Source organism: Odontesthes bonariensis, chromosome 17 (assembly GCF_027942865.1).
Source record: "Odontesthes bonariensis isolate fOdoBon6 chromosome 17, fOdoBon6.hap1, whole genome shotgun sequence".
Lineage (NCBI taxonomy): Eukaryota > Metazoa > Chordata > Actinopteri > Atheriniformes > Atherinopsidae > Odontesthes > Odontesthes bonariensis.
In genome coordinates, this window is record NC_134522.1 from 12,519,748 (window position 1) to 12,577,060 (window position 57,313).

The following is a 57,313-nucleotide window of genomic DNA, read 5'->3' on the forward strand; positions in this document are numbered from 1 at the left end:
TCTGAAATGCCATCTGTAATTTGATTGCTGTTGTGAAAAGAAACGCTAATAAGATTTGTAGCAGAACCATTTGATCTTCAAAGTGACTGGAGGGTATTTTTAGATAAAATGATATTTTTAATATTTTTCCTGAGTATGTCTTGCAAATACACTTTGGCAAGACGTTCTCGCTCTCTCCTCCTTCCCGTTCCCTCTCTTAAAGCTCTCCGCCCATCGGAGTATTGGCAATGAAAGGCGCACGGCGCACAGCGTGGACTTAGAGACTTCTTCTTGGGAAGGTTCACGCACGACGCCACCATACACGCGAAAGCCTCCTCTTCAGACGGGATACTTCTAAGCCCGACTGTAATGTCATTCAACTTTCGATTTCGGAAACGACCACTTTCCTGTAACTGCAAGACTTTTACCTCGTCTTTTCCTCCTGGAACTCTCACTGTCAGCTGCAGGACTGGGTGACTTCTCCCCTTATCCCCTGGTCACTGCGACTGCAAGAGGAATGGAAACGATGTAAGCAGTGTTGGCAGGAAACACACTCTAAAGAGCAACAGTGTGAGCGTGTGTGTGTGTGTTTTTTAAAAGAGATCGTAGATAGAGAGGATGATCCCGCCGGCCAACGCGATTCAGGAGGACAGTGGGAGCAAAGAGGACGACCAGGACCAGGATGAGACGCCGAAATCCCCGACGACGAGCGTCAGCCAGCAGGAAACTAAGGTAGGTCTGCCCTGATGTATTATTGTTTATTTCTTATTCACCTGACAGCTCTGTGGCAGGATGGGATCAGCCCAACTTTTAGAAACAGAGCGGAGTAAGGAAATTTCTAAGATGAAATCAAAATCTACTCAACGGGAGCTTTTTTTTTTTTAAAGAGAGCAACATGGATTTCACAGCATCACAAAGCTACATTTAGGGAGGGTATCACAAAATTATCTCCAGAAAATGCTATCTTTAGAAAGCCCGTTGAAATGTGGACAACAATGATAGCCCCTCATATACGCTTAATTAGTATTATGTTTAATAGAAGTATAACCATGTTTCTTGTCTATAAGTCCACCTCGTATGGACTGTGGCATATGTATTCATTGTTTTTTGAATCAACAAGTATTAGAAGGCTCTTTAAAGCTCCTGGTTTGCCTAATAACAGTTTCATGTTTTGGCAAAGCTTGATCATATATTCATATTGAACTTCCGAGTTGTGGCTGTTTGATGGCAATCCACAGCTGCCTTGGACATTTTACCATCTATGAGGGTCACGTGTTGCCCCGAATCCTACAATTAGCACTACATTATTGGACTAGTCATCAGGGTAATATGGCTATAGTATCTCTCTTCTTCTGTCCTGTTTCCAAAACTCCCACACAGAAGCCATTACTAGTGTATTCCCTCTTAATGAAGCTATTTGTAAGACTGAGGCTTTAACCAGTTATTTTTCTTGTTTGCAAGTAAGATGAAATTCACATGTAAACCATTATTTGCCACTTTATACTATTTTGTGTGTTCTCTTAATTCTAAGGCCAAACAACCACACTTATTCCAAGTGTGTCACATGATAAGAAGTGGAACTAAAAAGTCATTAAAGAAAGGGGTTTTATTTTTACAAACCAGTAGGTTCCCCAGTAGTCGACAATGACCATAAAGTAAAGCTGTGTTTGTATCTTTATTCCTCTTTTAAGAATACTGTGAGGCCTGAACATCACAAGCGCAAGGTGAGCCTCCATTCATGGGTAAACTGTAGCAAACTGCTGATATTTGACCATAATCATAAGGGCATACCTGCATGTGCATACAGATCACACCACTGCTTTTAAGGAAAGATTGCTCTAAGAAGTCACGTTAAACCCATCATCACCCATATTTTAGAGAGCACTTCTTCTTTCAGGTTGCAAACCCCATTTTCAGAGAAGTCGTAAGGCTTTCCAAAATATAACAAAAACTTAAAGCTCTCAAGAAAAATGTTCAGAGAGAAGTATCTTTACCACTGTGTAGTATCACTCTTCCTTTTAATTACACTTTTAAAATGTTTGGGAACTGAGGATAGTAATTGTTGAAGTTTTGCAAGAGGAATTTGTGTCTGATTTTCCTCGTCAGGACACTTCCAGTACAATTTCAAGAGGAGACAGATAAGGACTGCAGACGGGCCAGTAAAGCACACTCTCTCTGTGCCTATGAAGTCACACTGTTGTATAGTCGAGCAGAAAGACATTGGCCATTGTCCTGATAAAATAGCTTCCTGAGAAAACATGTCATGTTGATGGTTGCATATGTCTTTCTGAAATTCAAATATACATCTACTGTTCCATTGGTACCTTCAAGTTAACCATGACATGGATACTGATGAATCTCAATACCATAACAGACGGTGCCATTTGCACCTTTTATTTAAAACAACCTGGATGTGGTCTTCCCCACGTTGAACCGGACGCCCGCCTTTCCAAAGAGCAGCTGAAACGGGGACTCATGTGATCACAAAATACATGTCTTATGTTATTCTGTTCATCTGAGATGAACTTGCGCCCAGAGAACTTTGTGGCATTTCTGTGCAGAGTGTTTGGTTTCCTTCTTGAGGAATGCAGTCTCACGTTGCATTTCTAAGCGCAGAGGCGTAGCGTAGTGAAAGACGAGTTCTTCAAGGTACCTCTGGGACCAGGTGTCTATAATGTTCATGATGTCATGACAGTTTCTCATGCTGTGACATCTGAGGACTTGAAGGTCATGCTTATCTAGCAGTGGATTTTAAGCTTGGCTTTTACGTTTTGAGATTTTTACTTAACTTAAATTACTTAAAATATTCTATTTAACTTACCTATGATTTTCTTACAAAGTTTGGCAAAACTATGCTGGATGCTCCTTTTATACCCAATCCTGACGCCCTCATCTGTCACCAATTAATCTGCTGAATGTAGAATCCCTCAGAACCTCTCCTGCATTTATTTTCGAGTGTGTTACTGTCATAGAATCCGGAATTTGTTTAAATTCCCAAATACATTTGTGTCCATTAGATAAAGGTTCAAACTCCGTACGGGTTTAAGGTTTTTGTTTGATTCTAAAAGACAAACTTTTGTGGAAATGGGGTTTGTACATTAATGACTGGTTTTTATTTAATGTGATAAGTAGCTGTTGCATTTATTGAGCAGTGCTCCATCTAACTTCTATTAACCCTCCCTGCTTTATCATAGAACCCATAGGTTTGGTGCCATTAAACAGAGCATGAGCTGCATGCCCACATTCCCTCACTGTGCTTCATGTATTACAGCAACACAGGAAATAGAAATGTATCCTCTTCAGTCACAGCTTGTTTAAAAAGTATAACAAATGCAGAAATTACAGATGGAATACTGAAACTATTTAAAATCAAGCTCTATTTGGTTTTTCCACCATGTGTAAACCCTGGTGCTATGCACCAAGAGGCTGCCGGAGAATGTATTTGTGCATTTGTGTGCGTGTGTGTGCATCCATGTGTGTGGGTGGTAACAGTAGAAAAAGGGTCAAAATCGATTGTTTCCAGAGTGACCTGTGGAATTGATTCATCATGCCACAGCTGCAGTGACTCTAAACAATTTGCACAGGCATATTGACAGAAGTGACAAGCGCAGACAGTGTATGTACAGTGTGTTAATTCAACAAATAGTACTTTAGTTTAAGTGTAGGATTTCAGGATGAGATGAACTGTCTCCTTTTAACAAACACAGAGGAGGACAAATACATTCCCACAGGCTTTACAATTGTAAAGACAAGCAGGTGCCTTGTGATAAGATCTAATGGTAATTAAGAGTCCTTCCCCTCTATCAAAAACACTCAACTGACTTCAATTATTCGTTATCCAAAAACTAATACCGTGAAATACTATTACTGTTCCTTTTTAATAATGTGTTTGAACCCAGGATTGAATGGATCTCAGAGGAGAAGAGTTACACGCTGAGAGATGGGGAGTTGTTAGTGCGGAGTGTTATGAGTAGTTTTACTGAAATGGCAGCATGTTGTGTGAGAAATCGTTTAAATCTAATGAATTTCTCCAACATGGAAATCACACTACTTTCCAGGTAGGAAATGTTGAGTTTTCGCTACTGAGCAGTGATATCCACAGTTGTAGCCGTTTAATCGGCCACCGGACACCGCATTAAAGGTTTTAGAGGCTACGTGTGTTATTTATTGAGGTTATGCATATTGATTTACTTCATAGCTGCGTCAGTTGCTTTACATTGTTCTCTTTCATAATTTTCCTCTCCTTTGCCCCAGTTGCCTTCAACTCGTCCTCTCTGTTTTCAGCTGCAAAGACTCAAGCGCTCCTTGTCCTTCAAGACCAAGAGCGTCCGCAGCAAGAGCGCTGACAACTTCTTCCGAGCCAGCAGCGAGAACAAGACAGAGCTGCTCTCTGACGTGAGCAGCAGCACGGGCCATCTCTGCAACATCGGGATGGCCCCGCCGCACAACACCAGCCTCCCCATTCCTCCGGTCCCTCCGGCCATTCCCTCCGCGCCTCCTCCCACATCACGCTCCCAGTCACGCAACCCGCTGCAGGTAGACTCGGCAGGACACTGCTTCATGGAGCACATCTTCAAGAAGCCAACGTTCTGCGATGTCTGCAACCACATGATTGTAGGTATGGTTCAAACGCAGCACATCAAGCAATACAAGGCAAAGAAAAAAGCTCCTGCAGACACCCCCACCAGGTTTTCTGTCTCTTTAATCAAACTGTGAGGGTAATAAACCTGCATTTATGTGTACATATGGAAACAGTAGGGCATTCTGCATAACATTACTTTCTGTATTCAAAATACTGTTATACAGGTAGTATAATTTTCAAAGCACTGTAACACACACCATGGGTATTGAAACACAATGAGGTGTCCGACACCGACAATCCGACTTGACCCTCTGACATGTGGCCAAAGAGTCTCCATCTTTCTTGCACTCGCACTGAGCTCAGTCCTTCCATCTGTTTGCTGAGGTGTCAGATTGCCAACAGTAGCTGTGCCAGCTCCACTACCTGTTTCCCCCCTCACCAGATGTTCCAGGTTCTCTGGCTGCAGACATCCTTGTTAACCATCAGTACAGAGGGACACTGAGTCTCTGCATCAGGGGTTCATGATGGCATGATAATGGCAAGAGCCACTGCTGCCATCTGCTCAATATGCCACTTATATAACAATTACTTGCAAATAAAAGAGATCAGAGTGTTGGGAAAATAAAAACGTGCATACAAATGTGCACCTAAGTTAAAAGTTACACCACCTCTCTGAGCAGCTTACCAAAAATGAAAAAGAAATGATTTAAAATTACTTTCTTTGATGAAGGTATAAAGGTAAAATGTTGCCATGTGTCTCCTCCTCCTCAAAGTAACAAGTTGGGAGAAACTTTGCTCCCTAACTGAAATGAAATGAATGTGACTTTTGGATAATTTGGTGAAGACTGGTGACGGAGCCAAAACATCCTCTGATCAGTTGGCAAATATTTCAGAGCATTTGCTGCGACTGTGTGAGTGAGCGTGTGCGTGCTGGTGATAGTTTGTGCTGCTTTCCACTCGCTCCCTGCTATTTTGGATATGTACAGATACTTGCAGTACTCATATAAACCCAATAAGGACATTAACATGCTGTTCTCAATGTGTTGTAAAGAAAAACACAGCGATTTCCCTTGCATTGACTCCATCACATTTTCAGCCGATAGAGTGCATTTCCCGCAGAAAACTTCTCTCTGTGATGTGCTTGTGTAGCGAGTAACTGTGGAAAAAATACCAGGTCAAATTGTCTGCACTTAAACACCTAAACATCTTCATGTGTGGGACCTTATTTACACTGTCCTGCTTTAACCAGCATTGTCACAAACTTGTGACCAGTAGCTGTAGCTTTCAATTAGCCCCAGGTGGTTTCTCTGTGATGACAATATGATGTCAGCTGCACCTGGCTCTCTGATTGGTTCGATGGCCTCTGGTGCATTCATGAAAGAGATGCTGCCCTGTTCTTCATGTGTCCTGTTTAATGAGAGCACATTTTGTGTGCGTGTTTCTGGAATCTGATGCACTAGTGCTGTCAAAATCAGACTCAGTGTTCCAGTCAAAGAGCAGCACAGACAAGACTCAAGGAGATATATTCCTGGTTGAGAAGAAAGAGGGAACAGGCTGAGCAAGCAAATTTTGATGATTATATCCTAATGGCTAAAGTTTCATGTAAGTGACTTTGCAGCAATGATTTACATGTAGCTTAAAGGCTGAAAAACAACATATACTGTCGAAGTAATCCCTCTCAGTTATCACATATGAACCAGTAGAAGTGTGTGATGGTCTATTTGCTCTATTACTCTGGATCCTCCAACCCACGCACTCTCTTTTCAACAATAAACAAACTCCTCAAACCCCAGGACAATATCTCATCCACATTCACCCCGGAGAAGTGCAACAACCTCCTATCATTTTTCCACTCTAAGATCGATAACATACACAACCAGCTTGTCACCTCCACTGCCACCACCCCCAACTCTGAACCTCCATTTCCCTCATCCCCCAACCACCAGCTTTCCATCTTCTCCCCCATAACCACAGCCGACCTCTCCAAAATACTCTCCACCATGAAATCATCCACCTCCCCCCTGGACCCCATGCCTTCTGAGCTTATCAAAGCCTGTTTCACCTCCCTCGCCCCACTCATCACGGACACCATCAACTCCTCCCTTACCTCCGGCACCGTCCCCTCTCCTCTTAAACTTGCTGCCATCACCCCTCTCCTCAAAAAACCTGGCCTTGACCCTGACGACCCCAACAATTTCAGGCCCATCTCCAACCTCCCATTCCTCTCAAAAATTCTGGAAAGAGCCGTCGCAGCACAATTAAAGCAATACCTCCTCTCCAATAACCTGTACGAAACATTCCAATCTGGCTTCAGAACCCATCACAGTACCGAAACAGCACTTTTAAAAGTCACCAATGACCTCCTACTCTCCTCCGACTCCGGCTCCCTCACCATTCTCCTCCTCCTCGACCTCAGTGCTGCCTTCGACAGCATCAATCACTCCATCCTCCTCAACCGTCTGCAAGCCATTGGCATCATCAACTCCGCTCTCTCCTGGTTCACCTCCTACCTATCTGAAAGACTCCACTACATCTCCATCAACAACCACAAATCCCGCACCGCCCCTGTCTCACACGGAGTTCCCCAAGGCTCAGTGCTCGGACCAATCCTCTTCATCCTCTACATGCTCCCACTGGGTCACATTATCCGCCACCATGGTCTTCACTTCCACTGTTACGCCGATGATACCCAGCTATATATCACCACCACTGCCATTACTCCTGCCATTCTCTCCACCCTCACCAATTGCCTAACTGACATCAAAGCCTGGATGAATCACAACTTCCTCAAACTCAACAGCAATAAAACTGAAATTATAATTTTTGGCCCAAAATCCACCCTCCCCACCTCCCAGCATTTCTCACTTTGCATTGATGGTCACTCCGTCACTCCCTCCCCCTGGTCAGAAATCTCGGCATCATCATGGACCCCACACTCTCCTTCAAATCCCACATAAACCAGGTTACTAAAATAGCCTTCTTCCACCTTCGCAACATTGCACGCCTTCGCCCTACTCTCTCCCCCTCAGCTGCCGAAACACTTGTCCATGCCTTCATCACCTCCAGACTCGACTATTGCAATAGCATCCTATATGGCCTCCCCTCCTCTGCTCTTCAAAAACTGCAATATGTCCAAAACTCAGCTGCCCGACTGCTCACTCACTCCCCCTCCAGAGAACACATCACTCCCATCCTTCAACAACTTCACTGGCTTCCAATAAAACAGCGAATCAACTTCAAGATCCTTCTCATCACCTACAAAGCCCTCAATAACCTTGCACCTCCATACCTCACAAACCTCCTCCACCCCTACTCCCCCACTCGACATCTCCGCTCCTCTGATGCAAACTTCCTCATTCCCATCACCAAGACCAAGTACCGCACCCTTGGGGACAGAGCGTTCTCCATCGCTGCCCCTACCCTTTGGAACTCCCTGCCCCCCACTATCCGGAACTCCGATACACTCCCCTCATTCAAAAGCCAGCTCAAAACCCACCTGTTCAAAATCACCTACAACACCTGATAAAATGTCCCCCCCCCCCCCATGTGCCTAAAGTCTGTAACAGTGTTTTTCTCTTGTTTATAATGTCTTGTTTTTTTTTTTTTTTTTTTTTTTGTCTATGGTTTCTGTTTGTTCCTTATGTAAAGCGTCTTTGAGCATTTGGAAAAGCGCTATATAAAACCTATGTATTATTATTATTATTATTTGTCATCAGAGGTACTCCCCTCTATTTATATTTTCTTTGGTTGCTCATATTTTCTTGTGTTTGGTACATTATTGAACTTTAATATTTGGCAGGATGGTAAGCAGCCAGCAGCAAATTTCAGCCCAGGACATTTATAACTTTATTTACCCTGGAGTTGTTTTCTTTCCTATTATCCCATGTCATAGAAATACACCTCTTAAGACAATATAGAGAATATATGCAATAGATACGGTTTGGATTATCTGAAATATGCACCTTTTAAAACATCTTATCAGTCTTATAATCACTGTGAGTATGTAGAAAATGAATACATGCTCCACAGATTAATAAAACTGTTGACTATGCTAATATATGCAATGGACAGACAGGAAAAAATTCTTCATACAGGAATGTCCTCTATTATATAAAAGCCTGTACAGAAATCAGTGTGTCATCTATGACAAAAATAGGATTGAATTATATCACAGGTTTGGGTGACTCTTTCTTTAGCCTCACGAAAGGCAGAGTAAATTAAATTAGTTCAGGTTAAGCAAGAAATATCTGAATATTTTCTAAGATGTGTGCAAGGTATATGAAATGTGCAGAAATGAAGCACCTATTGGAAAGTAAAACTATCGGTCAGCTTTCACAGGTTAAACAGTAATTTACATTCAAAATCCTTTAGAATTACCAAATCAAGGCATTCAAATTCCCAACATTAACAACATGGCTTCCGACTAAAAAGCTTTCACCTGATTAGGTCATTCTGTCGATACATGTGAAGGGTTTGGTTTATACCAAGAAAGAAATTCATCTGGGGGCCAAGGATAAAAGTCTCCCAGCAGAACAGCCCCTTCCTGCATAAAACTCACCACTCGTTTAAGGCCGACACTGGCCTGGTATTTGCAGTGTGGCTCCAGTGATGGCACGATGATTTACTAGTCGGCCCAGTACTCTGGTCCAGACTGTAAACAACCATTTAATAGATAAGCATACATTTATGTTCCCCAGAGGAGGAACAGTGCTGACTTTGATGATCTTGTGAGAGCATGTTTATTGTTAATAATTTAGTTCAAAACGCTGGCTGTGGCTGTGTCCAGCAAGCTAGCACTGTATTGTGGCAAAGTCTATCTAATGAGTGAACTCTTATTCTGAGACAGTTTACCAACTAAAACAGATGTTATATCCATATCCTCTATAGTTAAATTTCTGTGGGCCCTTCTGATGAACAGCGTCCACTCTGGGATAGTGGTAACCTGTGAATTTTCTATAGTTAAACTTTACAGATGTACCCTAAACCTTTCAATTGCAGGCAAGTATGTTGAGAAAGTGAAACAGATAATATTTAGCCAAACCGTGAGAATCAATCATCCAAATTGCTTTGATTTTGGCATATAGGCTGTATAAATGATATATACAACATAAAAATATTTCTTTATGATTTATCCAGTCCTTGACTTTGCAATGCACTTAGCTTCCCAACAAGTCTGAAGTAGATTGGACGAATGGTTGTTGATTATTAGAAACATACATAAAAGAAGTATTTAATGCCATATTAAAAGGATTTTCAGTGTGAAATGTAGAATAAAGCAAAGTCTGCAAACGACAAATGGCGAAGTCAGTGTTTCGAAGCAGCTGGACATTGCAGGTTATCTGCGCAGGAAATCAGGAGGCACGCTTTAATAGCGTCAGCTTGATCAATCAATATATGACTGTAATATGGAGACTGCAAGCATGTAAGTTTCACTCTCAGGAGAACATCTTAGGATAGAAAAGATATGAGGGATAAGGCAGTAGGAAAAGCAAGACTGGGTCCCTTCCTTTACTGCTGTGTAAATAATAAACAGAGTTTAATGTCATAAATGTCTTTATATATTGGAGGAGAGAGCTCCTAATCATACACTTCATTACCCAGCAATTACAAAGGAGAATGACAATGTTAGTTTATTATAGTTGCCTACTGAAACTTGGTGGTGGATTCTCTTAGCTGACATTATTGTGTCACATTATTCCCTTGTGTTGGAATAAGTCAGCTGAAACAAGCCAATTAACAACAGCTTGACATGAGCGTCATTTACTTGCTGTTTATGAGTATCCACAGAGACGGAATCATGGTTTCTTAAAGATATCCATGGTGAATAGTTTGCTGACCTTAAGTCGAACGAGACACGAACAGCTCGTCAAAGAATTTGACAAGTTGACCCGATATTGAGAGACCAAGAAATTGGCTCCGGTTGTGTGCATTGTCTCTGCTGCTTCAGTTGTTGTTGTGGTGATCCGTGGCTGACCAGCGAGGGTTGAGCTTTCTCACAGTCAGTCTCAGTATAACTAATATTGCCAGCTCTGTGTCAGCTGAGCCTGGCCAAGCATCAAACAAGCTTTCAATGATGACATCCTGTTTCAAGTTCCTGTCACTGCTGCTCAGACCCAAAGAACCATGACACATGTTCACAGTACAGTACGTGAAGAGCAAGCAGAGATTTTTTTTTTCCTCTTTTGTTAGCTAAGTAAAATTAACTCGAGAGGCTCTTGGGCCTCGGCTACACAGTATGTTGTATTTGCTGCCTTGTTCAGGGATCAGATTCTCTGCTTGGTTTCATATTTACAGTACTTTGCTCTGCTCGCTGTCTGATGGTTCTTTTGCGTGTCCATATTTTTACACATATGAAGAGCGTGTTCCTAAGCAGGGCACGAGTTTATGGATTAATCAATAAATACCCACAGTTGCTGGATTACAGCTAATAGCAACTCTGGACTCTCCTCCATTGTCAAATAGAAATAGCCCTGTAATAGACGACTGCTGGTTGTAAGTGGTGCCTCAATGTTTTTAATGGTTGAGAGATGATTTGTCTTCTCATAGACTCTACTATATTTGTCACCTGACATGTTGATGCACTTTTGCACTGAAGTATGTAATATCTGGCTATCAGCTTATCTACCAAGGTTCATCTTGGTTATTGTAGCTCTTAGGTTTCCTCACATGAACTGATCACTTCAGGTCCATGCACAACATTTCTATTGGATTAAAGTTAGGAATTTGATTTGGTCATTCCAACAGATTAACTTCATTCTTTGGTTTAATGACTAAAGTGCAAAGGGCCGTTCTATTCGCTTTGTCTTGAGATTCAGATCATGGACAGATGTGCCAACATTTTCCATTAGAATGCAATATAATTCAGTATTCATGGCTCAACAGGCAATGGCAGATTGCCGGGGCCCAAATGCACTAAAACAAGCCCAAACCATGGTATTATCACTACTATGGTTCATGGTTGGGAAGAGGTTCTTATGCTGCAATGCAGTGCTTTCATTTCTCCAAATATACTGCTATCACTTATTTAAACCAAAAAGTTATATTTTTGTGCAGCCCTTTTTCAGCAGCCCTCTTGTCCACGTGGTTTGATGAACAGCAGATAGGCAGTGATGTTGTTTTCAAAGAGCAATGACTTTCTCCTTGCAGCCCTGCCTTGCACCCTATTCTCCTTCAGTGTTCTACAGTTGTTGGAGTAATGAACTAAAAAGAGAAGCCACTGTGAAACGTTTAGTTGCTTAGAATTAAATCCTGGTTCCTCTGAGACCTTTCAGAGTAATGCATACTCTGGATTTAGGTTATGAGTGGTCTTGAATTTCCTCCATTCGCCGGCAAACTGTAACTGCAGATTGACATTTTCCATGGCACCCATTCAAATTCTATTAATTTTACACTTATTCACACACATGCGGAATATTTGCACTTGCAATGTTGCATAACTTCAGCTCACAGATTAGTATGATTAATCTTAATTTATTTCTGCATGTGTGAGTCATGTGTTTATAAGGGGGAACAAACTCTAGCGGCAGCAGTCTGAGGTGGCTTCACGTGGTGGAGATAGTACTGGGCGCAGACTCTAGTTGGATCTAGTAGTTTTACAGAAGTCCGCGTCATAAGTTGGATTTAGTAAATTTTGTCCCTGTTTCAGTGTTCCACATATCACTTAAAGACAATGGATGCTTGAATGACACACAGTTTTTAGATGAATATTTTCTATTTCTTCTGCGTTTTTGCCGGCAGTTTCCAACTCGCCGAACACCATTCGATTGCAATATTCGACATAATAGATTTGAACCTGTTGTTCTCTTTTCTGTTTGGGTAACAGGCACAACAGCCAAACATGTGGTGTTCCTGGCGGGAAACACGGCGAAGCATGGCCTCCGCTGCAAAGCCTGCAAGATGAGCCTCCACCACAAATGTGAGAATGGCGTTGGGCAGCAGCGCTGCATGGGAAAACTGGTGAGATACACGACTCAGAGGACAAGATGTAGACGGTACATAATGCACTTCAGACAAGTTGGCAGACATCACCGTCTTTGTGTTAGACAACAGTAATACAGCTCACTGCTTAAAAATGCTGACCTCCTCTCTATCACCGTCAGGTTTCGCTGGTACTGCCGTCATTATAAACCATAAAATGCAGACAAGTAGGATCACCCTGAAGCGTCTTATTGAAGATCATGTGGCAGTTTTATGCGTTTGACATTTCACAGTCTCAACCGTGAAGTCAAGCCCAGCCTTTACAGAGTTACAGGCTGTAAATGAGATGATGAAAGTTGGCAATGTTAACAAGGGATTCTTACACCTTATAAGTAATTCTTTGTTTTTGACATATTCTATTGATAGCAGCCCTTTTCAATTTGTGGCCCTCTTGTGACATTGAGCCTTAGCCACTTCACTGAGTTACTGGCAGGATGTGAATATTTTTTTCCAGCTGTTTGTAGAGCTGAATGAAAAAAATATTGGTTTCTCTGAGGACAGCATGTCTCAAAATGTGTCTTTTTGACAGCAAGCTTTTCAATCTCATCATCAAGTTTGTGACCTCCATCTTTAGATGGGGCCTTTGAGACACTGGACTGTGCAGTTTGTTTGCAAGATGCTTCTAAGGTTTAGAATAGTGTACCTTTTAGTTTACCTTAAAGTAAGCAGATTATTTCTAAGATTTTCATCACAATCTATAACAGTGACAGCAATAAACTTCCTGGAGTTTAACATCGTTATCTGTAGCCTGTCATGTGTTTTCATGTTGTTGTCGTTACTCTATGATGAGGTGTTTTTCCCTGAAACCCACATTCTTTGGGGACTGTCCTCATTCATGGGTGGTAACAATGAAGATTCGGATGATATAAGTCACAGGCTTTATCGCTTTGCATCATCTGTAGACGTTAAAAGGAGATCCTTTGGTTGTGGAGGGTGGTCCGGTTGTTTTTACAGGAAAGGGTCTGGCTACATTGATATAGGCCACTGCCAAGACGCATGTTCGCTTTCATAGCAGTCCAGCAAACAAGCAGATGAGACAGAACTGGAAGTCTTTATTCATTGCCCACATCCAAGGAAATACAGGCTTGGATGTGGGAAATTTGACCTGAATTAGCAAGCGAAACTGGGAACAGGTTGAGTTGGTGTTAATCAGCAAGAATAAGGAGAATAAACATTGTATGGAAATGAGTGGAAGTAATAACAATACAACTAGCCTTTTTCCTTTTCCCTGTTACGTCTTTCCACAAGATGCCTGTGGGATGAGGCTTGAAGATATGACCAGCTCTCAGGAGTGGAAAATGAGGTTGAGAGGTCAAGCATAAAAAGAGAAGTTTCCCCAGAGGAGTACAGCTCTAAATTCAACTCGCTCTAAACTTGGACGCTTCTGCAGCCATGCTTGTTTCTCTTGGCTTGAGGACTTCTCAGAAAGAAAGCAAGTGACTTCATGCTCTGAATTTTTATCAAACGTGAAACCAGTGTGTCTTAATTTTTCCAGTAAGCTTCTGAACATGGTGACACATTGACTCCCTTACAAATGGAGCTGAAAAATCAGTGGAGTTTAAGATGTAGTTTTCATTTTGTTCTTTCTAAGTTTTTCTATTTAAAAGGAATTAAATGGAGTCAGACAAGTTAATAAAAGATGAGATCTCACAAGAGAGGTCAATCTTTTTTGCTAAGGTTGATTGGACAAATCCAGTTCTAAGAAAAAGAAGGTACACCCTCGTTCAATTATAAAGTTGTACTTATCAGGACAGAGCAAAGATCCTTTGGTCCTTACGGGGTTTTAAAATAATGTTCATCAATAGCTCATAGAACGACCTTCAGCAGCATTAACTCTTTATTAAGTTTGCAAGCATTTGTTTATGCACAGCTCTCTTAATGTTTTGGCACAGCACTTCAATCATGTTGAAATTCTGTTGTAGATTTGCTTCTGTGTTTGGTATCATTGGTATCAAACCAGCCTCCAAATAACTTATAACTCCTATATGTACTCTTATAACTCTCAACATTGATGAGCAGCAACAATTGCTTGTCAAAGATCATTGCGGATGTCTTCCCTCCTTGGCATTGCATTAACACTTAACTGAATGCTCCAGACCAGAAAACTGCCAAAACTTCTGCTTTTTTTTAGGTGCTCACACCTACCGATGGTTAGCTAATCAAGTGCATTTAATTAGCAGCACCTGGGTGCAAACAACCTTTTCTTCCATTGCAGTAATACACAAGAAAACCTTGTGTGCAGTTAAGTGCATCAATAGGCAATAATAGGTAGAGGAATAGTCATAGTAGTCAGTAAGTCAGTCATGAAAATAGTATGTAAAATCACTATCATGTGAGTGGTTCTGACCCATCTGCATAAGACACCAACATGTGCAGAAACTCCTATTGTAACATATGACTTTGACAGACATGCTGGGTGTCTCGTGTCTATCTCAGAATCTGGGACTTTGCTCCGGCTTTCCCACAAACAACTTTCCGTCCCATTCTCTTTTATGCCAAATTAACTAGATTGGCTCCAGCAAGTGTGTGCTTTTAAACTTTTCCTTAATGAGTTTGCCCTTGTTAGTCTGATATATCACTTCTTGAAATAGGCCTGGATAGCTCAAGAATTGCTTATTTTAGCTGTTGCATCATAAGAAGTGCCAAAAGAAGTCTTAATCAGGAGTGATTAACAACGTGGGTTTCACCACCCGTGACTTGAGTACAAACAAAGTGGAAAAGGAAGTCCTGTAACAAAGAAGTACAGTAAATCTACAGTAGGAACAACTGTGTATGGATGTGAATTTATGCATAAATCATTCCCATAAATCATATGTTGCAGATAAGATGATGTCCCCAAAGATTGAGGAAAATTTCAATCTTCTATATTTTGCGTAGTTATGAAGGGTTCAGAACTGTTGAGGAAATATCGATCAAATGTGAGGCAGCAATAGATGTAGACGTGATAAATGCATGAGAGTCTGATCAGATTAGAGGAGGACAACAGGCAGTTTAACTGAGATAGAAACTGCTGGATGGCATTTAACCTCTTCAACAAATCATGCAAGTTGGCAGTCTGGGATTAATTAGATTTTCATTGATGATGGTCATGCATAATATAAAACAGTGATCACTAATATTTTTCCTTTGATGTAAGAATGTGCTGAAAGTTAGATTTATTGGAGCTAATGGTGCGCCTCAACCTCAGGGCAGAGCAGTATTAAATGTGACGACTGACTAAGTCTGACGTAATTTTGTAAACAGGCATAGCCCCTTCGGCATCTGTTGTCCACTTTGCCCTTGAACTATCTTCTTTACAGAGATGTCATTTATTTCATGTGCTAATATATTTGAGGTTTCTAAAATTACTATGCTTTTTGTACTTTGATAAATGTTGTTTGCGGCTCTCTTTTATTCTAAAATGAATCATCTTGTTTGAAAAATAATATTCATTTGCACAAAATGATTAAGATATTTTGAAAAAGAAAGTATTCCTATTTATAGAAATCCATCTTGTAATCTTGTATAATTTGGCTCTGGCTGTTGATAGATATCGAAACAACAATGCATCAATTTGTGCATAAACTTGAGTCCCACTCATCCGTATTGCACAAACTATTTAGCACCGCTAGCTGCTCGTTTTGAGGCGTGGTAGCAGGGTCAATGAGGGCAGAGCAGTGCCTATGTCGATACACACAGACACAGGCTCCTTTTACGCAGATAATAATAATAATAATAATAATAATAATAATAATAATAATAGTAATAATAATAATAATAATTTATTTGTAAAGCACTTTCAAATCAAAGTGCTGTACAGGCAGTTAAAATAGCATATAAAAAAGTTAAAAACACTCATGACACATAACACAAGGTGAACAAGTGGGTCTTTAGCTTAGCTTTAAAAACATCCACAGAGCAGGCCTGTCTTATATCTACAGGAAGACTGTTCCAGAGAGGGAGCCCGGAAGGAAAAAGCTCGCTCTCCGACAGTCTTTTTTCTGACCTTAGGGACATTCAAAAGGCCAGTTCCCTGAGAGCGAAGAGCACGAGAAGGTGCATACATGTTTAAAAGATCATTCAGGTAAGAGGGTGCCATACCATTTACAGTTTTATATGTCAACAATAAAACCTTAAAATCAGCTCGAACCTGACAAGGAAGCCAATGAAGAGAGGCCAGCACCGGGGTAATGTGCTCAAATTTGCCTGCTCTGGTCAGAATACGAGCAGCAGCATTCTGCACCATCTGTAGGCCTCGAAAACATTTTTTAGGCAATCCTGATAGAAGGGCGTTACAATAGTCTAAGCGAGAGGTGACAAAGGCATGGATGAGGACTTCAGCATCCTCAAAAGACAGGATGGACCTGATCTTAGCGATCTTTCTAAGGTGGAAAAAGGACACTTTGGTTACCTCCTTTATGTGTTTGTCAAACACAAGAGTCTGATCAAATAAAACACCAAGATTTTTCATTTTGTCGCTACAGTGAATAACACAATCATTCAGAGACAAAGTAACATTCTCAAATAGGTTATGCAGTTTTTGAGGTCCAATGACCATCATCTCGGTTTTTGCAGAATTAAGGAACAGGAAATTTTTTGAAAACCAGCTCCTAACTGCTGAAAGACAGACCTCAAGTTTGGACAAGTCATACCCATTTTCCAAGGTTACAGGTATATACATTTGTAAGTCATCCGCATAACAGTGGAAACAAATTCCAAAAGAGCGTAATAGATGACCAAGTGGTGTAAAAAATGCAGTGTGTAAAAAAACCAAAACGCGTCGGATCATTTCAAACTAGGCGTGTATCTTATTCTGGATCGAACAAACTGATGAAGATGACTATAAAATCAGTGACCTCTGCAGGCCAAATTTAAAACGAAACGAAGCACGTCATTCCACGCGTTGAACTCCACACTTTTAAACGATACATTCACTGAATCAGACTTGTTGATAAAGTGTCTGATTAGCGACTGCTTTTCCCTTTCTTTGCAACAATGTCTTTTGGCCGTTGTAGCATGATGAAGTTGGTGGGGAATAATGCTCAAAACCTCCTATTCATATTGGTATTAGTATAGATTCATTCATATTGATTACTGTTTTGTAGGCATATATTTTTTTTTTTTCCCCTGGGACTAATTCATTTTTCCACAGAGAATTTTTAAGGCAAAACTATCATGTCAAACACGTATTGTGCTACAACTTTCCCACTACGATGACTGTGCACTTTTGTGTGATTTTTCAGTGTCAGGCTGCTGTGCTGCCTGCGGTGTTGTGTATTTATTGATTTGTTCCCGATGTCTATCACCACACTCTTTTCCCCTCCTCTCGATCTTTCTCTCTTCAGCCAAAAGGCTTTCGGCGATACTACAGCTCTCCATTACTGATCCAGGAACAGTATGGCTGCATCAAAGAAGTATTGCCTATCGGTGAGCAGCATAAATCTCATCCTCATTTCAGTTCTGCCTGGGATGTAATGCATAAAAGTGAAGCATTAACTCCGTTTTCCCAGATCCATTTTTTTTACTTGAGATCTTTTATGAACCTAATCTACAAGATGACATAGTTTTTTAACTCACAGCTTTGCATTTGTTTGTCATCAGCTTTTGTTAAGATTTGTGCTTCTCTACTCCAAAGCCTGTGGTAATAAGGTGGACCCCGTGTATGAAGCCCTGAGGTTTGGGACATCGCTGGCACAAAAGGCTAAGAGGGCCAGCGGCTCTGATTCTCCACACAGAAGCTCGGTAAGAACAGGATACCTGTCACTGATGTTGCTTAAGGGACACATTATGCCCATCTGGTCACAAAAAGACACAGTTTTCTGAGTTCTTAACAAAGATCTGTGACAAGATTAGGTGAAATCCTGCAGAGAAACAGAACAAAATCACCCTTTATCAGACCAGTCATTACACCTCTACCACTTCTCCCCACCAATCTTTTTTGGGGAGGTTCCATAATACAGGTTTGTGCTACCATACATAAAAATTGCATGCAATTTAGTCTCAGTAACCCCTTGAAGCCCATTATTACAGTTTGAGAGAACATGCAGCACTTAACTTGACAGCTCTCACACCCGAAAGAAAAATATGTGACTGTCTGGGGAATTTTATTATCAAATATTTACAAGCCATGTGTTAAACAGGTTGGGCAAAACCAGAGATATGAACACTAAAGCCACCTAAGACCCAAGTTATAAATGATCATAGTAAACAATTCCTCTGTGTTTTATTAAGTTTATGAGAGGCTAACATTAAAAACGTATGTTGATATGGTTGATATTACATCGATGATTCTATCTATCTATCTATCTATCTATCTATCTATCTATCTATCTATCTATCTATCTATCTATCTATCTATCTATCTATCTATCTATCTATCTATCTATCTATCTATCTATCTAGATGTATAAAGATGGGGTGGCTGAAAAATTTGAATCATAGGTCTAGTTGGGACACAACATTTTTCAGAAAATCTGAATGGCTAACTGAATAACATAGTTTGGGATCTAGGGGCCTCCAAACTGTTGTGTTACAGTATGTTTTAGAGGTGGTCACTTCAGACATCAAATACGTGTTACCAGGCATAGAAATTAGATTATTTTTCTTAATGTATCCCCTTTAAATCCAAATACAGATATAGCCCTTCTTGCTGCATTGAATTTTACTTGTTTTATAAGATATTTTAAGACAGACCGTAGTGATAGTCTAAATAGATACTGCCAGTACAGGGCTGTAAACACTACCAATAAAGGCAATGTAGTCCAGGCAGTCATGTAAGAAGTTGTTAGTGTAAACGCTCAACCTACAGCTCTGACGATGCATTAAACTGATATCCAGCTGCATGTCAAATCTGTTTTTCACAGTGTATGGTGTCTAATGTTCAGAGAAGTGTATCTGTATCTGGATATGTGCCTGTGTATGATGACGTCTTAAAGCTATTGGGTTTGGGCCATCCTCTGCTGCCCTATGCAGCTGTTACAGATGGGTGTGCGTGTGTGTCTGTACAAGCTTCAGAGACAATGTGATCTCAACAGGGGTCTGATAATAGTTTCCAAATGCAGACTGGGAAACAGCAAGTTTACTGCACTGCTGATTTCCAAATAGATGCTCAGCCTGTGAAATTGGATGAATTTTAGTTCAAAAGCTCTCGCTGATCCATCCACACTGTTTATCTCTAACAAGTGTTATTTCTGTACCAGTTTATTTCTCCTCCAATTCTTTTATCGATATTTGTCTTGGTCTCACTAATCATTGATATCCTAATGTCTGCAGACCAGTGACTTGGATAATGTTCCAGAGGAAGTTGTGGCCCACAGCAGTCGGCAGGAGCTATCAAGAAAACACAGTGATGATGGCAAGTATCTGTTGCAGTTCACTGTCTCTATCTTAATTAAAGCCATGCAGTGACACAGCCAGAAATGACTGCTAAGGTTGCGATATTGAAACATCAGAGACAGCTTCCCAGTTTCCCACTGAGCTGCATTTCCTCACTTGCAGACGGTATATAAGGCAGGCGACCTAAAGAGAACCCTTTTAGCTCCAAAGAATTCATACTCTGCAGTGCTCTCAGAGCACAGAGACAGCCATAATGTTGTTCATGGAATTGGGAAACAATTTGTGATTTGTACTTTCAACTCCAAAGAAGGAGTGTTGAAACTGCTCTAGTTTCTTGCCTAAACAGAACAAATTTCATACATTTCATAGTTTGTACAATTAAGGTTATTTTATGTAACTGATTATTCATGATATGATGTCTAATTTGACATTTTTATTTGGAAGCCATCATTACAGGCCAGCGTCTGCCAGATTTCACCACTGGTCTTGAAACCTTCTGAAAAAAAAATCACAAAAGTTTGCTGTTTAGTAAAAGAACAAACAGTATATGGATGTGTAAAAAAAAATCACCTGAAACTATGTGTTTTGATGCTTCTGAAGTAGACCAGAGCCTTATGAGAGAGATATATGTTCCTGTGAGAAAAATTATATATAGGCTATACGATACCTTTTAATTAGCCTTATTTAACTCATCAATAATAAAATAAACAATAACAACTCTTTCCACAAATGCACCCATAAGACAAATTAAATCAGTTTTGCCTGTTTCCTGAAAAATTTCAAGAAATATCAAATATGTCAGGGCGTTTTTAAAAAAAATTTTTTTTTTTATGCTGAGTCTCTCTGTTGAAATGATTGTTGTTTTGACATGGTTATTTGTTCTCAGTTTTTACAGTCATTGAAAACGGAACAGAGCGTTACCACCTGCCAGAGAGAAAAGCCGATGATTTACCGGTGAGAAACTAATCCATCAAACAGTTTTTCCTTGCAGTGATGAAAGCAATTTTGAGTTTTTACCTTTTGCTGTTTTTATATCCTACAAACACTTTGAAAAGCCTTTTAAGCACTCCTGCTATTAGAAAAAAAACCAAACAGAAGTAATCAAACCTTCCTTTTGTGAAATAAAAAAAGGACTAATTTCCTAAATGTTTTTTCCTACCATGTGATTTTTTTTTTCCAGTTTAAGTTAAGACACAAGCATTACACCCATAAAGACAATTTGCTGCCACTTCAATCGATAAAGAGAAAAAAGTTATGCACTTAACTGTTAGGAACTGCTAGCTTAACTGTGTTTTTCTTTTTTTTTTGGTTTAATAGATTGTTATGTCAACTTTTCAGTTTCATGCCGTTTCCCTCCTGTTTTCGCAGTGTTAGTTATTCTGCAACATGTATTATTTTCAAGGTCTGAAACCTCTGAGAACAAACTTTGTCCACTGACCAGTGCCTGAACTTTGCGTGGTCAGTCTGAGAACTGATACCCAGCCAGCTCACTCTGCGTCCATTAAGCATCCTGCCCCCCGCGTCCATCGTCACTGCTGAATTTCCCAGGACTTTGGGGGGAAAACTCTCTGTTCTCTTCCTGCTGTAACAAATCAAACTCAAGCTGACGTGACCGCTGGCCTGTGCTGATACGGAGAAGCCTTGACCTTAATGTTTGGATCTGAAACTCTGGAGTCTGTGCTGCTGTGGTAATTCTCTTTTTGCAGTGCTGATGGTGCAAAATTAATGCCACAGAAAGAAAAAAGGTTAAACCTCCATGAATATGTTGTCGACTCCTGTAGAGCAGCAACGAATATTTCAAGGCCAGGTTTATTTCTTCTTTCTTCTCCTGCACGGTGGGATTTGTGGGAGAGGTGCTATCTCCGTATCGCAGTGCTTTGTGAATATTTTCTCTGTGCATGTTTACTTTTATAGTTTATAGTTTGTCCTAACTTTCAACAATGGAAAAAGACCACAGATACTGGATATACACAAAATTGAACAAATATCCATAAAAGGCGATCACGCGCACATGCACATATATGCACCTATCCTCCGCAATGTTTTCCATCGTCCGGTCATCCATTTCGGGGAGGAGGATTGTGCAGCGTTATCAGGTTGGAGCGAGCACAGCTGGCAGCGGGCAGTTTGTCTGTAGGCCGACAGGTCCATTAGCTCAGGCGGGCAGACAGACAGATGGAGGCTCTGCAGGGTAATGAGAAGAGAAGGTCTCAACATGCATATAGGAATGCACACATTCATGGACAGGATCACCGTCTGTTCAAACTTGTCATAGTTATTGTTAAACAATACGATGCTTTAGTATCTACAATTGCAATTTTGGCGGCCTCTGTTGATTCACAACTTTGCTTCTGGTATCTCTGGAAACAGTCCATCACTTCCAGAGAAAATAAAATCCAAGTGTTTGAAAGCGGCACTCATTTTTCTTCTTTTTTTCTCTTACCACTGAATCAATTGTGTGATGAGATATGAGGATATCTCATCACACAGGATAGCGCTTTAGAGTTTTTTTATTTAATTTTTTTTTTTTTTTAGGGGCAGCAGCTTTACCGTTTTGAATCAATCTCAGCTCTCATCATTTCACCATTTCATCATTTCAAGATTTTCTTTATTCAGCCTGACCTGGATCAAATAAAATAAAAATACACAGTCAGCATTTCCCTCAGGAGCACCAAAAACAGGTTGAACATTGAAATCGTTCACCTGGTGCCCAGAAACAGAAATCCCAATTGATGTTATTGTTGCTCATGTTTAATTGAGCAACTGTCACAATCAACTACGCAAATCAAAAATATCCGTAGTTATTAATCATTTATTGCATTCCCATAATGTTGCATGCTGCAGTTTCAATTCATCTTTTTTTTCTTTTTCTAATTTTTCCGTCACCACATCATCCCTTGCTTCAAATGACACTCAGGGACGGGGTTGTTATTTTGGGTGTCCACTGTTTCACCCTCCAGCCGGAGCGTCAGGAGTCCCTTGAGGCCAGTGAGCAGCTCTTAGTTAGCTGTAATGGATCGCCACTGCCTGATGTTGCTGTTTCCATCCAAAGGCCGCAGAGGCAGTCTGCCTTGTAGCAACAGTTAACTCGTCTCATCCATCAGCTACATTTCCAGTCCTTGCTGGTGGCACTTGGGGAGCCATTTCACTTCATTATAGTAGCACAAAGATGAAGAAGTCGATTGCTGCACAAGACATTAATGTCTTACAAAAGCCATCGTCATTTCTTTTGGAGGAGTTTTCTTTCTGTTTTCTTTCTGCAGGGAGAGCTATTAGTGGATGGGACACAGCAGGCAGGATTTAGACTCAAGGTAGTGGGTGATGAAACAGGAAAGCACACCCACCAGTTTTCTCAGCAGGTGCGAAGAGCGCTACAGTGGTGGCATACAGTATCTCCTTGTTATTTGTGCCGACACTTCTCTGACAACTTCCTCTCCACCTACACAACACGGTCCTGTTTTAACTTCATGAGGACCCGATCCTGCCTTTCTCACTCATGCTGACAGCAGATTTAAACGAACAGATTGCCGAGCAACTTAAACAGCACCTCAGTGTATCACTGTGGTGTAAACAAGGGCTTCTCTTCCCAATGTGTTTCTTCTGTCGCGTTTAGATGGAGCAGAGCCAGCTACAGAGGGATATGCTCAAGCTCAACACCTTCGTGGCCTCGTACAATTTCACTGCCCAAGAGAGCCATGACCTGGAGATGAGGTTTGTTCACACACAAACACACACACACACAGAAAAACACTACCACAACACCTCCCAGCAATACTCTTCCCAGGATTTCAGATAGAAAAGCAATGATTTTTTTTTTTCAGTTTATTGTTCAAAAAGAGAAGTAAACAAAGATCCTGAGACTAACGCACTGCAATTCCACGTGTCCTATAAGCATGATTCAACTTCATGATGAAATTTGATTTTAACCCTCTGAACAAGACAGATTGAATCACTTTTATGGCCAAGCGAAATGTTCCAGTTTCTAAATTTTGCAATTACACTTTTTTATTGACGATCATTAGTTTCAGTTATTCATAGAACAAGAATTGAATCTTGAATCAAACTTTCTTACTTAAACAGCTAAGAAACAAAAGAGGATTTTTGTAATAAATTGAATAATTGCACAGATATTCCATGTGCTCGCAGCAGCCATGACAGAAACAGAGCCTTGTTGCCTTTTGTGATGACTATGAACATTATAATAAATGCAACTGTCTAGTGCAGTTAAATACAATATTTTGTGCACACAATGGACGCTGTGCATACAGTTCATGTTCATTTAATTTGCTTTCTGTCATGTTAGTGCTGTTAAAGCGCTGTCTGCTCCTTAGCAGGAGCATTTTTTCCTGTCAGGAAATCCAGCTGTCTCCTAATTAATGTGTCTGTGTCTTTTTCTCAGCTTTAGCTTATATAATTACTCGATTCAGAGCAGCACAGCTTATAATACGCAAAAATGAATTTGCATAAGAAACTAATTAGTGGCCTCTTTGGAGTTCTTTGGAGTGATCTCGTTAAAGGTACCTGTGTGGGTGATGTGAGTGTCTATTAATATCTCATCAGTCTTGTGTCTTCTCAGATTTATCCTGAGAGGGATGGATGGTCTATCTATTAGTAGCTCCCCTGAGGCTGTGACACTCTTCCATTAGCTAAGATGGGATATATAGTTTTTGAAAGCTAACACTAATTTGATTTATAGTGGCCCAAATGGTGAGACATCCACATTTTTCAGGCAAGCTAAAAGGTAGATCCCTGTGTAATTTAGAGTCCAAGGGCAGAGAGCTGCAGGTTTCAGTTTTGTCTCAATTGTTGACATCACTGAGTGTTATACAATTAGTTTCGGACAGTCTGTTATAGTATTACCAATATACCATCATTTTTTGGGATGAAGAAATATTGTATGATGTACAATCAGTGTACCCACCTTAACCACATGGCTCATGTGTATGTTGCCCTGACCTAATGGCTGATGGTGGTTTGGCTTTATCTGATAAAAATCAACCGACGTGACACCTGATTGTTTCTCAACATGAGCTATGACATTAGGTTATTCGTGTGTGAGAATAGTTGGGTTTCCATTGCCCTGTATGATTCACTACTAAAAGATGTTAAAAAAAAAAGCAAAAATGGAATGGAAAAGGAACAAATTGGGGGGAAAAAAATCCACAAATACTCCAAAAATTTGTACATTTGCTTGAGGTGGCTTTTGCCAGTTTCAAAGAAGATTTAATGCCCATTACAGAGAATGGAAACAACTTTGTGAATCACATCTGACCTGGAAAAGATTTAAATGATGAAAATCACCAGCTGTTTTGGATCTGAGCTGGCAAACAATAAACGCTTGTGACTGACTGGCATCTTCCCAGATATAATATAACATTCCAGATATTCCCAAAGATTAAAGTCATTTCTGAAGAAGAGCCCTCTACCCTTTTCTATTGTGGACTTTCCCTAAAGTTGTTGTAGTTTTCTTTCTCCTCTTGTTTTATTCCTTGTTAGTGCAGCTATTTTTACTAAAATACAATGTAAAGTAGCCTATACCTGCACAGCCTAGTTTATTTGCCACAAACCAGTCAACAGAAACTGATGTGATTCACATTTCTTTTTAAAAAGATTGCTTTAGGGGCTGCACGGTGGTGTGGTGGTTAGCACCGTCGCCTCACAGCAAGAAGGTTCCAGGTTCAACACCCAGCTGGGGCCTTTCTGTGTGGAGTTTGCATGTTCTCCCCGTGTATGCGTGGGTTCTCTCCGGGTACTCCGGCTTCCTCCCACTGTCCAAAAAATCATGCATGTTAGGTTGATTGGCATCTCTAAATTGTCCTTAGGAGTGAGTGTGAGCGTGCATGGTTGTTTGTCTCGTTTGTCTCTATGTGGCCCTGCGATGGACTGGCGGCCTGTCCAGGGTGTACCCCGCCTCTCGCCCATTGACTGCTGGGATAGGCTCCAGCCCGCCCGCGACCCGATCGACGGATTCAGCGGTATAGATAATGGATGGATGGAAGATTGCTTTAGACTTACCACCCTACTGAATGAAAACCCAGCAATGGTGCTAAATTCCATTTAAACAACAAATTAACAACCTCAAGTGTATAACTTTGTGATGAATTTGTGAACATATTCAGGGTTAAGCAGCGAACTTTGCCAACAGTTATTTGTATGCTCATATGTTGGAACAGAAATTTAAAGTAGACAGAGCTCTGGGTGTCTGCCTTGTCTTATTATCTCAGGACTTCTTATAGTCTGAAGCTCAGACTCTAGATTTTATTCCCTGCCATAACTGTGATTGATTGGGTTCCAAGAACAACATGCTTTAAAATGCGCCCTCAGAAGAGAACAGTCCAATTGTACCAAAGTACCAATTTGTTCCTGGTTCTCACTGAAATCTCCTGGGGATTTAGGCTTAAGATGGTGTACTTGTTCTGCGTCTGGTCTTTCCTATTCACACACACATAGACACATCGCACACATTCTCACACACAGTCATGTGTTGTGTGTCTGTCTTTGGTCAAGAGAAACTTCAATGTACAGACTTCATTTTGAAATGACTAGACCTCTTCTCTTGGACTCTCTGCCTACTGATACCTTTGAATCAAATGTCCTCTCCTGTTTTTCAAAATAACAGACTCATTAAGATCTCACTCTCACATTTTTTTTGTATTCTAATATTTCACTCGCCTGTTGTCAGTTTGGTAGCTCACTTTTTTGTTACTTGATTGGTTTTAACACAGTATTTGGCACAAGGGCTCACTTAGTACATTTCCTGCTTTTCTTACCTTGTTTTCTGAGTCATTGTGATTATTACCAAGAAAACATCCTCAGTTTCGTAACTGAACCCACAAAGGGAAGAAAAAGGATAATCAGGTAAACTAGCATTTGGCCCAACTGTGCCTTTTGTTTTTATTGGCCAAATTAAGCCATCAGCTTTGAACAGATGCTTGTAATTATGGAGGTGCAAGGATGCAATGATTCATCCATTTCCTGGATAAAGATTGTTTTTTTCTTACGAGAAACAGGGTTTCAGCTGTTTCACATGTCATTTGATTTTCTGCTTGACTTTACTGCATACAGTACATAAAGAGTAATGAGAGCAAACAGAGCAGCGCAGGTCTTCTTCAGAGGTTTAAAGCACCGCAAGGATGTTAATAAACAGGGGGTAGGGGCCCTGGTTTAAAAAGTTGCTCTCACCATTTATAGTAATAACCACAGCAGACCGATCTCTTAAACTTTAGGTGATGAAGTTTAAAGGGAATTGCTGCTGCAGCAGGACCACCCACTGCTCTTTTTGATCATGTTGGTCATAGATATTCATCTTTTTAAAAAAAAAGCATATACTGTATGTTTTTATTTATAGAGCAGGAGACAGGATCTTATTGGCTGACGACTCCAACGAGGATTGGTGGAAGGTAGGTATTAAACAACACATTGTACCAAAGTAGTGACACGTTATTTGAGCATAATTACCTCTCCATAGTGTTGCTTCCCGAGTTTGTATCTTCTCTCTATTTCTTAAATCCAAAAACTTTAACCAAAAAGGAATAAAGGATTATAGGAAGAGAAGCTGCTAATTATAGGAGCAAGGTGCCAACTCAGGACACAAATGCATGAAAGATAGATGACGGAGACAAGAGGGCAGAGAAATGACGAATAGGTGGCGCGTTTCCACCAGACCATGAAAAAGCTCATCACACTTTTTAACACTTTTTTCCTTCGCAGGCTGTAGATAAACAGAGACATCTGGCCTGTTTCAGTTTTAACCAGCAGATAGCAAGTCAGTAGACGAACATTAGCACCTCATATAGCACCTTTATTCAATATTGATGTTCTCAATGTAAACACATAATCAGTCCATCTTCTTCAGACACTTTTTGCAGGTGTACATGCAGTAGAGCACTTGCAAGGTTTTCACATGATCATTCGTGTGCGAGGTTATTAATCCTGTTAATCCAGCCTTCCGCGCACCATATGCTTGATGATATTTTCTTTTCTTTCTTCAGGGGGTAATTGATGACAGAATTGGTTTCTTCCCAGCAGCCTTTGCTCATCCACTTCGGGCAGGTGACCAAGTGTTCAGATGTAACAGGACATTCATTGGCTGCAAGGAGCAAGGCCAGATCACCCTGAAGGAGGGGCAGGTGCTCAGAAAGATTTATCCAATATCGCGAGGGTGACGATGATGAGTGAATGCTTTGTGTTTCAGGCAGCTAATGCATTGGCCTGTCCTGTCGCAGTTTTCTGTGTCACTATGTGTAATATGAGAGTAGATTCAAGCAGCCGTACGTGATCAGGTTGTACCTCCGAGCCAACGGAAGAAAAAGTTATTCTCTCTTCAAGCACAGCTGTTTGTTAATTGCTTCAGCTTCATGCTGCTGCAGATGGCAGCGCTCACCCTCTATTAGAGTTGTTTGGGTCTGCTGCATTTTGGATTGAGTATAATTACCCTTGGGTATTTCTCTCTTGAAAAGTTGTCAGTCTATAAGTTTTGTTAAGGTCAAGGTTTACCTCGGACTTCCGGTGCTTGTGTTCTGGTTAACTTTGTTGATTTAGAGCCAAAAAGACAAAAGTAGTCAGACGAGTAATCATCATGGTTTTGGGAATTCATGTGACTAATTCATGGTCACACCATGCACATGATTTTCACACTATCCAACAGCTCCTCAGCCATCTTATTGCCCTCCTGTAACTCCCTCCTACTACGCTTCCATCGCACACTCTTTCATTAACAAGCTCAACTAAAGTCAAGAGATGGAGGATAACTCCCAGTAGTTACCATCAAATTAGCATTTTGGCAAAATGGCAGTACTTAGAACAGGCCTCCTTTTTCCCACAACACTTTCATGGCTTGTTGGAACAACTTTGCCTAAAGTAAGCAACTCCCAGCAGAGATGAAACCATCGAACACTAAATGTAACCGTGACCCTCTGACTCTCTTTTCCAGTCACACAGGGGAAGATGCTGTAGAGAGCTTCGAGCAAACATGCTAACACAGTGTCTTCTGACCCGTTAAGAGGGTCAATGAGAGACATAAGAAGCTGCAAAGAAATAATAGCTTCTTAAGATTATCTTTCCAGCTGAGGTAAACACAGTATTTATTCCTAAAAGATCATCAATCCACCTTTTTTTTCTCCTTGAGAATAAAGCAATTTTAGTTTTTTTTTTTTTTATCACAACCACATCAATACCATTAAGATTAATGTTAACTTTATATCAATTAGTGATCTGATCTCTGTATGCAGCAGCCAGACTTATCACTAGAAATGAAAACAGGAAATAAATTGAGACAAGCAGTAAATAATACTGAAATGTTAAGAAAAATGGAAGTGCTCTGCTGTTTTATGAACTTGTGAGAGTTTAACATCAGTTACATAATCGACTATAGTACAACGATTTTAATATAACAAACATGCAATATTTTAAACCTTAAAATGAGCAGTGTGTCGATGTTCTTACCAAAGAGTCCAGCCTATTTCCCTTCCTGCGTCATATTTCCTGCTCATATGTTCACATGTTTACTTCTGGTTTGGCTCAGTTTGTTTTAGAGTTTGATTCTGTTGCTCCGATGCAATACTCAGTACTTTTTTAAATGTTGCACATGACACCTTTAGGGCTCTTAGACACCAAACCAACATGAACCCTTGCCAGGCTTCTGTCACCAGCTTCGAAACAAACAGAACAGCATATGAACACACAGTAACAATGGTGGTAATAGGGGTACACACCAGCTGATATTGGGTGAAAGAGCTCCCAAGTGCAAAAGGAACACTTGGAATAGCTGTCTGACTACTTTTTAGCCTCTGAAAATGGAGAAACTGTAAAAGAAATAATCAGATGTTTTGTTTTTTTTCCACTTTAGTTACATCCAAGCTCTTTTATTTGAAGCCCATTGTTGTGGTGTACAAAGGCAAATTACAACAATATCGTCAAAGTTAAAACTCTAATGGACCTGACTGATGGCGCTTGGCTTTGAAACACAACTCCAGAACTGAGCGCACATGAAAAAGATTTTTGTTTTTTTATTTTGTCTGATGCTTGTCATTGAAGTAACATTTCTTTTCTGGCTGTCAGATCTGTGTGAGCAGTGAGGGCGAGCGCAGTGGCTTCATCAAAGTGGCAAGCGGAAAGAAGACAGGCTATGTGCCCTGTGATGTCCTGGAAATCATCTGAGACAAACTGTCAGACAATCGAAGACATGGAAAATGAAGGAGGCGCGATCAGCCACCAGGAGGTGAGAGGAGGAGGAACCGGGTGCAAGTGAAGGAGATTGCTTCTTCAGTAACTGGGGTTTGAACTGGTGCAAGCAGTGATGAGACTCCGCTTTGTTGCCGGTCAGAGTCTCCCTATCAGTACAGAAACAAATGCTGAGACCACAAACTGCTTATTGTTTGCGAGGAGACGGGAGATCACTGTGTCACTGATTTTATTTAATTTATAGAGCCTATGTGAGCGTGTTATTTTTTCCCCATTTCCCTTTAGTTTTATTTTTCTACAAGCTGTTTCCATTTTGAATGGGCTGCTAGCTGGTTTTAAGAGTCAAAAGTGGAAACAAACACTTATTTGTTTCTACTTTTGTCAATGGATTTTTGAAAGATTCTAATACATAAATAAACTTCTTGCAGGAAATAGTTTAGTTTCTCATGATTTTATATTGTGGCATGTTCCATGGAAATGTTGAACTAATGGAAAGTAGTCAAGAGTAGCTGCTGTAATAAGTATAATTTTGAAAAGGTAAAACGCCTGACAGAGATGATGGATTCATGTATAGATGTGTCAAACAATAACATGAAAATGTTTAAACCTGCAATGTACCCCTAAAATGTATTCTTAAATAACCTAACTATGTATGTCCTCCAGTGTATTTGCTGTTTTGCGACAGGACTGAAAAATGCTTCCATGTGTTTTTCTTAAAACCTGGAGTTCTCTCAAGAGAGTGATTCAATCAAAGACTTTTAAAATTCTCATTGGTCTTCTAAAGATATCGTCCTCACCCTCTCCAGATTTACTCTCTTTCATTTGATCACAATGGAACTATACAGCAGGTTACTTAGCAGCCACTTGGATAAAAATCTAATTTCTTTCTCATTTTTTACCCAGTTCTTCATTTTTTATAGTCTCTGACCTGCAAGTGTTACCTCTCAAGTCTTGTCTTAAAATATTTTTTTCACTGGTATATGAATAGCTTTCATTTAGGGTTTTTAGTTGCTGTCTCCTTTGAGATTTAAGCTAAAGCCACAGTATAACCAGACGAGAAAAGTAGTTTTTGATTCTACCACCGTGTGTTTGTTCTGCTCAGTGCGGCCCGTTACCATGTAAGAAAACATGTAAGGAAATGATGCATTTCTAGTTAGCTTTAACTTTAAATGTGATCTCTCGTGTGGTTTTCTCCTTTCTCAGCTCAGACCGTTCTGAACAGCACTTCAGCAGAATCTTGTGGAGTTCATTTATGGCGAGGTGTCACAATGAAGTAGATATAGATCATCTGTTAAAGGTCGCTCTGCACTGGCTTTATTGACTGCACAAGAATGCTTTATTGAACAAACATGTATGAACAAGAATAAAATTTGTTTTTATTAAAGAAATCCGATGGGTATTACAATTATTTCTGTATTTCTGTGACCAACATTTTCTTAGCATTTTTCCCCGAAAATGAGTTTAATTTTTCTTTAAATCTCTTTTTCTTCTTCTCATGAAATTTGCTCATCATTCACTCAAGTCGACAAATTGAGCATGATTGTGTTTTTTAGCTTCTTAGTGACACAACAATTATTATTTGATGATATTCATCAGAACACTGGACTTAAAAATTGTCTCCTAAAACTTTCTCAGTGCAATTTATGTCTACAAGGTTACGCAAAAACCATCGAGGCCAATATTTTGCGGAAACTTGGAGGTGAGGTGGAGCAGGAAAGAAAAAACCCATTAATTTTTTGTGCAGATCTGGTGACCTTCTTTTAGTGAATGTGCTCTCTGCGTGCTCCTCTAAATTGGTCCTCTTTATTGTACATCATGAAATTTCAACAATTATTTCAATATCAAATGGGGGCTCCAGTGACTGAAGTCCAAAATTTCTGAAGTAGAACTTGAAAAATCCCCTTTTTTCCTTCTAAATGCTCTTTTATCCCCACATTTCCAACAATACAGCTCAACCATTGACTGCTCAGTCAAAGGGCCCGCACTATTTATAATAAGCAGCTTAATAAGCTTCACATAATTTAAAATCAGCGTATCAGCCATTGCATACAGCGGATGCCCCACTCATATCCAGCAGCAATATGTCCACCTCGATCAATTACTTGACATAAACATAAAGGTATTAAGTCTGCTGATATGTTTGATTTGTAATCACATGTTGCTCTAAATTACTTTGGATTCAAGTTAGACATAAATGTGCACAAATACACTGAGACAATGTAGAGTCAATCGGCACTAGTTAATGCATAGTGATTTTACTCCAGGCCTCTCGCCCAATGACGGCTGGGATAGGCTCCATCCCCACCCCGCGGCCCTACAGTTAGATTAAGTGGATATAGAAAATGGATGGATGGGTGGATTTTACTACAGTAAAGCCTGTGTCTTGGGCATGAGCATTACAGCTGCAGTGCTGGGTTGTGTACATAAGTAGCAAGATGCCAGTGTCCTCGCACGGCTTCTAATCAAAAGTTTTGAATTGCTCCCCCAGACTGGTTATCAAACATTCCACTTTTCTTTGTATTGTGGGGAGCAGCTACGTGTCGATACTTATATAGTGAATCTCTGTGAAATAGATGACGTACTTCAACCATCAATCCTTTTCACAAATTGAGTTTCTGCTCTGCTGGCCACGACTGGTTGGGAAGGCTTGCATAAGTGACATACGGACATACTAAGCATGACAGAGTATTTTTAAAAGAGCTGATACAACACACCCCTCTCTGAACTGATGACAATAATAGTAATATCAATAATAGCAATGATAATAATAGTAATACAATGAGAAAAAAAAATGTCAATGGTTGTGTTTTCTCAAGTTTAATGTCTATATTTTTATCCTTATCTTTACATTTTAGGCAACATCCCAACAGTTTTTGGTTGAGTTTTAGCATGAAGAGATTATCGTGAAAGCCACATTCTCATCTGTTTGTCAGTTCAGAGAACCTTTCGCCATATTTCCCAACCTCCATACCCTGCAGTATGCCACGAGGAAGGCGGGTCAGATTCAGAGGCTTAAGCAGCTTCATTAAGCAGCTGCTCAAATGTCAGAATTGTTGCTGAAGGCACAGCCTAACTATAGTAGTTAGGACAATCACAGACACTCTGCTATTTCAGTGCTTTTGTCAGTGCTTGTGTTCTGTGTCTGTGCAGGCCACTGCTGCAGGAAGCCAACAGGACCCAGCACCCCCTGTTGGCTGGTCACAGTAACAGCAAGAGTCAGCACGGTCTGACAGGGTTGTCTCAAACTGAAATGTTGTGGAACAAAGAACAGACATTCTTAAAAGCAGAGTGGGGGAAGAATCACAACAGCTTAACACAACAGTATCTGGCCCACTAATGACAAATGTAATTTTATGGATACTCTTTTTTGTTACTTTAGAGTTTGTCATTTCCTGGAAAATTATTACAATTTTTGACGACATGTATACTAATATTGTCTTCAATCAAATACTTCCTTTGAATTTCAACTGACAGGAGAGCTTATGCAGAATAAATGTTGCCGGTTGAGCAGGCCACTGGAGCTGATCAGTCAGAGCAGAGTGGGAGTTTGTGTCTGTTTTTACATGAAATGTGTCATTATATCCATTTCACACGTCCACCCGCTTTACCAAAAGGCAACTGAGCTGTTGGTGTCATCTCTAAATGAGCACTCTTGTGTTTTTTAAGGAACATTTAAGGAAAGTTTGCAGAAGTCACTATAATGGGCAGACTTGTTCATTTCACATATGACCAGCTGTTCAGAGGAATCCGAAAATTTGCGTTTTTGAATAAATGATATTGCTGTCCAGACTTTCCATATGTTGCGATGCTGAGACATGTTTTTTTTTTGTCAGTGTCTGGGCCAACTGAATGCAAAAATAAAACCGTTTAAAGATATTTGAGTTGCAGCTGAAGCTTCTGCTTTCTGTCCAAGTATATCAATATTCTATCAGCTCCCATCCACTGCTGTCTTTTAAGCAAAAAAAATGGCAGCCAGACAGCTGCATTTATCTGAAATGATTAATAAGAATGTCAACAATTCTCGAACTCTGTTTGCTATGGTTGAAAAACTCACAAATCCTCCTAAACAGTCAAACCCAGACCTGCTCTCCACTGAGAAAAGCAACGAATTTGCCAACTTTTTTAGCCAAAAAATCAAAACGATTAGACAAAACATTCACGCAACTCAGACAAACAAGAAAACTAATCTGTGTCTAAAACCTAGAAATAACTCTGACGTTATGTCACAATTTAATTTTGTTAATTTAAAAATCCCAGAGGAAACAGTTCGGCAACTGAAATCAACAACTTGTTCTCTGGACATAATACCATCTGACTTTTTAAAAACTGTTTTTACCTCAGTAGAAAGTGATCTCCTACGAATAGTTAACAGCTCACTGGCATCATTTCTCTCTTTTGCCAGCACGGAGGTGCTGATGCATGCTTTTATTTCTAGTAGAATAGATTATTGTAATGCCCTGCTCTCTGGTCTTCCCAAAAAAAGTATTCATTACCTACAATTAATACAGAATTCAGCTGCACGTGTGCTGACCAAGACCAGAGGGCGGGAACACATTACACCAGTTTTAAAATCGTTGCATTGGCTCCCCGTGCGTTTCAGGGTTGATTTTAAGGTTCTTTTAGTTGTTTATAAATGTCTTAATGGTCTTGGGCCTTCTTATCTATCTGATCTGCTTTTAAATTATAAGCCCTCGCGGACCCTGAGGTCCTCTGGTACCGGCCTTTTAGTTGTTCCTAAGGTTCGAACAAAAACTTATGGTGAGACGTCGTTCCACTATTATGGACCTCATTTGTGGAACAGCCTGCCAGAGAACCTCAGGGCTGCAGAGACTGTTGAAGTTTTTAAAAAGAGGCTCAAGACCTACCTTTTTAGTTTAGCTTACAGCTGAATTTTATTTCATTTATTTATTTATTTATTATTTTTATATATTATTATTTTTTGTTAAATTATTTTACTATATACTTATTTATCCAGTGTTTTTCCTCATGGGGATCTTCCACACCGGAGACTATGCCCGCTCGGTCTGTGGGGTCATTATTGTGGGGACCGCCCTGGTTCGAGGTGGCTGGGGGATCCTGCACTGCAGCCCTGGCTGTGGTGTGGATGCCGGCCTGCCCTGATCAGGGCGGTTCCCCGTGGTGGTGGCCTCTGTGGTCATTGGTGGGCTGGCTCCCGGTGTGGACAGATCCCCAAGATACCGTTTCCTCGCTTCAGCGTCAAGCCAGATTTTAATGTTGATTTTAATGTTGATTGTTGTTGATTGTTGTTGATGTTGCTCATGTTGGGGGTGGTGGGGGGGTAGTATGTGTGCAGTGTGGTTGTCGGTGTGATGTTGTGTGTGAGTTTATGAATTGAATTGATTTTATTACTGATTTTATTATGTAAAGCACTTTGTGTTGCTTTTTTCTTTAGTATGAAAGGTGCTATATAAATAAAGTTTGATTTGATTTGATTTGATCAGGCATTTTTCCCAAGTCACTAAAGACAGCTGCCATTAAGCCACTCCTAAAGAAGAGAACTCTAGATGCCTCTATGATGAACAACTACAGACCTGTCTCTAATCTCTCTTTTGTATCTAAGATTATTGAGAAAGTTGTATTTAACCAGCTCAACGACTTTCTGAATGAAAGTGGAAGTCTTGATAACTTTCAATCAGGCTTCAGACGTCATCACAGCACTGAAACAGCTCTGGTAAAAGTGTTAAACGACATTAGGTTGAATACTGATTCTGGTAATGTTTCAGTCCTGGTCCTGTTGGATCTCAGCGCTGCGTTTGATACTGTAGATAACAGAATCCTGTTGCACAGGCTGGAAAACTGGGTTGGACTTTCTGGAGCGGTCCTTAACTGGTTCAGGTCCTACTTAGAAGGCCGGAGTTATTTTGTTACAATTGGCAGCTATGAATCTGAGCGAGTGGCCATGACTTCTGGAGTCCCCCAGGGGTCAATTCTTGGACCTCTTCTGTTTAACTTATGCTCCCTTTGGATCAGATATTGCAGAATTTTAACATCAATTATCACAGTTATGCAGACGATACACAACTTTATGTGTCTCTGTCACCGGACGACTGCAGCCCAGCAGACGTACTGTGTCAGTGTCTGGAGGAAGTAAACACCTGGATGAGAGATAATTTTCTACAATTAAATGAAGACAAAACTGAGATCATTCTGTTTGGTAGCAAAGAGAAGAGGTTCAGCGTTGGTAAATATCTTGAGACTCGGGACCTTACAATCACTGACCAAGTTCGTAACCTCGGAGTGTTGATAGACTCAGATCTGACTTTCAGCAGCCACATCAAAGCTGTCACCAAGGCAGCTTGTTACCACCTCAGAAACAGCAACAGAATTCAGAATTAAAGGTTTCCTCTCCCAAAAAGACCAGGAGAAACTCATCCATGCATCCATCTCAAGTAGACTCGATTACTGTAATGCTCTTTTAACTGGACTTCCCAAAAAGAGCATTAAACATCTGCAGCTCATCCAGAACGCTGCTGCTAGAGTTTTAACCCGGACTAAGAGATCTGAACACATCACAGCAGCTTTACAATCTTTACACTGGCTTCCAGTCAGTCACAGAATAGATTTTAAAAGCCTGCTGATGGTTTACAAATCCCAGAACGGTTTAGGCCCAAAATACATCTGTGATATGTTCAGAGAATATAAACCCAGCAGAGCTCTTAGATCCAAGGACTCAGGTCAGCTGGTCCAGTCCAGAGTCCAGACTAAACACGGAGAAGCAGCATTTAGCTGTTATGCTGCCAACAAGTGGAACAAACTGCCAGTGGAGATTAAACTTTCACCAAATGTAGACATTTTTAAATCCAAGTTAAAGACATTTCTTTTCTCATGTGTCTATGCATGAAATATCTTTTAACTTATCTAGACTGTTGCCTGTTTTTAAATTCATTTAAATGATTTTATTTGTTTCTCTTTATATTCTATTATGTATTTTTAATGCTTCTTGCACTCCCTGCTGCAATGCTTTTATTTTATGTAAAGCACTTTGAACTGTTTGTACATGAAATGTGCTATATAAATAAATTTGATTTGATTTGATTTGATTTGATTTTGTTTGTTTGATAAGAATTTTTATGGCAAAACAACCTTATGAAATAACCGATTCCATGAGGACTTTCAGAGTTCTGTGTGATAAAGCAGGTTCTCACACAGAGGTGACAGAGGAGACGGTTTCCTCAGATGAAGTAAACATCACGTTTTTCTCAAACTGATAACTGCACTGTTACTATTGTCCAATTAAACCCTCACAGTTAAGACTAACTGTTCAATAAGCTTAAACACATATAAAAGTAGTACTTTCAACTGCTTCCTTCAACAGCTGCTGTTTTGCACAACGTCAGCGTGCATTGTTGGCACACCAATTTAAACTGTTGGGGTGATGTGACATGTTTTGAGTGAGGTGTTGCTCTATATGGACTTGAGTGATGCATCTCACTGGATGTATTGACCACAGTAGGTTATAAAAAGATATAAAAACCAACAAGTAGAGTGAACATAGCAGTGTCAGCAGTGTGTTAATTAGTTATAGAGAAATATTGTGATGTGCTATCATGTTTTTAGAAGGATTTTTATTTTCAGTTTACACATTGTCAGCACGAAGCAGTGCATGCAACAGTTTATACCCACTGTGGTTACTGTGGGTGTTAAGGAGGAAAGAATAATTTCACACCTAAATTTGTTAGCAAGTTCAAGTGACATGTATGATGACTCTAATCTCATTTGTGGACAAAGCATGCAAGTTGGGTTATTTGGTGATTCTAAATTGGCCCTCAAAAGTGAGCAAGAACGTGCATGGTTGTTTGTCCCTTTTTCTTTGTGTTTGCCCTGTAATAGAGCGGCGATCTGCCCGATCTAATTGATCATCAGCAAATGTGAACTCTATAAGTGTGGATGTTTTGATACTTTGCTGGTCTGGAGCATTCAGGTGTGTATCAATACGACACCAAAGAGCATCTGCAATGATTTTAGAGAAGCAATTGTAGTTGCCCTCTGTGGAGTGATAGGATAGTGAGGAGTGAAAGAATGAATGTGAAATGAATGAATGTGTGGGGGGGTGAATGGTTTGGTTTTCAAACATCATAAGTAATAAATATTATTGGATACCAGTGACGTGACGTCGACAAGACCGCCGCCATGTTTGTGTCCATTTGGAAAGTTCTCCTCAGTTTCGCTATGGCTTGAACGAGACGGAGACGAGTCACTTTTTCAAACAGCATGGCAGTTTTGGTCAATTAAATGCTGATACATGCAGTTCAGAAGCAAACTATCCAAGCCTTAAAACAGTACAAAAAGCCACAGAGCCAGTGGTTGAAATCCGCTTAGATGGAATGGTCACAATGACCATGAGTCATGCTATCACCCTCATCACTCTTCTGCTGTCCACTCATAAGAATGTATTCATTGGTAACTATATCCATCCATTCATCTTTTTCCTATACCCACCATTTTTTTATTTACTTCCACCTTTCTGAAAATGTAAGTATTTTGGCATCCATACTTTGTTTTTAGCTGTTGTTGAGACATGGAAATATCTGGAGGACCAAACTAAGGAGGATGAGAGTTTTCTGTTCTGTGGATCACCATGAAGAAGAGGTGAGGTTCACACTTGTGAAGTTAAAGTAAAACTTGACTCATCCTTGAGTTTTTAACTGACTCATCAACACAATGGGTCTTAAGTTAATTAGAATTAAAAAGCATGTGAAGGCTGTTAGGTTGTGTAAAGTTAAAGTTTCTTTTATCATATCCTGCAGGATGGAGGTTTCCCACGTTCCTGCAGAGCCTGCAAAGCCATCGTGTCCATGGTAAGAAAAAAAAGGAGATTGGCAATTGATAAAAAGTAAAGTGAAAAAAGTGAAAAAAGTAAAAAAGTGAAAAGTAACGTATACAAAATATTCCGTTATAAAAAATAATAAATCATCATCCATACATTTGGAGTTTAACATATTAACTTCAACTTTTTTGTTTGTTAGACTTAAAAATTCTATCAAAATACAAGTAAAATCACACAGCAAGTAACAAATCTTACTGGCAGTTACTTTGATATGATTGCACAACTGCCGTACAGCTATGAGCTAAATAATATTCTAAATATTATTATTATTACATTATATATTAAAGCATTTATTATGCTTCAGCTGGTTCATGTTGATCATGCAACCATGTGGGCCTCATGTCTTTGCAATAAAGAAACTCCAAAGCTGTGTCACTCTCAGTTGTTGAAGTTCTTTCTCTTGCAAATCCAGTTTTTAAGAGTTGGGTCTTGGGTTGACTGTGAGGGGTTTCTATCATTTGGGGAAGTGATTCTGTGAATCAAAAGTAACTGATCAAAGTGAATATGAAAGTAAAGTTGCAGGAGATTATCTTCAACAAGTTTTTATGATTGTTTAAAGCACAAATTGGCCATATGTAATGATGTGTGTGAGCACACGGCAGATTTTATGCAGAATCTGAGTTCCATATAAATTACTGTTGTTTAGGATATGTGAACCAGAGGAAATTTAGTCATAGGAAAATAGCAATTGTCACCAATACGTAAAGTCACACTGACACACTAGAACTTTTTTCTAGAAACCCTTCCTTGAGGGAAGGAAGATACGTTGGATTTCTTAGCAAGGGTTCCTTTTTTCTGAATAATGATAAATTGAACAAGATGGAACTGAACTGAAATGGAACTGGAGGTCCTGCCATTACTTAAAACAGGATCTTTATCCATTAAATGTTTTCTGGCTTCCTTTGGAAATAAGATTGACTCAGATGACTCAGGCCACTGTGTTGTATTTGTGGTAAAGATGTGAGTGATAGTTCAAAAATCGTTTGTGCCCACGAGCAAACCCACATTTTCAAGAAATGACATGGTTGGGGAGGGGGAATTAAAGAGCAGAAACAATCGCTTGCAGAAGAGCTACTGTGTAGCTCACTCACCATACCCCTTGTGTATAAAAGCCATTTCAACACCACAAACACTCAACAATGGAAACATCCTCAGTACTCCTTCTGTGCATCTTGGTGACATGCTCTGGTATGGCTATTGTCTTTACCACAGCTTTTGTACCTTATTCCATTACAATACCAGTTTTCGATTCAATTAAGTGTAACTTGACATTTCTGTTTCCTTTCTTCACAGTCCGGGCAGTCCAAGGGAGAAGCGTAGAGACCAGCATTGATGAAGACAAAGATGTCGAAATCTCTGTGGAGGCACGCAAGGTAAAGTGACTGCTTCAAACAATTTATTGCTGCAGTACTACAGGTTAGTACTTTGCAAATACTAACCTGACCAAACTCAGACTCAAATCAGTGGTAGGTGAAATATTCTGATATTTATCCCTGTAGTATAGAAAACTGTTACATGTAAAATATTGTACTTGAGTTAAAATTCAGGAACAGAAGGCACCTTAGACTAAAAGTGTAATTTTTCCAGGAAAATGACCCCGCAACAGTTATATGTATATTCCATCAACCTGCTTAATCCAAATAAGGGTCACTGGGGTGTCAGGCGACAGGTCGCCAGTCCATCACAGGGCCACACAGACAATCATGCACACTCACACCTAAGGTCAATTTAGAACAAACAATCAGCCTAATGTGCCTGGTTTTGGTTGGCGGGAAGAAGACGGAGAACCCTGAGAGAACTCATGCGTGTACGGGGAGAACGTGCATATCCTATTCTATTCTATTATACTAAGAACTTGTAAATCTGGAAGACACAGCTGAGTTAACAAAATGAAAAATAAAAGGGACAATATATTTTTTTATTATTCATTTTTTATAACTTTTTCTGTCTGCTATATTGGATAGTTTTACTTCTACTCATTAACACCCATCTGTTCTAAAACCCGACCTACCTTCAGCCCTGGCAAACACCCCACAGAAAACTGTGTCTGATGTTGTGTAGCAGACCTGTTAAATATTTCTGTTTGATGTCAAGGTGCAGTCGGAAAAAGCACTGGATTTGAATATTTCACACAGTGGAACACGAGAGACCACATGTCAACAGGGAGAGTGGAAAGTGGGAAAGCTTTTCAGGAGTTACATTTTGGTTTTTAATGAACGGTGTTGCCTGTATGTAGGGGATGGGAATGTTTCCAGAGTATGTACTGCCGCAGCTTAAAGATAATTCAAATCTTAATTGGGCTAAAAGTCTAAAATTATTCATATTAGTCATATACAGTATTTTAAAGCTTTATTATACTGTACTTTATGGTATAGTCAGTCACTGTTAGACATGTTACTGAAAATGTATGGTGACAGAGACATTACAGAAAGATTTTAAAACCACTTGCTTTCTTGACATCATTATATTCTGATCCACAGCTTCCAGGGATTTGCTGGGCATGCAAGTGGGCTTTGAACAAGGTGAAGAAAATTGCTGGAAGAAACCCAACAAAAGAGGTAAAGTGTCCAAAAAGACTGTCAACATTAAACCATATTAGAAAGCAGGAGCACCTCGGAAGGAGCTATATTGTCGTTTGTACTTTTGCAGACCCTGAAGTCAAAGCTGTTGAATATCTGCAATTCTATTGGACTCCTGAAATCTGTCTGCCGCAAATTTGTGAATAAGAACCTCTCGGAGCTAATTGAGGAGCTCACAACCACTGATGATGTGAGGACCATTTGTGTCAACGTGAAAGCATGCAAGTGAGTGACTGTAATACTGAGCTGTCCTGAGGCAACATGTACAAGTAATGCTTTTTTAAAACGGTTTAGTTGCAGCTCTTCAAAATGTTCATTTTAGTTCTACTTTGCCTGACAATGACCGACTATTTCATACATCTTCATAATGTAGAACTAAGTGGTAATCGAGTAATGGAGTTTAAATGCCATGGATCTTGACTCCACCAATGGTTAATTTAATATTTTAGACTCATTTTGGATTTTTCTCTGTTTTTCTGATCTTTAGACCAAAGGAACTAATGGACCTGCTCTTTTATCCAAACGATGAAGGATCAACCATTGAGCTGTATTAACTCTCAACTCTCATGGATTGAAACATATCATCAACAAATGAGTGTGTCATCTCTGGCAGCTTTCTTTTCTTACTGCATAAACTCACCTTTATTCACGTCACAGTGTCTGAATTGTTGATTTCCATTTATGTACTACAAGTGCTCATTTGGTATCAATAAACAGCTGAAAGACTCTTTGCACCTCTGTGTTTCATTGACTAAACTTCACAGGGCATGCATGAACTTTAAAAGTGCTTGGTATTCCCTCACAAACTTTATAGAAATACAAACTACCAAGCTCTGAATAACCGGTCTGAACATTCAGAGAGATCTTACTCCAAAAACAATATTCACAGCGTGACAATAAAGCAGGCACAAGAATCCTATTGTTGAATTAAGTGGCACTTCTTGTGGTTATAGTAGTTTCACCTCTGAAAGCAACAACAGCAAAAAAAAAAAAAAAACATTGTTAATTTAGAAACGCTTCAACATAAATACTGTATATTACATTTGATTGCATGGGCTCATAATAAAATTATATATATATATATATATATATATATATATATATAGATATATAGAGAGAGAGAGAGAGAGAGAGAGAGAGAGAGAGAGAGAGAGAGAGAGAGAGAGAGAGAGAGAGAGAGAGAGAGAGAGAGAGAGAGAGAGAGAGAGAGAGAGAGAGAGAGAGAGAGAGAGAGAGAGAGAGAGAGAGAGAGAGAGAGAGAGAGAGAGACATTGTGTCACTGCACCGAACAGATCAGTGTGTAGATGCAAAACAATTTTCTCCAGCTAAACTCAGACAACTGAAATCATTGTCTGTGGCCCACAGAAACAAAAAGAAAGTGTTATCAGTCACCTTGAGACTCTCTCTCTAAAACCTAACTAGTTAGGAAGTTAGAAATCTCGGGGTAATATTGGACTCTGACCTGAACTTTAACAGCCACATTAAATCGATAACGTCAGCAGCTTTTTACCATCTAAAAAACATTGCCAGAATCAAAGGAATAGTGTCTAAACCAGACTTAGAAAGACTGACCCATGCGTTTGTCTCCAGCAGGTTAGACTACTGTAACGGCCTGCTCACTGGGCTCTCTAAACGGGCTATAAGACAGCTGCAGTACATCCAGAACGCTGCTGCTCCAGTCCTGACTAGAACCAGGAAATACGACCATATTAGTGCTCAGGTCTCTGCACTGGCTTCCTGTCGCTCAGAGAATAGACTTTAAAACAGCTCTGCTTGTGTACAAGTCTCTTCATGGTCTAGCGCCAAAGTACATCTCTGACATGTTAGAGCCATATGAACCAACTCGGGCTCTGAGAACCTCAGGGAGGGGTCTCCTGCTGGTGCCCAGAGTCAGGACTAAACAAGGTGAGGCTGCGTTTCAGTTTTATGCCCCTAAAATCTGGAACAGTCTTCCAGAAGATGTGAGACAGGCCTCAACTCTGACAATGTTATTATTCACCCCAGTACCTCTCTCCACTGGTTTCAAGCTAGATTTTCAAAAGACTTATTTCTGCTAATCTTCAAAGCCTTAATTGCCATTGCCACTGCATACACGTCACACACACTGACATGAAACTGTTATGTGCCCTCTCAAGCATTAAAGTGCACCAAACACAAATATGCCCCAATATGCGGTGATGTGTGAGCACACGGCAGATTTTATGCAGAATCTGAGTTCCATATAAATTACTGTTGTTTAGGATATGTGAACCAGAGGAACTTTAGTAATGAAGATATTAAGAAAATATTAAGAAATGGAGATATTAAGTCACTTTAATTGTTCTTTTTAATTACTTTTTTTTTTTAAATCACAATTATTCAGTAGATTGAAGACAAAAAAAAAAAAAGCAATTTTTTTTTTTTTTTTTTTTTTTTTTTACACACGTACACATAAATAAGGCAAACAAACTTAAGGAAACATTTAAGCGACTTGCACAGAGTATGTATTGGCCATGTCACTGCTGGATGTGTAGTGCACCATCTGTCCTTTGTGTGTAGCCTTTAGTTTTCACCAGGCAGATCCCTAAAAGAAATATCTCCCCCGATTACAATGATAAAGAGAAGATGTGAGAAACAAAGAACTACCATCACCAGCAAACAGTGCCCCCTCATGAAGAGGCTGCAGCAGACAGCAGGCACTTGGCACCGCGGTCCACGAAATGTCCGTGTGGCTGACCAATGTCCCATCTCTGCTTTAAAGCCAGCCGGTCCAACTTGTTCAGGGACTGAGAGCAAAGGCGGAGATCCTGGACCAGTTCGGCCAAATCGTCAGGTCCTTCGCCGTCCCAGGGGCCAGACACAAGACAACCTGAGGGCAAGAGGAGAAAGTCTAATTTTTGTGTGTTTACGTGACACTTCTGCTGCTGTTCCCCTCACAAAAACTTCCACAACTAAAATATTACAAACACGGCCCCTCACTAATGACACCTTATTAAGTTTTTAACCTATAGTAGCACAATAGAGAGTTCATTTTTTTAAGAGAAATTTTATAAAATAAACATCAAATCAATACGGTTATTGTCATGTTTGACAGTTCAGTCAACTCACCGAATTAGTCGGGCACAACAAACCACAAAAACTGACGTGTAACGCTAGATACATCAAAAGAAAAACCTTAACTGTGTTAAAATAAACATTAGCACCCAAATCTACAGTACGCAGCATCTTGTTTTCAGTTCGGGTTGAACAAAGGAAGCAGTCTATGTCGCATGATGCACGAAGGCCATTTTATATCAAACCCAAAAAAAACCCTCAGCTAAAAAAAAAAAAAAAAAAAAAAAGAAAGAATGGCTTCCATCAGCATCAATCAGTTTTCATAAGAAAGATTTCCTATGTTAAAAAATAATAAAGAACACTACACGGGATACATCCAAGTACTGAACTATGCATACCTTGAAGGTTTAGAAGTGTCAACGGTCGAGCAGCCTCTCTGATATACGTCAGGATGCTGTCAAGTCCCGCCGAGGTCACAGAGGGGTTTCCCGACAGGTCCAGACTCACCAGGGACGGACATGCTGGCAGGCACCTGGAAGCAGATAAAAAGAGAGACGAATTCAGGGACAAGTAAAGGAAATCTGGACATCCCAGATGAAATCAGAAGAAAACGTTGCGTCATCATACATGTTCAAATGTCGTCACTGGTTCATCCTTCTTTTACCACAGTGTTAACATCACCTTTGGAAACATGCCAGAGATTATTACAACGACATTTTGCATGTTCTTGCAGGGAGAAAAACACGGAAGCAGACAAACACAAACCTGGCCAGAGCAACTACGCAGCTGTCTGTCAGCCCATTTGCCGCCAGACTCAGGTGGGTCATACAAGACTCCTCCTACAAAAAAAAGATACAAAGATTCAATTGACTGTACTGTATTGCAGCTACAGTTACACCTCAAGTGGTCATAACACGAGGGACACAACATCCTTTATGCGTGCCCACCTGTGACAGGACTTTGGTGAGGTGTTCCAGTGCCGGGTAATCAGCAGGACCCCTGCAGACGGCAGACAGGTCCAGGTGTGTGAGGGAGTGGAGGGGCAGAGTCTTCAAGACCAGCTCAAAGCCAGTGGAGCCCAGTGCATTGTGGGAAAGGGACACCGATTTCAGGTGGCCCGTGCCTGAGAGATCATAAAATATCATTTATAAGCTTTTTCTTTTTTAATAGATGTTAAATAATATCATATAAAAAGGAAACGTTCCGTCTCGTTCTCCTCCATCTTCAGTTGAACATCTCAACACCAAAGTCTCTGGAAGGAAATTCATGTTTATCGCTCCCACTGCTTAATGTCCTTGTCCGGCGGAAGTTCAGTTGAGCTGAATGATTACCAGAATAAAAGATCAAATTTGAAAAGTAAGAAGTAAAAGCGTACCTGTCAGAGCGCTGGCAAGCAGCAGCCGATGCTGCTGAAGGAAGCGAGCGCTGAGGCCACAGGCCTGTAGAGACAGCCTGGCAAGCAGAGGGCAGCAGGACAGCAGGCAGGACAGAGACTCGGACACGCCGTCGCCCAGAGGGTTCATACTGAGATCAAGCTCCTCCAGGCACTACAGTTGAAAACAACCATATATAGAAAAGTACATGAGAAAGGATAATCTAGTCATTCAAATACACATTTAATGGTTCACCAAGAAGATCGCAAAGAGAGCAGGGGGTGAGTTTTCTGAAAGTGCTGACCAGAAGGGGAGGGGTTGTGATATTCAACCCGCTAACCAGTGTCACAAGGTGCGAGAATTGAAGACAGTCTAAGAGAAAAAAGGGAAGCATTTCTTTTCACAACAAAGCTAAGTGTAAAGGTGTGAAGAACAGAGAAGAAATTTCGAAACGTTTGCGCATGAAAGGAAACGTATTCATGTAAAACCACAGCCGTATTTCTGAACAACATGAAACATGTCAGTTCCCGCAAATAGTAGCAACAGAAATGCCTTTTGTCATGCAGGTGACATTAATTAGATGTGAAACTAAAAAAAGTGAAATAAAATGAAGGTTTTACCGGGAATGCGGGGTGACTGTGTCCCTTTAGAGTATTAACAGCCTTCTCCAGCCCGTCCCCTGAAACAGAATTCGCAGAAATGTCCAGCAGCCGAAGCCGAGGCATGGTGGTTGTTGTGGCGACCAATTCAGGGAGAAGGTTGTCGGGGAGCCGGTTGCCGGAGATGCGCAGCTCGGTGAGGCTGGCCTGAAGTTTAAGGGCACGCAGCAAAGGGTTGAGGGAAGAGGAGGGCAAACTGAGGCCACACACCGACACAGAGGAGCTCCCATCCTGAACCTCACACAGCCGGGTCACACGCTTGTTCTCGTCTGCGGGGACATGCAGACGGGGCACATTAGAACAGATATAAAGAAAGAAATATCCAAGAAACGCGTCAGAGTTTCGAGCGTTTTCGGTGTGCGTTGCTCACCAACTGCCAGGCTCTGACATGCCTTTTTGTAGCGCTCAGGAAGAGGCGGGAGGTCCCAGGAGCAAACTTCAGCAAGAACCTGCAACACAGCACACCACCAGCATTCAGAACCAATGCTTTGTCTAAAAGCTGACTGTTTAAACAAAAAAGTAAAACCCAGTCTGAAGCAGGCCTTATTTTTTAATTAAGTATTATTAGTATTAGGGATGTGGTATGTGCTAAAGTAATAAGAGGAACGAGCTAAACACTTCAGTTCCATGCTGTCCTCTTTCTTTTAAATCAAATGCTGTTTTACTCCTCAGGCCTCCCTCAAGCAGCAGCACGAGTTCTTTTCAAACAATCCTCACTTCTTCATTGGTGTGCAGGACAGCCAGCAGCAGATCCTGCGCAGAGAGCTGGGCCCCTTCCTTCTGCAGCGAGAGACGGGGCAGGAGGCCACATTTCTGGTAGTAACGCTGAGCTGCTTGCTCACACAGCCACGAGACAGTGCAGGAGTCTGCCTCACTGGAACACAAAGCACTGCGATCAAACTAACTGGCTACAACACACTAATAAACCAGAGCGCTTCTTCAACGGAAGTCTCATTGAAGGTTTCAGTTTACGTTATCGATTGAACACATATACCAACCTTTGCGGAACAGGGATCAGGAACACGTCTTCCTGAACTCTGACCCTCATTCTGATCGGAGGAGGCATGGATGTGGGCACGGGAGCAACCAAAGCTTGCGTTGGAGGCTAAAATGTACAAAGGAAACTACTTAATATAATAAAGTATTTCTTTCTTTAGTAAAATGGAAAAATATAGCCTCATGAAGCAGGATTTACCCCCGGGATTTCATTTTACAAAAGTATACCAAAAAGAGAAAAAAAACATGCACAAAGACAAAGCTCCTCTGTATCATGCGATTCATGCACCATCCTGATATAAATCCCATCGTTTTTAATCCCATATGAATCTGATGGGTTCCAAGCTCTGCCAAAATTTTGAAATATCACACTACCTTCTTGATCAACTAGCTCTCATTTGTAGCCACATTCATCACTGTCAAAAGTTAATCAAGGGGGAAAAAAAAAGACAAAGCGTGTGATTTCCTCCAGTGACGCTGAAACATTAATGATCATCTCCCTGAGTTCATGTTCGCCTGGATATCTAATGTAAAATATCACTCTCAATTTAAACCCAGAGTCTTTCGAACTTGGTCTGGATCATTCCATATGCAGATGGCGCAGGGGATTCTGACCTGAACACGTATTTGTAGGGGAGGTGAAGGTGTGTCGGGCCTCATGTCATCATCATCTGTAACGGTCGGGCTGTGTGACCTGCTGACCTCTCGTCTCCCCAACCTCACCATTCCTGACATCTGAGTCATTTTGACCTGATGAGGCTTCGGCAAGCCATTCCTTCTCCCAGTGTGAGCACGGCTGCTGGAGGAGGAGGAGTTGACTGCAGAATCTGAGAGAAGAGGACTGTAATTAAGATATGATAATAAAAAAATAAAAAAAAGACGTGTAGAGGAACAAACAATTAAACTGGATCATTACCTCTGACGGCTGTGTCCGAGTTCAAATGGATGTTTTGACTCCTGGCAGTCAAAGCTGAAGCAGTTTCCTGTCCTCTCAGTCCATCATGTTCCATTCGAAGCCTCCTCTTTTTCTTTGGCTGCATTTCCCCCAAATCATCTTCCAACCAGTCATCAGCCAGATATTCGTCCTCAGGAACTAAAGCGGATCTGTTGCCGGATGAAACAGCAGGTGTGCTGGAGTACTGAGGCTGTGAGAGACCCTGCAGAAGAGTTTTGGCACTGCCTAAACCCCGAATGGCACTGTGGTACGCCTCTCGCCCAAACACAGATGGGGCTGGGGCCTCCTTGTTACTTTCCCGACCTGAGCTGGGGGCCGTAACAGGTTCCTCGTTTGAAAGACCGTCCTTTTGACTCGGAGCTGCGGGGAAAGTGCGTCTAGGACGAACAGGACGGAGAGGACTAACGGGACTGTCGGAACCACTGTCATCTGAGCCGCTGTTAATCTAAAAGCACACATACACATTCTGCTTTTAGAATCTGGATGGCTCAAACAGAATCTTTAAAAAGAAACCGTGTGGTATTTTCACCCTCAGAAAAACATTTGCCAGTCATTACCCCATACAGAACAGCAGCCTCTGTTCCTCTGGCTCTGGGCCGCTGTGATGAGCCATTGCTCTGCGTCTGCCTCCTGGGACTGACGGCTGCTGCTTGAGCTTCCGAGCTCCTGTTGTGTCGGGGCCAGTCTTGGCTGTTGGAACAGCCCCCTCCAGTGGCTGACAGCGGCTCAGAGTTCTCTGCATCAAACAGCTGGCTGTCCTGCAGGGCATCAAAAGGCTTGGCTGGGGCCGGGGCAGCAGGCACTGTAGTTCACACAGAGAAGAAAAGCAAGCATTTGAAAGCGCATGTAAGACCAAGGCTAGCATGATATAATAATGTTAAAGCGTTACCTCCCCCTGCTAGTGCCTTCTTGAGCAATTTCTCAGTAGCGGCACATTCCTTTCTGGTCTCCTCGTCCAACTCTTTGCTGTATGTCCTCTGCCAATGACGCAGGCTGTCCATGGGAGTTTCACCCTAAGGGTGGAGACACAAAAAAACTGATGAAAACAAGAGACGTACAGGTTAACCATTTCAGTTCTGCCCAAACTACATCTACCAAGTCACAAAGTCCTCACTAATATGAAGCAAAGAACTGCTACTGTAGCAAAATCCCCCATGAAAAAGCCCAACAAGAAGAAATGGAGGGCTATAGAATGTCAAGCTGAATTTAATTGAATAGCCATGAGGGGGGGGGGGGGGGTGTTGAAATTATCTCAGCAGGCTAGCAAAATCCTCAAACATCTTGGATGTGAAGGAATTTTTCATGTAAGATGATCAGAAACTTCAGAAAGACTGGTGAACAGGGAGCCAAAACAACCCCAAGAAGTCTTTTCTGATGAAGGGGGCAATGCTCACGTACGACACGATTCAAAACTACTTTATTATCGAATCGCATTCCTCAGCCAGCTTTGTTCAAGAGGTAAAAACACAGACGAGTGACCTTCCCCATCAACACATCGTCATACGCAGCCACTGCAACACCCCACAAATAACGAAAAAAAAAAAACAAGACATGCAGACAACAAAGCTTTATATTTCACTTTGCCCACATGGAGATTCTGCAGCAAAACAGAGGGATTAACAAAAAAGAAAAAGGGTTCCTCAACTTAATACTCTTATTTGACCGCAAGATTGGTCTTCTTTATGTAGGACATGACAGGAGAGGCTTAAAACCAAGTTGTGATTCCAGGAATCATGCCAATGAATTCACAGCAGGAAAGACGTACTACGAATGATAGAAAAAACAACATGAGAGGGAATATTAAAGAACATGACTGAAGATGCACACACCAACGAAGATGTAACAAATCCATCAGTAATTACTATGTATTGGAAATTTAACATAGACAAATGTGTATTTTTCCCTTTCTTACTATGAAATAAGAGGACAAAGTCCACCAGTGGCCTTTATTGGCAAGTTGCTTGACAGGAAATGGGACTGAGAGCACGAGAGAGAGAGAGAGAGAGAGAGAGAGAGAGAGAGGGGAAGGACATGCAGCAAAGGGCTGCATCGAGGAGCTGAAGCCTCTGTATATGGAGAGCCTGCTCAACCCACCTTTGCTTCCTTATCTTAACATGATTAACATTATCTTAACATTAAGATGATTCATGACGTCTAAAATAATTTTATGACAACAATTCTCTACAAATTGTGATAGAAAAAATGTTGTTGTTTTTTTAACTGCAGGGTAACAATAAAAAGGAAAACTTGGTCACGTGAGCCAACCAAAAAACAAACAAACAAACAAAAAAAAATAAATAAATAAATAAAAGGCTAAATCTATGAGCTCCTGGAAGCTCATTGAAAAGGTTGCCGTCATATCAGGTGACTGTTTATTCTGCTTCTTTGCTGGTTTGAAATGCCTTAGAGTTGATTTAATGTGAAATGACTTTTCATGCGTCTCACCATTAACGGTCCCGTTCTCGTGATATAATTCTAAAGTCTGAAATGAGACTTTAATTACAAGGGAAATATCTTATTGCCCAATCTTGCCTGTTGTGTTATTCCTACCCAAATTAAGTCATAGATCATGCTAGTTATTACCAACGTGTAACCACACACATACCCTGCAGTTGCGTAGTGTGACTGAAGCTCCCCGTTCCACCAACAGTCTTGCAACACTTAAATTGCCACAAGCAACGGCGTCATGCAGAGGAGTCACCCCCTCACACCCGGGGCCACCGGGATCATTGATGTTAGCGCCGCGCTCCAGCAGCACAGCGGCAACATCTGAATGAAAGACAGAACGGAGGCACTCAACACAGCTGAAGAGGGCGGATTTTTTTTTTTTTTTTACAAAGCATAAGCTCTGAAGCAAAGGCTTATGCTGCCAATCAGAAATCAGTTACCATAGTGACCGTGGTTGCAGGCTTCATGGAGGGGTGTCCAGCCACAATAGTCCCTGGGATTCACTGGGTGACCCTGACACGGACACAAGTAAAACTCAAACAGTCAAGGTTGTCTGAGGTTACGGTTTCTGTTTGCAGCCATTTGTCGAAAAAAAAAATGTTCACGAAAAGAACTCTTAATAAAATATTCATTGCTGAGCTGAGCCAATCTCTCTTTTTAAGATTAAAAGCAAGATGATGTGTTGTAATGTGGTACATTTTTAACAAGCACAGACAAGCAGCTCAACTCCAACAGGTTTCTTATTGTTGTTCTTGATCAGCCCAGTGCAGATACTGACAGGTTTGCTAAGAAACCTTGTTTTTCCTCACCTGTTCTACCAGATACTGGACCTGCCTCAGGTTTCCATCTATACATGCTCTGTGGAGAGATGTCTCTCCTTTCTCATTCCTCTTGTTCCACTAAATCAGGGAGACGGGCACAAGAAAAACAAGAGTTCAGACAGTGAGGATCCAAAATAAGGAAGACAAAGACGAAATGACTGCTTGTGCATAGCAACAACCAACTCACCCTTCCCGTCTTCCTTTTTCCTGACACCATCTTGTCGTAACCCTCCAAATCATCATCTAGAAACCACGATAAAGTAATGGAAGACAATCTAAATAAATTTAATCAATTTTAGGATCCATTTGCCTCTATGCCAGCTCTCTCGCGGTCTACCTGAGTCTGACAGAATGACATCACTGTCACCCAGAGGTTCACTGTTGTCCATCTCGTCCTCTTCCTCCTCCTCACCGTCACTCCCATCTGGACTCCAGCCCTCTGAAGCGCAAAGCTGACTCAGCTTCGCCTCGGTGTCGTTAACATTCGACGAGCCGCAGCGTCTCTGGGACGCGAGCCAGAGGGACAGCACGCGTTTCTGTGGGAGTGAAGGAGAGCTTTTATGTGTGGTGTTAGTTTCAGACCGAGTAGCCTGAAAGACCAAGCGATGACTTGATGCTTTTGTACCCATTTACCCTTGTCTTTAAATTGAGAAGTTACAGACTTAATATGATTCATAATATTAGATCACTAGATTTACAGCATATCACCCTTCATATCCTATTTTTCTTGTGACTGCTACTGACAGATCAAATGGAAATTTAGCTAAAAAATAAAAAAATAGATGTCGCTTGTGCATGAAGCCAATTTTCAAACATTTAACGAGTTTAAACGTAGTAGTTTTATTTTACATTGAACCATTTTGCAGCTTTGAACCATCCGTTCCAACCCACCTGCAGTCGGGCCCGTCCAGACAGCTGGGCACAGCGTAAGGCCGTACTGTGGCTGCTGTCTACGTCCTCGGAGGCGCAGCCGTTCTCCTCCTGAGCTGCTGCGATGTTCAGCCATGTGTGACACTCCTGACACAAACACACAAGTCAGAATGTATTCCTGCAAGGACGCACAACATGATAATATTGGCTAATAACTTACTGCTGTGACTTTATATGAGCGTTACGGCCTTACTGATCCCAGCTCAGTGATTTACTGTGAGTGGAATTTAGAATAAAACTAAGCAAAAAGGTCTCTTCTACAAGCACAGGGCTCCGACTTGGGCTTTTCTACATCTAGAAGCCCTTACAGTGACAGATGGTGACATTTTTTAGGGCTTTTGTCATCTATCCATAAACCACTTATGATGTCTCTGAGCGCAGGATGCAGCGTTACGACGCAGCTTATTCATGCTCACCTCAGTGGAGCTGCCCTGTCGTAAAGCCAGCTCCTTTCTGTAGTGCTCCACTGCCTTGTTGTGTTGTCTCAGGTCCGTGTAGGTCGCAGCCAGAGACACGTGGATGACCGCCAGCTCCCTTGCAGGCTTTCCCACGGCTTCAGCGCCCTTCAGCTAAACCACAAGAGAAGTTAGAGTGCAGTGAATGTCAGGAGCTCAGGCTAAAAAAAAAAGCTGGGATGCGAGCTGATTATTGCCCATGTTTTGATGTTTCACACCTGAGCCTGATAGGCACCCAGAGCCTTGCTGTAGCAGCCGATCTTACAATAGAGGTCCCCCAGCTGCTCTGCCAGCTCGACAGCCTGACGGGAGCCGAGTCTTTTGCCCTGATCTTCCCCGAACTCTTCCTCTAATTTACAGCCCCGGTCAGCTGTGAAATTGGCAACACAAATGATGCCTTTAATGCAGCTGTCTTAGAAAGGTCTAGAAAAAAAGGCATGACAAAAAAAAAAACAAGACCGAACAGAATAAAAGCTGCTCTCTCACCACATTTGAACGCTTTCTTTACTGCTAGTCCGTCCAGCGGCTGCTGGGAACCCAGTTGGAGAGCCTTCTTTAGAGATCGCCTGGCTGCTACAAAGTCACCCAGAGACAGCTGCACCTGTTGACAAATATCATTACATCACAGAATCGTCACAGCCTGTCGAATCAGAGCAGAAGTAGAGGAGTTGGTGGAGCTCACACACCTTGCCAATGCAATGAAAACACTCGCTCTCACAGAACTTGTCCTTCATCTTCCTGGCGCACTCTTTGGCCTGCTCCAAGCAGCGGACAGAATTAGAGTGTTGACCGTTGCGGAAGTAGATGTTTCCCAGGTTAAAGTTTGCACGGTAGAGATCTTCCAGCAGCTTGCTCTTCCTGTGCAGAAAAAGAAATGCTCAAAACGCTTTCTTCTCAGCATTTTATAGATGAAGCACACCGACTGTGGGTTCCTTGTTGTTCACATCGTTAGTGAGGAGTGGGAACAAGAGGGGTAGCTCTGTTAATATATGTTACGATGGTTTGGCATGTCTTACTCTGCAATGAAGACGCTCCGTCGGATGAAATCGCTGCAGCGTTTGGGCTCCCCCAAATGATCGCAGACAAGACCCAGATTGAGGAAGAGACGAGCCTTCATCTCGCTGATCTCCCGCTGAGGAACAGTCCCTGCAGATTAGAATAAGATTTGAGCAAACGCTTATAGGGGAAAAACCCCCAAGACAGGAACAAGGTCATTCATTATTCTCTTCTACGTTACATACCTCCCAGACGCTCATCCACAATGGTCAGGCTCTTATTGAAAGCATCCTCTGCTTGTTTTAAGCTGTTCTTCGAGTGGTCCGATTCATAACGGAAGAGGTAGGTGCGACCAATGGTGGCAAGGGCTCTCTGCTCCTCAGCATGGTCTCTGACAGAGCGGGCCAGGTCCAGGTGACACTGCTGGTGCTGGAGGAAGAAGAAAAAAAAAGAAAACATGCATCCCAAATGCTTACGCAGCCATCGATGTGAAGCCAAAGTCAATCAAGTTCACTTACTTTTAAAGCAGCTTGAATGTTTCCCATCTCGGCACAGCACTCTCCTATTCTACGATGCGCCACAGCTCGTCCGATCACATCATTTAAGGCCTCAGAGAGAGACAGCTCCCTTTGGTGCTCCCCGATGGCTGCTTCATAATCACCTGAGATGCACATAAACCACACATCACACACTGACAAATACTGGAAACAAATATTAAAGAGCCTAAATGAAACAGAACCAAAGCAGGAAAGCCGACTGTTCATTCACACTACTACTTACCACTCCTGGAGAGCAGCTCCCCAAGCTGATTGCAGATGTTGGCTTCCTCCTTCAAGTTGTTGTTAGCCTCGGCTTTGTTTTTAGCTCTCTGCAGCTCTGTGGAGAGCAATCCATTGAAAACGATGTGGGTTACACAAAGCTTTTGAATCAGAAAACGTGCAAGCAAATCAGTACTTACGTTTGATTTCCCGCAAGGAGCTCATCTCGGCCCAGCTCTGCTTGCTAAGCTAACTTCCAGCTAGTAGTAAATGACAACTCAGCGCGCCTCTCTTTTAGCTTAGCGCTGCCTGAACCCCCGCTAACTCACAAATGTATGAAGCTAACTTTTCACCACATCTTTCATGCCACATGTCCGCATATGTTCAGCAGTCCCGTGTGTCTCCGATCGCACTTGTGGTCATAAAAAACAGCCCTCTATATTAACCATCTCTCTCTGTTTTAGCTTCGAGTTTACAACAAACTTCAGATTGCCCCGCCAGGAACGCGTCAGCCAATAGCTCTTCACATTGTTTTACCCGTTTTTTAGTCATCCAGGCACAAATTCCTCCTCAAATCCTGAGATTAGAATTTTTAAAACTTAAGATCTCCGGATAAGGTACATTAATTTTGCACTTGATATATTTACTGACATTTTTTATGATGGTATATAGCCCAGGAACAAATAATGTACCCTTGAACTTCCATAAAAGAACGAGCCTTTCAGTCTGACAGACCAAACTTAGGGCGTAAAATACCCATTTTAGAAGGCAAGCGCTCATTGGCCAACACTACAGCGTGATACAGCTGTGGCACTCACTTTACTAAACTTGTATTTTTGCTCAAATCCAACACATGGTGCCATAGTTTAAAAGCAAGACAGTAGTTTAATGCCGTGTGACTTTAACAGCACACACAGAAACAATGCAGAAAGCGAGATGGTTGGTCTGACTTGAACACAGCGATAAGGCAAGTAAGGTCTGGTAGAAGGATGAGGCTATTATGTCCTGAACCCTACAGAGTTACAGAGGGAATTACAGAGTTACAATAAAGAGAAGATAGATGGGCAAAAATCTGCTGAAAACTGAATGATTGTTGGTCAATAAATGTCCATGACAGAAGCCTCTCAGTGTAAAGTTGGGAGTTTAATAAAGGTATAAAATACAACATCTGTCCAACAGCCATGTCTACTTTAAAAAAAATGACAGTCTAGCAATCAGGGTTTTGTTTTCTGTTTCCAAAATTTAGTGTGGAAAGACACCCTTTAAAAACGTGTCTGGTAATAAAAGCAACGATTCAATAAATCTCTGATAATTTAATGTAGTAAGATGTAGATGTAGAGCACAGCTGTATCTCAAACGTGAGATATTCATGTAACTATTATTATTATAATTTAAACTGTATGATTTTTAAAATGTCCCTAAATCAAGAGCTTTTCAATTAAAATATTTGGGAAAAAAGAAGCTGCTAAAATGTATCAGTATTATATGATAAAGACTTAACTTTTAAAACCGACGATCACTAAATTAGGTGTAAAGTTCATTTTTATTGCAATTTTTTCCACCTTCACTGACAGTTCACAGACACCTTGCCTAAAAGGCTCAAATTGAAATCTTTATTTATTTTTGAAATACAAAGAAGGCCACACTAGCAATACATAAGTGCAGCAAAAGAAGAAAAAAAGACAAATGTATTAAATAAGAGCGGGTGGTCACCTGTGTGAGCGTTAATCTTATTCAGATAACATTAATAGTTTTAGAACAAGGATCCACAGATCTGTCACACTAACAGTGCTTAAGATTACTAACACCAATTATTTAGACTGGCACAGCTGCAGCTAACCCAAATTCATGATCTTATAATCCAGTCATTCAGTGTGCTATTAAAAATAAATAAAAAAAAGAGGGACACATGGCTAGGCGGATGGTGACGTCAGTGCTCAGACCTTTTTTTTTTTTCCTTACTGGTCTATTCAGGGTTAGGGTTAGATAGACAGCACATTTTGACAAATTGTTTTGCAGCGTTTTGCTTGACGCTAAATTGAATAAACGCTATTGTCTTTTCTTTATTTGATTTTTAATGACATTCATATTTGAGTGATGATTAAAAGTCCAAATCATCTTGATGAAGTGGATTTACAGTTTTCTGTTTTTTTGACATCTCTAATAGCATGTTGACTTATTTCATTGCTGGGGTCTGCAGACACATTTACCTGTGTAATCCTATTTGGGGCATCCGAAAATATTTCCCCAATATGAGTCCGTGGGAAAAAAACAGTGAAATACGACACAGCATGCAGCCATAAAAAAAACAAAAAAAACAAGCTCTGTTGGCATTAAACCAACCAACAGGAAAGCATCTGCTTTATGCAGCATGTCAGCAGGAGACTCAAGCATCAGAAGCAGCTGAGAAGCCTCTCAGATCACACAG

At 41.0% G+C, this 57,313-nt stretch overlaps 3 protein-coding genes across 4 annotated transcripts; 2 read left to right on the forward strand and 1 right to left on the reverse strand.

Moving 5' to 3' along the window:
- The first annotated feature begins 231 nt into the window (after nucleotides 1-231).
- Nucleotides 232-31,422, forward strand: stac (SH3 and cysteine rich domain). Of its 2 annotated transcripts, XM_075448098.1 has the most exons (12): nucleotides 232-711; nucleotides 1,671-1,703; nucleotides 4,264-4,597; nucleotides 12,384-12,517; nucleotides 17,863-17,944; nucleotides 18,153-18,259; nucleotides 19,790-19,871; nucleotides 20,739-20,806; nucleotides 23,466-23,563; nucleotides 27,201-27,252; nucleotides 27,844-27,981; nucleotides 29,912-31,422. In XM_075448098.1, exons 1-12 carry the CDS (start codon nucleotides 598-600, stop codon nucleotides 30,008-30,010), a joined length of 1,341 nt encoding a protein of 446 aa, XP_075304213.1. In that variant the 5' UTR covers nucleotides 232-597; the 3' UTR covers nucleotides 30,011-31,422. The 2 variants fall into 2 exon arrangements, with proteins under 2 accessions (XP_075304213.1, XP_075304214.1); XM_075448099.1 differs by lacking the exon at nucleotides 1,671-1,703.
- An 8,544-nt stretch (nucleotides 31,423-39,966) lies between these two features.
- Nucleotides 39,967-42,176, forward strand: nkl.4 (NK-lysin tandem duplicate 4). The gene is made up of 5 exons (XM_075447839.1): nucleotides 39,967-40,070; nucleotides 40,176-40,255; nucleotides 41,363-41,440; nucleotides 41,532-41,686; nucleotides 41,949-42,176. Exons 1-5 carry the CDS (start codon nucleotides 40,022-40,024, stop codon nucleotides 42,013-42,015), a joined length of 429 nt encoding a protein of 142 aa, XP_075303954.1. The 5' UTR covers nucleotides 39,967-40,021; the 3' UTR covers nucleotides 42,016-42,176.
- A 1,691-nt stretch (nucleotides 42,177-43,867) lies between these two features.
- tonsl (tonsoku-like, DNA repair protein) lies at nucleotides 43,868-55,497 on the reverse strand. Its single transcript, XM_075447662.1, has 28 exons — nucleotides 55,086-55,497; nucleotides 54,908-55,003; nucleotides 54,646-54,788; nucleotides 54,373-54,556; nucleotides 54,148-54,277; nucleotides 53,818-53,989; nucleotides 53,618-53,732; nucleotides 53,350-53,501; nucleotides 53,093-53,245; nucleotides 52,638-52,763; nucleotides 52,084-52,282; nucleotides 51,934-51,989; nucleotides 51,735-51,824; nucleotides 51,366-51,438; nucleotides 51,083-51,246; nucleotides 49,367-49,490; nucleotides 49,035-49,279; nucleotides 48,439-48,922; nucleotides 48,138-48,349; nucleotides 47,525-47,631; nucleotides 47,244-47,400; nucleotides 46,897-46,975; nucleotides 46,488-46,795; nucleotides 45,870-46,041; nucleotides 45,442-45,617; nucleotides 45,260-45,333; nucleotides 44,893-45,026; nucleotides 43,868-44,309 (listed from the first exon to the last, which is right to left on the reverse strand). Exons 1-28 carry the CDS (start codon nucleotides 55,108-55,110, stop codon nucleotides 44,110-44,112), a joined length of 4,350 nt encoding a protein of 1,449 aa, XP_075303777.1. The 5' UTR covers nucleotides 55,111-55,497; the 3' UTR covers nucleotides 43,868-44,109.
- Between the last annotated feature and the right edge of the window lie 1,816 nt (nucleotides 55,498-57,313).

What these genes read in the sequence shown, in the direction of transcription:
- stac (XM_075448098.1), top strand. Translation starts at nt 598, where the DNA reads ATGATCCCGCCGGCCAACGCGATTCAGGAGGACAGTGGGAGCAAAGAG. An exon ending in ATTCTCCACACAGAAGCTCG is followed by an intron (nt 18,260 to 19,789) that starts GTAAGAACAGGA and finishes TAATGTCTGCAG; the next exon opens with ACCAGTGACTTGGATAATGT. An exon ending in GAAAAGCCGATGATTTACCG is followed by an intron (nt 20,807 to 23,465) that starts GTGAGAAACTAA and finishes TGTCGCGTTTAG; the next exon opens with ATGGAGCAGAGCCAGCTACA.
- nkl.4 (XM_075447839.1), top strand. Translation starts at nt 40,022, where the DNA reads ATGGAAACATCCTCAGTACTCCTTCTGTGCATCTTGGTGACATGCTCT. An exon ending in TCTCTGTGGAGGCACGCAAG is followed by an intron (nt 40,256 to 41,362) that starts GTAAAGTGACTG and finishes TCTGATCCACAG; the next exon opens with CTTCCAGGGATTTGCTGGGC. An exon ending in GTCAACGTGAAAGCATGCAA is followed by an intron (nt 41,687 to 41,948) that starts GTGAGTGACTGT and finishes TCTGATCTTTAG; the next exon opens with ACCAAAGGAACTAATGGACC.
- tonsl (XM_075447662.1), bottom strand. Translation starts at nt 55,110, where the DNA reads ATGAGCTCCTTGCGGGAAATCAAAC. An exon ending in TGTGGATGAGCGTCTGGGAG is followed by an intron (nt 54,278 to 54,372) that starts GTATGTAACGTA and finishes TCTAATCTGCAG; the next exon opens with GGACTGTTCCTCAGCGGGAG. An exon ending in ACAGTCACCCCGCATTCCCG is followed by an intron (nt 46,042 to 46,487) that starts GTAAAACCTTCA and finishes TTTCAACTGTAG; the next exon opens with TGCCTGGAGGAGCTTGATCT.